Source organism: Quercus suber, unplaced genomic scaffold (assembly GCF_002906115.3).
Source record: "Quercus suber isolate HL8 unplaced genomic scaffold, Cork oak 2.0 scaffold_15, whole genome shotgun sequence".
Taxonomy (NCBI): domain Eukaryota; kingdom Viridiplantae; phylum Streptophyta; class Magnoliopsida; order Fagales; family Fagaceae; genus Quercus; species Quercus suber.
This window is the reverse complement of record NW_027069480.1, coordinates 626,336-687,692: the sequence shown is the minus strand read 5'-3', so window position 1 is coordinate 687,692 and position 61,357 is coordinate 626,336. Positions and strand designations below refer to the sequence as shown.

The 61,357-nt window shown below is 34.9% G+C and overlaps 1 protein-coding gene and 2 pseudogenes across 1 annotated transcript; 2 read left to right on the top strand and 1 right to left on the bottom strand.

The window, feature by feature from the left end:
• Positions 1–2,677: 2,677 nt before the first annotated feature.
• Positions 2,678–19,053, top strand: LOC112007629 (subtilisin-like protease SBT4.3; annotated as a pseudogene).
• Positions 19,054–42,318: 23,265 nt separating this feature from the next.
• LOC112018409 (fatty acyl-CoA reductase 2, chloroplastic) lies at positions 42,319–45,226 on the top strand. The gene is made up of 9 exons (XM_065781978.1): positions 42,319–42,800; positions 42,907–43,010; positions 43,092–43,291; positions 43,392–43,492; positions 43,632–43,836; positions 43,972–44,133; positions 44,213–44,294; positions 44,519–44,916; positions 45,061–45,226. Exons 1-9 carry the CDS (start codon positions 42,407–42,409, stop codon positions 45,224–45,226), a joined length of 1,812 nt encoding a protein of 603 aa, XP_065638050.1. The 5' UTR covers positions 42,319–42,406.
• A 6,359-nt stretch (positions 45,227–51,585) lies between these two features.
• Positions 51,586–54,311, bottom strand: LOC112018408 (protein FAR1-RELATED SEQUENCE 11-like; annotated as a pseudogene).
• Positions 54,312–61,357: the final 7,046 nt, after the last annotated feature.

Sequence of the window (61,357 nt, the reverse complement as noted above, 5' to 3'; positions counted from 1 at the left end):
GGAAAAAAAAAAAAAAAACGTTGAAGCCTTTCAAGCTTTAGGTTTTTTTTTTTTTTTTTTTTTTCCAATTTTCCTATAATTGTTTTTAACATTTATTTATTTTTAATATTTACACTTTTCCAATTTTTTTTTCCCTTTAAGTTGAAAAAGGCTCACACAAAACCCTAAAACTGAACTGAAAAGGTTTTGGGTTGGACTTGATAGTGAAACTAAATAAATAAGAGGTGGGCTGGATTAATTATACAGATTTATTATAGGGTGATAATGGAAGTAAATAAATAAGTAGTAGGCTAGATTTATTATAGGGTGATAGTGGAAGTAAATAAATAAGTAGTGAGTTGCATTTATAGAGCTAAAAATTGTAAAAACCATTTTTAAATTTTAGGACAAAAATTATATTAAAAAAAAATGACATGGTAGCTGAAGAGGTGGGCTGGATTAATTATACAGATTTATTATAGGGTGATAGTGGAAGTAAATAAATAAGTAGTAGGCTAGATTTATTATAGGGTGATAGTGGAAGTAAATAAATAAGTAGTAAGTTGCATTTATAGATCTGAAAATTGTAAAAACCATTTTTAAATTATAGGACAAAAATTATATTAAAAAAAAATGACATGGTAGCTGATGTGGCACAACGTGAGAGCAGCAGCAGCATTAAACGCTACGCTTCAGCTTTTAATAATATATAGATATAAACTAGTCGCAAAGTCACACGATGCATTGAAAAATGTAATATAATTATTTTATAAGAATATAATGTAATATTTGTATGTTAAATAGTGCATGTATTATTTAAAAGTATTTTTTATTTTTATAAATTTTATGTAATGGAACATACAATGTATTTTGCACTCAACAATGATATATATAACGTAATTTAATAAAAATATTTAAATTACATAATTATAATATTGTTTTATATAAATGAGAAAATTATTATTAATTTTTTAAAAAAAATATATACCATAATCGGCTAACTAATTTGAACATATCCAAGAATATTTGAAAAAAATTGTAAACCCTCATTCCATGGAACACATATAACATTAAATTTAAATTATTATATAAGTTTAGAATTGTAGAATTTGTTTCCTTTCCATTAATGCATATGTTATTAAAATTTGAATTTTAAGGTATTCATGTGACTATATATCATTTTTATTGCCTTTTTATGGCCAATATCTCTAATTTCTAATGCCTTTTTTTTTTTTTTTATTAGCCTAAAACTAAAGAGCTTGGCCTAAATAGAATAAAATTTCATACTTTTACCCAAAATCTAAGAAAAAAAATGAATTTTTGAGTCAAAAACTGAGAATTCAATCTACAAAAAGAATCAAATATTTAAGGTCCAATTAGTCCAAAATGGAACGAGTAGACCTAAATGCACTGAATGGGTAGAAGTGGACTGAATTAGACCAAATCAACCGAAATTGACTTACATGGACTAAAGTAAACCATATAAGACCTAATTAGACTGAATGAACTGAAGTAGACTGAAATTGACCAAAATGGATCAAAGTAGACTGACATGCTACTTTTAAATATTATATAAATTACTTTGATGATAATTCTAACAATAATATTTTAATTACTTTCAAAGTGCCATATAGCTACCATAGTGGCTCAATTACGTGAAATTGACATGAAATTCATTTTTAATATAAAAAATATATATAGAACGAGATTTTTCACTTTCTGAATAATTCTCTATTAACATGTCTGGGCCGTCTGGCCAATAAGAAAATTATGGGAAAAATATAAGGATATAAAAAGGAAAAAATAGAGTAATCATATTACAAGCTTTTGAAACTCTACAAACTAAATTGAAAAATTAGGCAAATTTAACGACTGAATTAGATCATTTTACATACAAACTTTAAGGATTACTACTTTAGAAATTCTTTAGAAAAAATTGGAAAATGGACCGAGCCTTCTAGACAAAAATTCCTGTTTGCTCAAGAATAAAATAAAAGTTTTATATAAAAAAAATCAGACCTATTACATTTTTTTATTATTTAATTATAGATGTGATAGGATTTAAACCTATATGGGCCAATTTTTTTTTTTGCATGCAAGATATCTTATTCAATATGACAAGAAATATTACAAATTCAATTAACTAGAACCAACCACTACTATTTTTTTTTCTCAAAAAAAAAAAAAAAAAAAAAAAAAAAAGAACCAACCACTACTAGAGCTCTTAGTTATTCCTCTCCTCTTTTGGAAATCACCTGCTAATCTCTCTTTATCTTTAAGGATTGCACCGAATAATCCCACGTCTAAACTTAAAGATCTACCAATAAAGGTTTTTTTTTTTTTTTTTTTTTTGGTCATGGTTAGAAATATTCTAAATCTACCCCCACCCCTGCCCCTACGGGGTCTCGAACCCGAGACCCTCTTGGAGGTCTCTCTAGACCGTTGAGGTCATTGGCATCTACCAATAAAGTTTCATGACATTTCCCTAATGCGTTTTTCTAGTTCTAGAGTAATGGACCGAAAATTATAATTCACAAGGATCAAATTACAACACCCTTCGGGATAATGGTAAGGGTCAAATGGTATTGAAAAGCCATCTGTTAATGATTTATTATAAATAACCTGAAATCTAATCTCCATGCTTGGGAAACCAATTCTCCTTCGTTAGTCACAAAGCTCCCAACAAAACCACAACAAAATGGCCAAGTCACGAGAACTCACTCTTCTGTACCTTCTAATAGCCTTTGTGATGCAATGCCATTCCCAATAGAGGAAGGTACTCCAAGTTCTTGAACAGTTTATAAGCTTAGTGTAATAAGTTTTACAACTTTCAAAAAAAAATTCACTTCTTTCTTTCTTTTCTTTTATTAAAGCGGTGTTCATTGTAATTGATGATATTGAAAAATCACCAATGAATTACACGTCGCCCACACACTCCAAAAATCATCTGCGCAATAAGGAAGAGAAAAAGAACCTACTGAGAGCACCGGTGTGGTGCTGGCCAAATGCCTTCCGAATGTCAAGTTAGATCCTTTTACAACTCCAGAGTGCTAGAGAGGTTTAATTACGCGTACCTTGATTTTTGAGAGTATTGGGGCTTTTATAGTAGTCAAAAGTTTCACTCTTTTACTTGGAGTCGAAGTCCTTTCTTTGTAGAAATCACCTTTAAGAGTCCAAAACGTGGTGGACAAGTCTTTTCCTTATAGGGAAGATCTTCACCAATATACGTAGACTCTAGAATCCACTTTTCACTAGGATTCTGTTTAAGGCTTTCTGAGAATGGGCCACAAGTATTCCCATTAAGAGGTTCAGCAGGCCCATGGCTGATCAGACCTTTCCTCTGTCATCCGTCCACTCCGGGTCCATCCACAACAGGCCTTGCACATAATAGGCTCGTCTACTTTTCAGCCCACGAACCATAATTAGCCCATTCCATCACACTAGGTATTGAAGCCTATATTTTTTTCCCTTTCAGTTGCCCCTTCACCCGATGGGTCCGTCTGAGCAGACGGACCCATGGGGTGACGGTTTTAAAACCTCGATCAATTGACTATGATACCTAGCACCGTGAACTTATCTCCGTACACTGACAGGTTAGAAGTAACACATTTATGATCTGTGCCAAGTGTCACCCCTTCAATGGTCGTTGTTTTAGAATGAGGTGTCACTTCATCTTCCGTGCACATCTTCTATAAATATCGACCCCTCCGCCCCTCATTTTTCTACTTTTTACTGGAAAAAATTGGCAAAGCGAGTTCGTCATACCTGTCAGAGAATACTCCGTTCACTCTTATACCCATCGTCTGCAACCTCTTGCTCATTCCAAAATTTTGGTAAGCATTCCTCTATCCGTCCTCTTTTTAATTTTATTTACTTTTTAATGCTATGTATTTTTTAGACTTTATGCCCCCGTCACTCTTTCCAAACCCGTCAGAGTCTTAGGTTTTGTCATTACATGTAGGCCATGTCTAGTGCGTCAAGTAACCAGTCAGTCGTCCATGACGGGGCGGACTACGAAAAGGTATACCCATCAGGTCCCAAAGACCAAAACGCTCTGAGCAAGGAGAGTAGTCCGTCTTCATCCTCCCTGTCCTCAACAAATGAGGATATGGAGATGATTGAAATAAAGGAGGGTTCAGCTGACGACGAAGAGCCAATAGTTAGATCCGTCGTGGGAGCTGATGGACTTAGGGAGTTCATCATGCTTCCAGAGTGGACGGTGCACACCTTTACATCCACCATTAAAGAACCTCACTTTAATACCCTTAGGGCCCGTTACCAAATCCCAGATCACATCCCACTCCGTCTGCCCTACATGTCAGAAAAATGCTATTATGAAGGAGTGGACGGCGTAGGGGTGTATGAACAGATGCTCAAGGCAGGCCTAAGGTTCCCTCTAAATTCTCTTCATCGTGAGCTCCTTAAATACCTAGGTTTATCCATTAGCCAGGTATCTCCTAACGCCTGGAGGGTCTTTATAGCGATGGAGGTCCTGTACGGAGCTACGTTGGACGGTAGAAGAAGGCTTACGATAAGGGAGTTCCTTCACTGCTACCGTCCAGACGAGATAGATAAATCAAGGGGAATGTATAGCTTCGTCCCTAGGAGCCCCGTCCTAAAAGTGATATATGAACCCCAGACTCAAACAGAGACTAGAAGAGCCGTTATTTCTTCGTCGAGGGAGATGGTTGGATGTGTCATCCAAGGGAAACGGATTACATGCCCGTCGACACAGTTTGGGGCGTTTTAAACCCATCTGGTATGGCTCGTCGTGTAGAAATGATTAAGTTTAGTTTATTTAATATTTATTGCATTTTTTAACGTCCATCTTCTTTGGCACAATTCGACGGCGTCCACAAATCACTCTCGAGGAATTCAGCTTCCTTGAGAAAATTTTTGCAAAGACAAAACCTGAGGAACGGACCTGGGCTAAGCTCGTCAGTCTCAACACCCTTCACTGGTATTGCGACGAGCTCGAGCCAACCCCAGTGGCACTTAAGTACGAGAAGCGCACCCGTCAACGTAAGTCCGTCACCCCTCCTTGATCTTTTATCTCTTTTTTTTTTTTTTAACCCGTCTACCTCTTTCAAAGATGGAGGACGCTAAAAGGCAAGCAGCTATCAGACTTCAAGCTGCAAAAAACAAAGAGGCTAGAACGGACCCTATGGGGACGGGCTCCAGCAAACAAACTCTTAAGAGAAAACAGCCCGTGAAGGTGACCGTGCACCCAAACAGCCCAAGGTTTCCCTGGAGCCCGTCATTGGCTTGATGGCTGGGGGGGAATAAGACGGTCACCCCGGTCAAGCATGAGGCTGGTAAGGGCCTAATGACAGGTCCGTCCGGCAGCCAGAAGAAGCCCCCCGTCCTACTCCGTGAGGACTCCAAGTATGCTCTTAAGAGGCTGTCGTCCATCATCACTACTGACGACTACGAAGACCTGGGGAACCACTCGATAGAGGCGATGGGAGAGACAGGCCTCTTCAATATTGCACAAGTAACTCATCCGTCATCATTTTGTCTGTCCTTTCACCCCTTTTCTTTTTGCCTTTGATATTTTACTTATGTTTTTTGTTGTTTTTCAGGCCATGATCATGATGAAGGGCATGATGGGACTGTGTCTCAACCATAAGACGACCATTGGCCGTGTACGTGAGAAAGCCAAGGTGCTGGAGGACGAGCTACTTGAGCTTAAGGCCTGGAAGGTCGTCCAGGAGCAAAAACTTAAGATGGCTGAGACGGCTTGGGACGAATGTATCAAGCTGACGGACCATTTAAAGAAAGCTTTGGAGGAGAAAGACAATGAGGTCCGTCAGGCAAAGGAGGTCACGATACGCGAGTATCGTGACTCCGACACCCTGATCACGGAACTGAGTCTTGCATATAACGATGATTTTGATGACGCCATTCGCCAGGCGAAGACTTTGCACCCGGAGGTGGACCTGTCCGCGTCGCTATCACTGCCCCGAGCCAACATTTTTTCAACCCATCAAGTCAGAAGATACAGACGCTCTCTTTGACGAGAACCTTCCTGTCCGTGAAGCTCCTGCAGACCAGACCGTTGTTGAAAGCCAAGCTAAGGATGACCAGGACCGTCATGTTGAAGAGAGAGAGGCTCCTGTGGAAGATTTGTAATAACTTAGTTTTTTTTTTTTTTTAAGTGTAGAACAATTTCTAACGCCCCGTCATGTTTTGGGGTTTCTGAACATTGCCCATCTGGGGTTTTTTCTTTATATATTTGTTAAACTCTGCAAGGTCCGTCGACCTTTATTTTATTTTTGTGAAATGCAGTCATTTTACTTTAAGTATATTTAATGTTATTAGATGGACTCCGTTCAGTTTATGTGCTTCGTCCATTCTCTTTTAATTTTATGGGGACGATCCGTCCAATCTTGTGGACTTAGCTTTTTATCCGTCCATTCTTCGTTCCTTTAAGGGTTGTCATCCTATAGGATGATTCATCCATTCTTTGGACTTAGAATTATCACCCTTTTAGGATGGTCCGTTCAGTATGTGGATTTAGCTTTTTGTCTGTCCGTTACTTGGATTTTAAGAGTTATCATCCTTTTGGGAAGATCCGTCCAGCTTGTGGACTTTGTTTCTCATCCGTCCATTATTTGGACTTTAAGAGTTATCATCCTTTTAGGATGAATGATCCGTCCATTCTTAGGACTTTAAGTGTTATCATCCTTTCAGGATGACCCGTCCAGCTTGTGGACGTTGTTTCTTGTCCGTCCGTTATTTGGACTTTAAGAGTTATCATCCCTTTAGGATAATCCGTCCATTCTTTGGACTTTAAGTGTTATCATCCTTTCAGGATGACCCGTCTAGCTTGTGGACATTGTTTCTTATCCGTCCGTTGTTTGGACTTCAAGAGTTATCATCGTTTTAGGATGATCCGTCCAGCTTGTGGACTTAATTTTTCTCCGTCCATAGTTAACAAACATAGTCGAGTCTAAATTTTCCTCTTATTAATTAAACGAAAACCATATGTTTGTAATAAGTCAAAAATGCCTACCCCCTTGGGCTTAAAAAAGGTACTTATAGAAAGAACCGATTGAAATAAAAACTAGGAAAATGAAAAACTGGGAAAATGGGGAATGCTGATGTTCTTCGTATCTTCACACCGTCTCTACTGGTAGTATTTTCGAAGGTGCTCCGTGTTCCATAGGTGTTGTAGCTTCCGTTCGTCCATGGTTTCAAGGTGGTAGGTCCCCTTCCTCTGCCATGACGAGATCTTGTAGGATCCTTCCCAGTTAGGGCCAAGTTTTCCTTGTGAAGGATCTTTAGCTGCTCTCATCACCTTCCGTAGCACAAGGTCTCCAATCTGAAAATCTCTGTGTCTGACATCGAAGTTGTAGTATTTTGCCATGAGGTTCTGGTATCGAGCCAACCTCTGCTTTGCTGTAGCCCGGACTTCGTCGACTAGGTCTAGCTATAGCCGCAGAGCCTCTTCATTCTTATCGTTGTTGTAGCTTTCCACCCGATAGCTCGTAAGCCCTATCTCTGCTGGAATGATAGCCTCGCTTCTGTAGGCTAGTATAAATGGTGTTTCTCCAGTGGGCGTTCTTGTCGTAGTACGATATGCCCATAAGACACTTGATAGCTCGTCAGGCCAGATGCCTTTTGCCCCCTCGAGCCAGGTCTTGATGATTTTGAGCAAGGACCGGTTGGTGACTTTGACTTGCCTATTGGCCTGTGGGTGTGCGGGTGACGAATAGTGATTCCTGATGCCTAGTTCCGAGCAGAAATCTTGGAACGCCTTGTTGTCGAACTGCTTTCCGTTATCGGAGATGAGTACTCTTGGTATCCCGAACCTGCATATGATATTTCTCCATACAAAACTTCGGATGTTCCTCTCTGTGATAGTTGCCAGGGCTTCTGCCTCCACCCACTTAGTGAAATAGTCGATCCCTACTACTAGAAATTTCAACTGTCGTGCAGCCATCGGGAAAGGGCCCATGATATCTAGTCCCCATTGGGCGAACGGCCAGGGAGCCATCATAGATGTTAGCTCCTCGGTTGGTTGCCTGATTAGGTTGCTAAACCTTTGACATTTGTCGCAAGTCTTGACGTAGGCTTGTGCGTCCTTCTGCATTGTAGGCCAATAGTACCCTGCTCGGATCATTTTGTGCGCTAAGGACCGTGCCCTCGAATGATTTCCGCAGATACCCTCGTGGACTTCTCTCATTACGTAGTCTGCTTCTTCGTGGCCTAAACACCTTAGGTACGGTCGTGAGAATCCCCTTTTGTATAAGACATCATTGATCATTACAAATCGCAAGGCTCGGACTTTCAGTTTTCTTGCTACGTCTCGTTCGTCTGGAAGCGTGCCTGTCTTCAGGTATGCTATTAATGGCGTAGTCCAATTGTTTTCGGGATTCACTTCCTGCACTTTTGCTCCGTTGTCAATAATCGAGGAATTTTGGATAAACGACAATACCTGATCGAGGACCGTCATAAGCTCTGCAGAGGCTGCTTTTGCAAGACGATCAGCACATTTGTTCTCCTCCCTTGGGATTTGGACGAATGTGACTTGGAGAGTGCCGATCCGACTCCTGACCTCCTCCAGATATTTCTTCATCCTTTCGCCCCTACACTCATAGACGCCGCTAATCTGATTGATTATTACTTGCGAATTGCAATGTACAACCATATCCTCGGCACCTGTTGCCTTTGCGAGGTCTAATCCTACCACCAACGTTTCATACTCGACCTCATTGTTAGTCGTTAGGAAGTCTAGCCGAATCATACACTTGATTTTCTCTCTGTCAGGGGTTTGAATTAACACATCGACGCCTCCAGCTTGCTTGTTTGAAGATCCGTCCATGTGGATGTTCCACTGTCTGAGGGTGTGTGCCCCCTTGTCCTCCGTTTGGGTGTACTCGACAATGAAGTCTGCCACTGCTTGTCCCTTTATTGCAGTTCGCGGTCGATAATGTATGTCAAACTCACTCAGCTCTATCGCCCACAGAGCCATTCGTCCCGGCAGCTTCAGGGCTGCTCATTGCTCTTTTTAGGAGTTAATCCGTTAAGACGATGATAGTATGGGCCTAGAAGTACGGTTTGAGCTTTCGGGCTGCAGTTACCAGTGCGAAGGCAAGCTTCTCCATCTGGGGGTACCTTTCTTCTGCCCCTCAGAATCCCCTACTTATGAAATAGACGGGTCACTGAATTCCTTCCTCCTCTCTTACTAAGGCCGCGCTCACTGCTACCCGCGAAACTACTAGGTACAAATAGAGGTCTTCTCCTGGCTTGGACGGGCTGAGCAATGGTGGAGAGGCGAGGTATTTCTTCAAGTCTTCAAATTCCTTCTGACACTCATCCGTCCACTCAAATGATTTCCTTAGGATGTGGAAGAACTGTAGACATTTGTCCATCGCTTTAGAGGCGAACCTGTTCAAGGCCGCAACTTTGCCATTCAAGCTTTGCACGTCCTTTATTGTCCTTGACGGTTCTAGCTTCATGATAGCCCGTATCTTTTCTGGGTTGACCTCTATTCCCCTTTGGGATACCATAAACCCTAAGAATTTTCCCGCCGTTACTCCGAATACGCACTTGCTTGGATTTAGCTTCATGTTGTATGATCGTAGGGTATCGAATGTCTCCTGGAGGTCGCTCAAGTGATCATTTTCACGCAGGCTCTTGACCAGCATGTCGTCAACATAGACTTGTACGTTCCTCCCAATCTGGTGTGCCAACATTTTGTTCATTAATCTTTGGTACGTTGCCCCCTCGTTCTTGAGTTCGAATGGCATCACCTTATAGCAAAAAAGTCCTTGGCTGGTGACGAAGGACGTTTTCTCTTGGTCAGCTTCCTTCATCTTGATCTGATTATAGACTGAAAAGGCATCCATAAAACTTAGGAGCTGGTGTCTGGCCATTGAGTCGACCAGTGCATCTATCCGCGGGAGGGGATAACTGTCCTTTGGGCATGCCTTGTTAAGGTCCGTAAAGTCGACGCACATTCGCCACTTCCCGTTAGCCTTTTTGACCATGACTACGTTTGCCAACCATTCTAGGTAGTATACTTCCCAAATAAAATCCGCCTCAAGTAGTTTTCTGACCTCTTCCGCTATCGCTCGGTCTCGTTCCTGAGCGAACGCTCACTTTTTCTGCCGGACGGGTGGGGATGCAGGGTTCACGTTGAGCTTGTGTACCATGACAAAGGGATCGATCCCGGGCATGTCCTCGTGGCTCCATGCAAATACATCTTGGTTCCTCCTGAGGAATGCTGCGAGGGCCTGACGCACTAGCTGGCGGGCCAATGTCCCTATCCTAGTCATTCTCTCAAGTTTTGACTCATCAAGTATTATCTCCTCCAGCTCTTTAACCGGTTCCGCGACGGTCCGCTGTTCTTCTATGCATATTGTCTGATGGTGATCTTTCATTTCTAGCATAGCAATGTAGCATTTCCAGGCGGCCACTTGGTTTCCTCTCAACTCCCCAATCCCATGGTCCGTAGGGAACTTGATCATTAGATGGTACGTCGATGTTGCTGCTTTCCACGAGTTAAGTGTGGGTCGTCTGAGAATATCATTGTAAGCGGACAAGCAATCCACCACAAGGAATGTTACATCCCTAGTGAGTTCTTGCGGATAATCGCCCACCGTTACCGAGAGTGTGATTGAGCCTATTGGGAATACCCTTATTCCTCCAAAACCAACAAGTGGAGCACTCGTTGGTATCAATCGCGCTCTGTCAATCCTCATTTGCTGGAATGCTGGATAGTATAGAATGTCTGCCGAGCTGCCGTTGTCGATTAATACTCAGTGAACATTATAGTCCCCCACCCATACGCTGACAACTAACGCGTCGTCGTGTGGATGGTGGAGTCTCCTTGCGTCTTCCTCAGAGAATCCAATGATAGGGCTTTCCTTCAGTGCTATATTAGGCGCAAAGCCTGTTAGCTGGACGTTCTAGACCATTCTGAGGTACGTCTTTTGAGCTTTTTTGGAAGAACCAGTAGTCGCGGTTCCTTCCACAATCATCCTTATGTCTCCGATGGGGGGTCTAGGACGCTCATTATCCCGTCGAGGGGCCGGCTCTTGGTGTTTGGGATCCGCTTTCTCTTTGTTTACAAATTTCTGCAACTTTCCTTGTCTAATGAGGGCCTCAATCTGCTACTTCAAGTCATAGCAATCGGTCGTGTCATGACCGTGATCTCGGTGGAAACGACAGTACTTGTCCCCAGGTCGTTTTTTTTGGGTTGCTTTTCAGTTTCCCTGGGAACGTCAGCGCCCCTCGTCTTTGATTTGCATCAAAACTTGGTCTATCGGGGCATTTAGTGGTATGAAGCTCGTGAACCTCCCTCCTGAGGGTTTAGGGCGCCTTTCATCCCTTCTGTCTCCTGTCCTTGGTCTCTTTTGCCCTTGATCCTGTCGTACGTCCGCCTGCCGCTCTCTCTTCCTGGATTTTTCCTCCCGGGCTACTAGCATATCTTCTGCGTTCATGTACTTAGTGGCCCTGTAAAGTACCTCTGACATGGTCTTCGAGTCGCTTTTGTATAGTGAGAACAAAAACTTGTCCTTTCGCAACCCGTTTGTGATGGCCACCACCAGTATTTTGTCGTCGGCTTCATCTATCGAAAGCGCTTCCTTATTGAAGCGAGTTATGTAGGATCTTAACGTCTCGTCCTCTCTCTGCCTGATGCTCATTAAGCATGCCGTGGATTTCTTGTACCTGTGTCCCCCTATAAAGTGTGAGGTGAACTAAGCACTCAACTCTTTGAAAGTGCTGATAGAGTTCGGCGTCAGCTGACTGAGCCATATTCTCGCGGGACCCTTCAGTGTTGTGGGGAATGCCCTACACATGATTTCGTCCGGTACCCCTTGTAGATGCATCAAGGTCTTGAATGTCTCCAGGTGATCTAGGGGATCCTTGACTCCGTCGTAACTCTCTATTTGTGGCATCCGGAACTTGTGCGGTAGGGGAAAGGAATTGACGGGGGCGGTGAATGGAGAGTCAGTCCAGTTCACTAGGTCGTCGAAATCGCTGGACACTCGTCCCTTAAGGGCGTTCATCATGACCTCCATCTGTTCCTTCATCGCCTGCATCTCTACAAAAATAGGCGGAGGTGTCATGTCCATGAGGGATGGGAGGCTCGCGTTTTGCCGTTCTGGCCTGCTTGGGGCGTTGCTCCCTTCAGGCCCTTCTCGATCTCTTTGCATGGCGCTAGTACCTTCCTGATCCTCCCTCTGGTTGTTGGGTGCTGTGTTCTTCTGACGCAACTGTTCTTCTAGGTCATGATTTTGTTTGATGAGGCGCTCCATGGCCGCGGTGAGAGTTCGAACCTGTCTCTCGAGTGCGGTTATAGGTGGTTCCTCTCCTTGGATGTCGTTGGTGGTTGCCATCGAGCGAGTGAGTACCATGCAACTCTTCTGTCTCAGGGATGAAGCAACGTCTGATCACTTCAAGTCTTCTTTCCCACAGACGGCGCCAACTGATGATGTTGAAAAATCACCAATGAATTACATGTCGCCCACACGCTCCAAAAATCACCTGCGCAATAAGGAAGAGAAAAAGAACCTACTGAGAGCACCGGTGGGGTGCCGACCAAATGCCCTCCGAAAGTCAAGTTAGATCCTTTTACAACTCCAGAGTGCTAGAGAGGTTTAATTACACGTACCTTGATTTGTGAGAGTATTGAGGCTTTTATAGTAGTCGAAAGTTTCACTCTTTTACTTGGAGTCGAAGTCCTTTCCTTGTAGAAAACGTGGTGGACAAGTCTTTTCCTTATAGGGAAGATCTTCACCAATATACGTAGACTCTAGAATCCACTTTGCACTAAGATTCTGTTTAAGGCTTTCTGAGAATGGGCCACAAGTATTCCCATTAAGAGGTTCAGCAGGCCCATGGCCGATCAGACCGTTCCTCTGCCATCCGTCCACTCCGGGTCCGTCCACAACAGGCCTTGCACATAACAGGCTTGTCTACTTTTCAGCCCGCGAACCATAATTAGCCCGTTCCGTCACACTAGGTATTGAAGCCTATATTTTTTCCCTTTCAGTAATCTATACATGCGTGCAACCTTGAGAAATGCAATTAAAAGCTGCATAGATCACCTTCAACGAGTACCAATTTGCACATATTAGTTTTAATACATAGATACCATTCAATGCTTTTAAAAAGGGATGCACAATGGTTTAATGATCAACTTCTGCTTTGATTGTTTTGTTCATTATGGCATCAAAAAGGAATTTGGATACAACAAGTTACTCTTTAGAACTTCTGAGTGAGTTTGGTTTCAAATGCAGGTCCATATTGTATATATGGGAGACAAACCAAGGGAAGCATCCGCACCTTACGACATTCATTGCTCTATGTTAGAAAGAATTCTTGGAAGGTCACAAATAATTGAATTATTAAATAGTGATGAATTCATGATATTTTGTTTACAGAGTTCATATTTTTTTTTCAATAGTAATGTAATTTTTTTCTGTGGAGCCATTCAGGTCATCATTCACAGGCTTGTTGAGACAGTGTTAATTCCAACTCATGAGGGATAAGTTTAGAAATCTCTTTATTGGTTTTGGAATCCTACATTGGTTAAAATAATAATAAGGAACAATAATTTCTATTAAGATTGTGAGTCTCATATTGATAAGCCAAAAAAAAAAAAAAAGCTAAAGAGGTGTGATAGTCCCATTAACATAGTAGTGGTGTATCTGTTATTAGGTGTGTGAGAGTTAGAAAGCTCCTTTCTAGTGTGTTTGTATGAGAACACCTTACGTTTGTGAGAGTTTATGAGTGACTGTAATGAATTTACATTTTAGTTGCAATTTTGTGTTTCATGATGTTTGCCTTTATCTTTTCGTGTGATTTTCCCAACATAGCTTCACAATTAGGTGAATCTTCTGTCTTTTAACATTTTGACTTGCAGTACGGAAGATGCAAAGGAATCACTCATTTACAGTTACGGAAGGAGTTTTAATGGATTTCAAGCTTAACTATCGGATGAAGAAGTTGTAACTTTTTCAGGTGACATCTTCATACGTATATTCAGCACTGATAATATGATTGTTTTCTTTTGCTAGTTTGCATGAACTAAATTGATTTTTCAACTGCAGAGATGGAAGAAGTAGTGTGCATTTGGAAAGCACGTTTCCAGCCCCATGTCTGCGTTTGGTGTTTGAAACAGTGGGACTCACAGCTACAGTGCACTGTTCATGGACTAGGCAAGGCACAAAAAAGCGTAAATAGTGTTCGTGAACAGTGTTTACTTTTAAAAAAATATTTTGCTACAGTGTTTTCAGTAATAAGTTTTTAGTTTTTAGCAAATAAGCAGTATCCAAACATATTAGTTATACCTGACACCATGTTTGAACTTCACACAACAAGATCATGGGACTTTTTGGGATTTAATCAATCCCATGTTCGAAGTTCTCAAGTTGGAGATGCAATTATTGGAATTATAGATACAGGTGGAAATGTGAAACTCTAATATACTTAATATTTTTAGGCTCCATTTTAAACCATCTTCAGGTAAATTACTGGACTTTTGTTGTTCTGCAGGAATCTGGCCAGAATCAGAAAGCTTTAGTGATAAAGGATTTGGTCCTCCACCTGCAAAATGGAAAGGAACTTGCCAAACTAACCACAACTTTATCTGCAACAAGTGAGATATCTTATGATCATTTGACCTTCTTAATCTTCATACTTGATAATTAATAGCTCATGAAATAGTTAAAACTTTGGCAGCAAAATCATTGGAGCTCGGTACTACAATAGCCTAGATTTATATTCTCCTCAAGACATCAAATCTCTAAGAGATTCACAGGGACATGTTACTCATGTTGCTTCAATTGCAGCAGGTAGAAAGGTAAAAGGAGCAAATTACTTTGGCTTAGCTGAGGGGCTAGCAAGGGGTGGAGTCCCTGAAGCAAGAATCGCTGTGTACAAATCTTGTTGGTTTGGTGCCGGATTCTATGCTGCAGATATCCTTGCTGCTTTTGATGATGTGATTGCTGATGGGGCCGATCTCATATCAGTTTCTATTGGAAAACCAACTGTACTCCAATACTGGGAAGATCCAGTAGCAATAGGATCTTTCCATGCAATGAAACATGGGATATTGACCTCAGCTTCTTCTGGAAATTATGTACCAGAACGAGCAGTTATCCAAAATTACTCACCATGGTCACTAACTGTGGCAGCTAGCAGCATTGACAGGAAATTTATGTCCCACTTGGTTCTTGGAAACGTACAGATATTTATGTTAAGGGATTATTCAATATACAACACTTTGACCTTTTAAATGCATGGTCCTAACCTTTAGCTAACAAGATACTCATTTCTTGATTTTTATTCTGAATCAATATATCATAAGGGATCTGTTGTAAATGCTTTTGAGCTCAATGGTACCCCGTTTCCTTTGATATGGGCTGGAGATGCTACAAACTTTTCTGGCAATTACATTTCCCTAACTTCAAAATACTGTATTCCTGGGGCATTGGACATGAACAAAGTAAAGGGTAAAATTGTTCTTTGTGAAGACCGCTCAGATTGTTCTGGTGTTATCATGGCAAGCGGTGCGGATGTCATAATGCCTAGTCGACCTTTTGATAATTTTGCACTTCCTTTACCTCTGCCTACCACAATCATCAGTACCGAAGACATTTCTAATGTATAGGAGTACATAAGATCTTCCAAGTAATTAATTCACCATCAAATCTATTGTTATACATATATAACTTCACACAATAGCTTATAAATTTACTCTCATATTTTTCACATTTGAAAAATGATAATAATGTTTTTTTTTTTTTTTTTTGAGAAACAAACACACACGCACACAAGGGAGATGGAAAAAAATGACAGTAATGCTGATTATGAGAGATTACCTCCTCAGGAATCCAGAAGCTACTATTATGGTAAGTGAGGAAATACAAGATTTCACAGCTCCCTATGCTGCCTCTTTTTCATCTAGAGGTCCCAACCCGATCATGACGCAGGACAACCAGAACGAAAACTAAACAATAGAAAAATAAAGAGATATGATCTAGGAGTCAGCACCTAGGCCTTACTTGGAGTCAGCACCAAGCGGGAAAACCACTAGGAGTCAGCACCTAGGGTAGACCTGGAGTCAGCACCAAACCAAAGAAAGACCAAACGGCCATTGTTTTCATTCATCAAAAATATCAGCTATCTCCTCAAGGAGTACAATAAGTTGCTTATAAAGGATTGCTAAACCCTAGTTCTAATTGGCTAGAAAACCCTAATTGCCTTATTACAAAAATAACCTTACTTCTAAATTAAAATACTAAAAGCCCAATAACTAAAAGCCCAATAAACTAATAAGACCTAAAACATAAAAATACAATGGGCTTGCAAACATAAATAATACTAAATAATGATCTTCTTGTGTCTCCCTCATCATTCTCCTCTGGTTAGAGAAAACTCGACATCGAGTTCTAAAGTGTTGAAGGATTAGGATGCTGACAAGTAACACTTGCTTCAAATCTAGAATCACCTTAGGGAGCACAGGGAAAAGAAAAACCTTGAATTCCACCACATCAAACTCATTTGGAATAACAAAATCAATGTGTGGAATCAGTATAATCTCGTCTTGAACCTTATGAACCATAGGAAGCACTGTAGTTTTAACCTCTTCGACTTCACCAAGATGTAGATCTTCAAGGACTGTGGAGGGTTGATCAGAAACGCATTCAACAACTTCAACTTTCACATCATGTGCACCCTCTAATGTAATACTCTCTTTAGGCGCCATCTCTTCACCTTGCTGCTCTTCAATAGATTCATTTCCCTGCACGCATGTTAAAGTAACACTTGTTGAGGCATGTACGTTTGTGTCAACATTAGACTTTGGTGTTGCTGGAGGATTCTCAACGACCAAGATATCATCATCAATGTTGCCTTCTATTGGGGCAGCAAGAAGTTCATTGTGATCTAGTGTCCCTGGTTTACCAATTGAATCGGATTGAGTCTTCTTGTGTTGAGCAATCCTGTCCTGAATATCTTTCATGAGCTTTACAGTTAATTCTGTTACTTCCCTGGTAGAAGTTTCCTTGGTAGATTGTTCAAAAGTGCGTTGAGGACATGAAATGGGATGAGAATGAGGATTCATCGTATTTGCTTCAACTTGAAAAGCACCACACTAAGATTGGGGTAGATACTTAGCTAGATAGTATGGTGACAAATACTCATCATAAAACTTTTCTTTCATATCTTCCCACACACTGATGGCAGGTTCATAATCCACATAGCGGAAATATTCAAGCTTCTCCCAAAATCTTTGTGCATGACCTCTTAACTTCAACTTGGCATACCTAACCTTTTTATTATCTGCCCAATTTGCTTGCTCAAAGAATTGCTCCATCACATTTATCCAGTTGACAAAATCTCGTGGATAAGTATCATCACCATCAAAATAAGGTGCGTCAGATATTACCATAGCTCACCTTGTCAGTGGTTAACTTACTGCACTTGATAGTCACGGGCTTGGCTCCTCAATTGAGTGGGTTCAAAACTGAAAAGAAAAATCTCTGCAATGAGAGTCTTCTGACGGGTAGCACAATTATAGGACAGCAACTTTTTTTTTTTTTTTTCTGATTCTTTCCTGCGGTAATTCTTCAACGGATCGGTGTTTGCTCTGATACCAAATGTGACGCAGGACAACCAGAACGAAAACTAAACAATAGAAAAATAAAGGGATATGACCTAGGAGTCAGCACCTAGGCCTTGCTTGGAGTCAGCACCAAGCAGGAAAACCACTAGGAGTCAGCACCTAGGGTAGACCTGGAGTCAGCACCAAACCAAAGAAAGACCAAACGGCCATTGTTTTCATTTATCAAAAATATCAGCTATCTCACAATAAGTTGCTTATAAAGGATTGCTAAACCCTAGTTCTAATTGGCTAGAAAACCCTAATTGTCTTATTACAAAAATAACCTTATTTCTAAATTAAAATACTAAAAGCCCAATAACTAAAAGCCCAATAAACTAATAAGACCTAAAACATAAAAATACAATGAGCTTGCAAACATAAATAATACTAAATAATAATCTTCTTGTGTCTCCCTCATCAGATCACTCCTGACATTCTCAAGGTAAACAAATTAACTAAATTTAATATTTGTCACTTCTTTTACCTTAGGAAATTTGAAAATATTATTTTCTGAATAGAGCACTTGGATTTAAAATTTTCAGCCTGACCTCACTGCACCGGGAGTTAATATCCTTGCTGCTTGGTCTCCCCTTTCACCCGCTTCAGTTTACAAAGAGGACACCAGGAGTACCAAGTACTGTATAGACTCTGGAACATCAATGGCTTGCCCACATGCTAGTGGAGTTGCAGCTTATGTGAAAGCCACTCACCCAAGTTGGTCTCCTGCAGCAATCAAATCCGCACTCATGACCACAGGTGAAGAGAAAGGACTGCCAATTTAGCCAGCCCAAATGCTGCTTAGTTTGCATCTCACCTGACAACAATAAGACTTCATACTTTAATCAACTTTCAAAAAATAATTAGATAAGCTTTCAATAAAAAGCTGTACTCAAATGCACTTAGTACTCTTTTACTTAACATAATGTTTTTTAAATGCAGCATATGTCATGGACCCAACAAAGCATGCAGATGTAAGAGAATTTGCTTATGGATCTGGCCTCCTCAACCCAACGAAGGCTGTAGATCCTGGGCTGGTCTTTGATGCATCTGTCCCATATTACATTGATTTTCTATGCAAGCAAGGCTACAACACATCAACATTAAGACTAGTCACTGGTGAACAGAGTGTTTGTAAAAGCACCAAAGCTGGCAGGGGATGGGATCTTAATTATCCCTCCTTGTCCCTAGCCATAGAAGATGGCCAAAAGATCAGTGGCATTTTCACTAGGACAGTTACAAATGTTGGCTCACCAAACTCAACCTACCATGCTAAAATAGATAAACCTGATTCTCTCAACATCACAGTGGAACCATCTGTTCTTTCATTCTCTGCTGTTGGAGACAAGAAAACATTCATTGTGAATTTTAAAGGAAAACACATAACGCAGGTGCCAATTGTATCAGGTTCAATTAGTTGGATCGATGGTGTGCAGGCCATCAGCATTTGCTAACAATCCCTCCCATCAAATAACGAATTCAGCACCAAAAAAAATTTCTGTGAATTCCAATGTGGTTTAGAGGGAGATTGAGGCTATATTGCCAAGATGTGGAATTGGTATAATAATGCTACTAGTATTAACCCGCGCTATGTGCGGGATATCCTATAACAAGACATTCAATTGCTATGATTCTACATGAGACACTCATTGTGCTATATTTTCAGTGACATTGTTTTTGTATTTCACTTCAATATATTTATCATGTTTTAATAAATTTATAGAAATATTGTTTTGCCAATAACACTTGATGCATGCACAGAATATGTCAAATAATGCATGTGACAAAATATAAATTAGGTTCTCTAAGTACATATTGCTATCTGTTTATAAGTCATTGAAAGGCTTTAAGAAAAATATCACTAAACTGATTTTATACCTTTCAACCAACTCTTCTAAGCTAAAACAATTTTGAATACATGTCAAACATAACATGTACCAAACAAAATCATCAGTCGTAGCATATCAAATATGCCATTGCATGCAATGCAATCCTAAATCTAATATTGACCCTAAAAACTTCTCAATTCACTATCAGTCCAATCCGTTCAGTGTATATTTCATACCTTTCATATAATTTAGTCAAATCCATAACTAACCCCAAACTTATTAAACTAACGTTTGCTTCTTGTGGTTATCGTTGTTGTAAATTTAATCAAATCCGTTCAATGTCTATGGTAACTTTATCTCCAAAGAGAAACTTGAAAATCCTCAATCTTATGAGCCACTTCAAACACCCAACACTCAAGTAAATGATAAAATCAGTGTGCCAAATTCAACTCAATCACTTCCTTCTTTTTCGTTTTTCCAATATTTTGATCAGTTTATATATTTTCAGCATAAAAATATGGCAATCCATTGATTGGAGATCTTTTATTTATAAAGAAAAGCACAAATTAACAGAATAGTTATTTTCTTTTAGACAGAGCAAATAAAATTCTCATACCAAAAGAATATAAATTTAGGAATTCTATCAAACAACTTATTAGCAATAGTAGCAAATTCGGATGCAAGACTTTCAATTCATCACTTAGATATAGCTCAATCCTAGATCAATAATCAAATCAAATTATGGGAACCAATACCAATCATAGCATCATGGGGGCTGGGAATTCTGAAGGTTTAGAAAGTGATCTATGTAATGTTAGGCAGAAGAACGTAGCAGTGAGTCAGCGAGGGTGCTCATTTGGTTCTTGGCAACGTAAACAAAAGTGTGACGTTGGTGGGAAAGTTAAGAATATTGGGAATATTATAAAATTGATTCGCAACCCACCACTTCGTAAAAAAATAAAAATAAAAATAAAAATAAAAATAAACAACAACAACAGCACAACAACAATATGGGTGAGAGCTGAGGGCTGCATGGTTTGGGGTGAAAGGGTTTTCCCAACTCAATTGAACCTAATCAGGTTTGAGAAATTTTCTGCTGAACCTAACTCATCATATGTACAAAAATCAACTCCAACACATGAGTGAGACGAGTTGAGTTGGTAGATTGTACTTACATGTTTCATACCTGATAAAAAATTGGGGCTTTTCATCATTTATTTAATTATTTTTTTATAACAAATTATTATAATTGTCGTAATATACCTAAATTATATTGCAAAATTTCAAATTTATCTAAACTATTTCTCAAAATACCAAAATAAATCAAACTAAATAATTAAAATAAAGTAATAAAATAAATGTTATATGTATATGGTGGTTAGTATTGGTTTAAAAAAGCAACCCAAAAAAAAAAAAAAAAACTTTGCGTGTGATGAGGCTTTTTTTTTTTAAGTGGTCCAATTTTGTAGGAAAAAAAAAACTTTTATTTTATTTTATATATATATAATTTTTATTTTGAAAATTTAATTTATAAGTAGATAAAATAATTTGAAAATTAACAGGATAGTGGTTCTATTTTTTAGGCAATGTTTTAGTGGGAGCTAAAGTTGCATTTTTACTGAATTGTCCTTTAGTTTTATCTCGGGGGAATGTATAGAATAACTTTGGAAATTATTTGTATATAGTTAGTTAGGCAACGCTTGAAACTATAAGGGAAAGTAGACATCTCGAGTTTTAAAAAATCGAGATCCATTTACATAAATCTCGAGTTTTAGAAACTCGAGTTCCATGCAAAAAAAATTTTAGTTTTATCGCCCCTATAGTGGCGTTTTTAAGTCCTATAATGACGTTTTAAATCCCTATAGCGGCGTTTTTTTGCAAAATTTTTTCACAAGTGCGTTTTTAAGTCCTATAATGACGTTTTAAATCCCTATAGCGGCGTTTTTTTGCAAAATTTTTTCACAAGTGTGTAATACTGTAATACCAGGTTCAAGGAGCCCTATAGTGGCGTTTTTATGCGCTATACTGACGTTTTAAAGCCTTATAGCGGCGTTTTCCTGCTAAATTTTTTAATAACTCCATTTTTAAGCCCTATAGTGACGTTTTTAAGCCCTATAGTGGCGTTTTCCGAACTCGAGTTTTTAAAACTCGATTTTTACTTGGATTTTTTTTACAAATCAAGCCTTAAAAACTTGATTTTTATCTTGGAACTCGAGTTTTAGACACTCGAGATGCTAGTTTTCAATTTTCTTTTGCAACGTGACAACTAACTAAATATTTTAATATTTATTGTTATTTAGAAAAAAAATTCGTTTTATCTCTATTTAAACATAGAGATGTAGAGACATTTTTGAACTAAAAAATGAGGAATCCAAACAGGAGAAGCCCCTTAAATAGTAATATAGATAGATGAATCCACATAAAAGTAATATCGCACAAACACAACTTATCATCTTAGCAAGTTGTAAAAATAAAAAATAAATAAATAAAAAACTTAGCATTACTCATCAAATTAAATCTTACAAAGAAGAAAGAGAAAAGTAAAAAATTAATCCAATATAGCACTAGGGCTGCTTTTGGGGGTTTAACTTGGCAACCGACCCGACGAGTCTTAAAAAATCCAACCTACTGCCAACTGCGGAAATATGGGTCAACCACCGATACCATGATTTGAGAGTTACAATGGTTGTCACTCGAAATCAAAATTGCTTTAAATTTGGTGGTGTCAGCATGTCACGGTAAAGATCCCAATATCTCTACCATATTTGGTGGAGTCTCGCCATATATGACCAAGATATGATCAAAATATGGATTTCCTGAATGGATAGTGATCAATTTCATTTAACTCTAAAAATAATAATTTAACACCAAATCAAAGATTTCATTTACAGTGTATCCTTTAATACAATCTCTCAACAAAATAACCCAAAAAAATTATATCAAAATCATTTATAAATGAATCACAAAGCCCACACAAAAAATTGTGGGTTCGAGTTAGCTTGACTAGTAAAGTCTCTGATGGTTATTGTGGGTTCTAGTTAGCTCGACTAGTAAAGTCTCTGATAGTTATATAAGAGATCTAGGGTTTAATCCCCGCTTACAGCAAAACTGATTAGTGTCTTGATCTGATAATAAAGAGTTATTATCAAGAGCAGACGCCATAAGTTAAAACTCTCTCTTAAAAAAAAAAAAAGTAACAAAAAAATTTATATCAAAATCATTTGTAAATGAATCACAGAGCTTTAGTAACATATGGAAAGGATAAAATGTTAGTAACTCTAAAAAATTTATGGTAGGTTAGCACTAGTTATAAAGAGTGTATTAACAAAACAAAATGAACATATAACTTATCACACCCTCCCTTAAAAGTTACCATGATTTTTGAGTAGAGTTGTGATATGCCTTTGTGTTAGAACCAATTTTCCTCTCCCTTGTGTGTGTGTGTGTTTGTTTCTCAAAAAACAAAAAAAAAAAACAAAAACAAAAACAAAATGAACAATTATTTCTTCTAAAAAAAATGAACAATTACTACAAACATTTTGGAGTTTGGACATATTTGACCGATTGTAATAAACACGATAACATAATAGTAATTCCAGAGGAATAATTATTTTATTTTTTGGTTGTACTTTTATTTTATAGCAGTGTAATCTTTATTCTTTAGCATATAATACACTTTATATATATATATATATATATATATCCTAAAATCCCCTTACCTGTAAAAAAGAGGTATAACTTTCTCATTTTATTATAGTTTCTTCTTCATTATTTTAAAAAAAAAAAAAGTAACAAAAAAATTTATATCAAAATCATTTGTAAATGAATCACAGAGCTTTAGTAACATATGGAAAGGATAAAATGTTAGTAACTCTAAAAAATTTATGGTAGGTTAGCACTAGTTATAAAGAGTGTATTAACAAAACAAAATGAACATATAACTTATCACACCCTCCCTTAAAAGTTACCATGATTTTTGAGTAGAGTTGTGATATGCCTTTGTGTTAGAACCAATTTTCCTCTCCCTTGTGTGTGTGTGTGTTTGTTTCTCAAAAAACAAAAAAAAAAAACAAAAACAAAAACAAAATGAACAATTATTTCTTCTAAAAAAAATGAACAATTACTACAAACATTTTGGAGTTTGGACATATTTGACCGATTGTAATAAACACGATAACATAATAGTAATTCCAGAGGAATAATTATTTTATTTTTTGGTTGTACTTTTATTTTATAGCAGTGTAATCTTTATTCTTTAGCATATAATACACTTTATATATATATATATATATATATATCCTAAAATCCCCTTACCTGTAAAAAAGAGGTATAACTTTCTCATTTTATTATAGTTTCTTCTTCATTATTTTTTTTTTTTTTCCTTATAAAATCTTACTCTTGTCATATACTATTTGTTTGTTTAAACCCTTAAAAACAGATTGTTTAACCTAATATATTAACCAAGTGATTACTTAGATTAATTATTTAGATTTAGGTTAAACAACAATATATTATATCATGCATAAAAGCAAAAAAATAAATAACACTACGATATGAAGACTTAGGAAAATTGATGAAATGAATCGTTTCAAGGTAAAAACTTGGGGAGGATTTAACTTATCTATCCTCAAAATAAAGTAAATCCACTATAAGATAATTGAAGTTTTTACAATCAAATTTAACCATAAATCTATTGCTACCTCTTGTAGTAACTTACTAACACGACCACGTGCAAGCTCTGAATCTACGGACTCCTTCTCTCCTTAGATTTACTACAACACAAGCACCCACACTTGTGACTTTGAGATCCCACTTAAAGGTTTAGCAACAAAAACTCTCTAGTTTATGACTCCAAGACCACCCTTGAAGGTTTAGATCATCAGCAGTTGTTGATTTTGTTGCAACCACTTCCGATCTACCAGATCTAATGATATGAGAATAATTTCCGGTAGTAACTTTGAAAGAGGAAGGGACAATACCTTTTAGATCTTACAAGAGCACCTCTAAAGTCTCTTCAAAACGTGCCTTAGGGTTTCCTTTATATACTGCGTGAAATAGATTCGAAACCCTAATCACATAATGGGCCAATGGGTTGTTGGGCTTAATTAAAATTCTGCAGAATCTGATTTTCTACGATTTTCAATCAATCGGATCTAATTTTCAATCGGTCGGATTTCACTGAATTTGAATTCTTCTTTTTGCAGTTTGTATTTTCTTGTGTTCTAACTTATAACACATTGAACATTGTCTAATCAAACCTATAGATCTAGGAATCTATATCTAGACAAGTTTGTGTTTACGATTTGCCAATTGTTCATAACTTTTAGAACCTAACATATACTATGAGCTCGTTTGGATAAGCGTTTTCCTAGACAAAAACACACGGTTTGATACAAAACACAGTATACACAATCATTTGGAGAAGCTGTTTCAGCTAAATCATGTTTACAAATTGCACAAATCCGCGGTTTCAAAGAAGCAGTATCTAATTGCATTTTCAATATCAAGCAAATAGAATGTTTTCGCACCGCTATTTTTTTTGTTCAAAAAACCAAAAATACCCCCAAATAGTTGGCTATATTATCCCTTTTTTTTTTTCTCTCTTTCAATAGTCATTCTTCACCAATTTCCCTCAATAACCTCTACTTCATTGAATTTCGGCCGATATATCAATTTCAAGCGGTACTAAAAAGAACATAACTTTTTTGTGTTTTAAACGATTTTTGCTGAATGAAATGATCCTGTGGCAGTAGTCACCAACATGTCGTTGGTTTCCTGAAGGAACCCACCTCCTCATAGCTGGTAGCTTCTCCTTTTTTTTGCTTCTTCTTCTACGTTTTTGTGTTCTCTACTTCTTCTCTTCTTCTTTTTCAGTCCTTTGCGTGTAGTCTACCTTCATTGCCTTGTATTGATTTATTGTTTAATAGTTAATACTTTAATTTCTTTTAGTTTTGTGAGCCCTTCACACGTGAGTCACTTGGGAAAGTTGAAAGTTTCAGCCTTTCATCATTTGTGTTGACTTCTAAGACACCCCACTCCACGTGGCTAACCTAGTCTCACCATTTTTAATTTTTTTTTTTCCTCTTTTAATCTTCCTTTTATCATTACTCTTGTTATAATCTAAAAAATAATTATTATTTTATTATTTTTATTATTTATTATTAATTATTATTATTATTATTATTATTATTATTATTATTATTCAGTGATATCTAGGATCTGGGCTTAATAAGTTTGACATATTAGTTGAAATATGAACTGTAGGGTTCAAATTCTTTACGTAAACCCAAAGACAATTAATTTGTAGAGTATGGGTCGAAGAACTAGATTTGGCAAGGGATTAACAACAAAGGATTATCACTCTTTTTACTATTCATTGATCAGTTTCCATACATTCCATGGTTTGTTTCAAACCCTCTCCCTCTATTATATAGCCACTCTCACCCTCATCTCTACCGTCCACGTGCTCCCTATCCATGAACTTGCTCAAGTACCTGTCACGTCAGGCAGCTTCTTTTCATCTCTGTGTGAGTGGCGGTAGGTTATGAAGCACTGTTCAGAGGTCTTCTCCACATAAATGCGGCCAGAAAAAGCTGTTGCAATGCATTGAATACGGTGGCAGCAGCCTTTCCCTCAGATATTTCCTCATCCTTATCGTTCCTGATATGTTTTGAGCTTATCTTGATAGGTGGAGTCCTCGGACAATCAATCAGGCTTTTCCCCTACTCAGTTAGTCTCCGATATCATATCAAAGTAAAAATCTTCCTCGGACAGGTGATGTCCTCCTCGGACTGGAGATATCTCTCTCGGACAGCGTTGATTCTCTACAGGAGGATTCCCTTCATTCTGGCCCTGCATCTCCGCATCTTTTCTTCGGAGTGAAACTGTCCTCTCCTGGGTATTCGGCCCATTAACTTGGGCCTGACCCCCTTATCCCCCACAAAAATGTTTATTATAAATCTAAAATCGAAAAATATTATTTAATTTAAATATTTTATATGGTTCCAAAGAGATTTTCTCTCTAACCTAATTAATTTCATTAAATTAGAGAATTAAAAATTTTCTGCTTACATCATTTAGTATTTTATTTTAGTAATATTTAAACTGAAGAAATAGTAAATAAATAGATTTATTTACTTAATTAAATCATTATATATAATTAGATATAGTCTAAGAGAATTATATAAGTTTATTTATTTTAAGATCATTATTACATTTATATTTGAAAAAAATTTGTAATGATTAATACCTTGATGCTACCATTTAATGGTCCTCTTCCTCATCTTGTTCTTCCTCCTAATCATTGGATCAAGCTTGTGGCAATTGTGTTGCATTGTTTATATTGGGAACTACTTGAGTTCATTGAAAAAAAAAAAAAAAAAATCAAACTCCACTTATTTGTACTCTTTTTCAAATTCAAATATATATATATATATATATATATTTTACCTCATCCTCACACCCAAAATAAATAAAACAAAACAAAAGAAGGGTGGGTATACCTGACTCATACGGTGAAATCCTATATCCAAAAATTGGTTCAGAGAATCAAAGATTCAAAGGTTTTAGTGCTCATAATCCCACCACCACTATTCTTTGTCAACGTATTCTTGTTCTTCGAGTTGATTACTTTTTTGAGCCATTGCATTTCATTTTCTAGATTTTCGTGATGGGCGAAGTTAATTAGCTTTTTTGTGGGGGTGAGCTCATATAATGATAGGAGTACTAAATAGCTCAGTGTATAGGAATATTAGTAGATCTGGGACTTGAGAAGAAAATAACTTGATATGAATAAAAAGAAAAATGAGCTTATCTAATCAAGAAGTTTAGGTATACTTTATCCCAAAAAGCAAGTGAAGTAGAGTGAAGTAGCTTCTTTTTTTTTTTCTTTTTTTTAGATAAACTACTAAAAAATTCTTATGTGAGGTGAAGTAGTTTTTCTTTTATGCGAAGTAGTTTTTTTTTTAGATAAACTAATTAATGATAAGAATGAATTAGAATCCTCTTGAGATAAACTACTTAATGATAAGAATGAATTTTTAGTTCTTTAAAAATCTAAAATTTTAATAAAATTTCTGCAATATCCCATACTAGCAATATCCCATGGGTTGAACGTAGTTTTTATTCATAGAATAGGTTAGCTGTGCAATAATAAATTGAAAAAGTAGTCTTCACAGTATAGGACAATTGTTTGAAGAGAAAATCTTTCCAATTCTTCTTAAATTTTTTTATTAAATGTAAAATTTATTGATTATATGTTTTTTATGTCCTTAATATGTATGTCAAATTTTGTTTAAATAAAATATTATTTACTATTTGATTAAAAAAATTATTTTTCATGCACAATTTTAGACTACAAAAATTTGAAATTTAAACATTTGATTGATGACATAGCTATTAAATATATATATATATATATATTTGTGTGTCTATGGATGTTTTAAAAGTCATTATAGAAAAAAGTGTCCACCAGAGATTTTGGTTCTGTTGTCCATATCTTTAAAACTTAAAATGTTGGTGTTATAATGGATGTGTAAATTGAAATACTCATAAAGACATTTGTAAAAGGAAAAAATGGTCCGATTAATAGGTGCAACATCTGTAAATTGGTCCGACATTTGTAAATTGAAACAAGTTTTATGAGAAATATAAAATGTTATAACAAAAATTAGTCGCTTTTTTCTTTTATTATAATTTTTTTTTAAACTATTTCTTAAACCAATGTCATTTGTAACTTTTTCTAAAGAAAAAACAGGAAGAAGGAAACCATTGATGCAATCATCCCCTCTCCCTCTCCCTCCCCCCCATCCCTCCGTCGCGGTCAATGTGTTATGGTGTCCAGTCCTTTTATCATGCTTTGAATTTTACAAATCCTTTGCCAATTTCTTTATTTATTTATTTGCTCTAGTTCGGCCCTAGATTTCTAGTTCTAGGTCTATAGCTCTTATTATCGATGATTAGCATTTGAACATGAGTTTTTGTAGAAAAGGCTAATTTCTTTTTGGCAGAACCCCATATTGAGAATGGATTAGATTTTGAATTGGGTATTTGTCAAAGCGTACAAAAAAATCATATTTTTTTTCGCATTGTATGAGGGGGATTGATTTGAAGTCTGACCCTTCATCAATTTGTGTCAATTCGAAATTTGGTGGTGGTTCTAGAAGCTGGTTCAAGCTTCGCTTTAATATAGGGAGATTTGAGATTTGGTAATTGTTGCAACATCTGTTGTTTTGAGTTGCAAATTTTTATCTAAAGCAATTATTTTCGCTGTGGAGTTGTGGGTTTACCTAAGATGAAATGATTTGTTTACTTTTAGTTTTTAAAATAAAATTTTCTAGAGTCTTGGCTAGTTTAAACATCCTGATTGTTTTAATGGAAATTTTTTTTGTGTAAAAAAAAAAAAAAAAGTTAAAAGACAATATAGAAACTATTGAAAATAATTTTATCTCATTCTAAGGTTACTAAAAAAAAAAAAGATAATTTAAAAAAAAATACTTAAAAACATTAATGTGGAATAACACTTCCCCCTAATATATAGGCCTATATGACATCAAAGCATCATGAAAATAATGAAATAGGCCCGCTAGCATATTAAGATGATATATGAAGAACCTCTATTTTAGTACATAAAAATAGTAAAAATAAATTTGAAGCTAAGTTTTTTTTTTTTTTATTTGAGTAAACAGTAATTCTTCTATCCTTAACTCTAGGGAAGATTAAAAGTGTTCCATTATCCTTGTTGGAAAATAAGTTGTAAGAATTTCAATTTTTGTTTTAATTCATTGAAGATGAATCCAGTCTATAATCTTCAATCATCGTTTTATTAATCTTTTCCTTTCTTGGTAAGAAATACTGTTATGGTGTTATAGTATTTTATATATACACACACTTGTTTCTCAAAAAAAAAAAAAATACACACACACTCATCTCAAAGGCATGGCCAGCCCAATTCCTACCATCTGAGCTAAGGCCCATTAGCAAGTTTTCTTCAACCCGGTAGAAACATGTTGGGCTTTCATCATGGTTACTAATTCCCATGTGGGCTTACGTCTAACCTATTTAGTATTCTTTCTCTCTTTTGGATTCCTAAGTTGCATACCACATCAGACCCATTAAAAAAAATAAATAAATAAAAATTCAAACACACTGTCCGATCATTTTTTTTAAATTATTTTTTACAAAATATAAATTTTACTCTAACATAATCTAAGTGTATATGTATATGAATTTACATCTTAGAGACTTAAACCCCAACCATTACTTTCTCCACCACACAAAATTTTTTTACTTGTAAAGTGATTATCACGCTAAGGGTATGCAGTTATAAATGCATAATTAAATAAATATGAATTCTAGTTCATTATTATAAGGGAAATACTAACGAGTACTCTTAGGGTATTGGTTAATAATTCATTTAAATAAAGTTTTTATGGGAAATGAAAAAAAAAAGTAATTAATATTTTGACATATTTTTTCATTTCACATAAAAGTAGTATTAAAACTTTTCTAGAATGAATTATTAACCGGGCACTCGTTAGCATTTCCCTTATAATAAAGTGTTTTTTTTTAGTTTAAAAAAAAATGATTTAAAGTTTGTCTTCACCAAAATGTAATTACTATCTTGGCCAGATGATAAAAAAAACAATTATAAATACCATATATAGAATTAAGTGCTGATTAAGTTCCCAAAATTTTTTGTTTTTCATGATTTTTTTTTTTACAAGATAAAAATTTTATTTTAACTTAATTTAAGTGTATATTTATGTGAAACTCCCTTTTAAATACTTGAATTATGGCTCTTGCCTTCCACACCGTACAAGGAACTACACCCTTTTTTTTTCACCTGAGAGAGAGAGAGAGAGAAAGAGAGAGAGAGATGGGATTCTTTCATCACGTGAGACCTGTACACTTTTTGGCTGTCCTAGCACGTGATCTTTACTTATTTATTTATTTTCTCAATTTTAGCTGAATGATCTTTATTTATCCTTGGCACTTTGAAGTAGATATCTTTAATTGCTTCTAATCTATTCTCTCAATACCTTTTCACTTTTCATGAGCAGCTTCCATAGGGAGCAACAGTGGGGCAGGACAAATCACGGTATGTGAATATGGAGCTTCCTAGTTCCTATATATAAAAATTTGGGACCCTCTTTGATGGTGTCTTTATAACAGGGAGCATGCGTGTGTGGGGTCGACTACCTTCACGTGAGCACCTTCTGTTGTCTCTCATGTCATGTGTACGCACATACCCTCATAATTCCACCCCTTCTCTCCCTTAGCCCAAGTCCTTGTCCACCATAAAAGAAGAAATGAATGGCATCCTTGAGAGGAATAAAGTAAAAATATAAAGAGAAAAAAAAAAAAAGGGTTTATATAATTGTCTTTGTGATCTTAATATTTGTACTAGTTAATGATATAAAGACAATGTGGACTTTAATTTCTTATGTTGTCACGTTACAGAAAAGATAAAGTGCTAATCCAAAGAAATCACCTTCACGTGGCTGAAAAGAAACGGAAGAAAATAGCTAAACCTGTTATCTCATGCCTAAGGACATTATTAGGATTGAGATTAAGCACCTTTGCATGACAGTGTTATTGTTTCTTAGAATTCTTGTGTTTTTTTTTTTTTTTTTTTTTTAAAAAAAAAAAAAAAAAAAAAAAAAAAAAAAAAAAAAAAAAAAAAAACTGTCTTTGTCTTTTTTTTTTTTTTACCTTATCATTTTTTGGTGAGATATGGCTAACTATGTATAAAATTTAATGTGGCTATCTTGGTGTAACTTTAACCAATGTTACACCAAATTAATTGTTTTTTTTTTGTTACTTTATTTGACTTTTTGGTAATATATATAGATGGGTTCAAGTTACATCACTAAATATTTTTTAATTAAATACAAACTTTAACAAATCCATCATTAGATTACATTATTTTAGTGCATTCTTCGTACTTGCAAAATTTCAAGATGATTAAATATTGATAATTATGTCATCAATCAATTGTTTTAGTTCAAGTTTTTGTTGTTTAAAATAATGCATAAAAGATGAGTTTATGGATCGAATGATAAATAATAACTGATTAACCTTTGCATGACAGTGTTATTGTTTCTTAGAATTCTTGTGTTGGTTCTTTTTTCTTTTGTCTTTTTTTTTTTTTCTTTTTCTTTTTTTGACCTTATCACTTTTTGGTGAGATATGGCTAACTATGTATGAAATTTAATGTGGCTATCTTGGTGTAACTTTAACCAATGTTACACCAAATTAAATTTTTTTTTTCACTTTATTTGACTTTTTGGTAATATATATAGATGGGTTCAAGTTACATCACTCAATATTTTTTAATTGAATACAAACTTTAACAACTCCATCATTAGATTACATTATTTTAGTACATTCTTTATACTTGCAAAATTTCAAGATGATTAAATATTGATAGTAATGTCATCAATCAATTGTTTTAGTTTAAGTTTTTGTTGTTTAAAATAATGCATAAAAGATGAGTTTATGGATCGAATGATAAATAATAACTGATTAGCATGAATATATATTAGTATTTATGTTAAGAATATGTAGAACATGTAATCTAACGGTGTAATTTTTAAAATATGAATTAAATAATAAGTTATTATGTGACATAACGTTGTTTAGAGTTACACTAAGTATAACTTAAACTCAACATATATATATATATATATAATTTCACATCCTATTACTTAAAAAAAAAATTATATTTTCTTACATTTATAAATATTTTAATATTAATCTAATTAAACTACGGCATAACTTGATTTTACTCACTCTCTATATTTCTTTATGTAACAAACTAGGTTTAATTGTTGATTGTTCCTCAAAAAAAAAAAAACAAAAAAAACAAAAAAAAACTAGGTTTAATTGCGTTATGACATGAGAGCTGGCCCTCTTTCCATCTTCAATTCTATGATTAATAATATACCTATGATTAAAAATAATTAATTATCACTGGCCATCTTCAATTCTATGATTAATAATAATTAATTATCACTGGGGTTTAAAAAGTACAGATAAGCGACAGGATTTTTTTTTATTTTTTAAATGGTCCATTAATATGCTTTACGTCCAATATTAAGGGTTGTAGAATAAGGTCCCACCAATTACTCCTCCCGAATTGATTGTGAGGTACCTTGTTAATGTTTCTTGTTTCTTATTTTTCCTTAATTAAAGATAAGAGGTTTTTTTTTTTTTTTTTTGGGTGGTGGGAGAAACGATGGGAGAGAATCAATCATGACAGCCCTATCTAAAATGACAATATGTATTACTTCTTCACCGTTGAGGAACTAAGAGCATTAAATGCTTTAAATGCTAAATTTTAACATTAAGTTTGTAAAACACACCAAAAAATAAGTTTGTTGTTTGTACGATTTGAATTTTATTTTAATAAAAAAAAAAAAAAAAAAAACAATTGAGTTATAGTGAGCTCTTATCTTTGAAAGCTCATTGTAGCTCCGATCTTTAAAAAAAATATTATTTTTTTAATGCTTGTGGTGGAAAATATGGTTTGTGTAGTTGTTTTTTATTATTTTAATGAGTAGTGTATATTATTTTAAATGAAATGATAAAAAAATAGAACTTTTTATGTTAGGTGTATTATAAAATGAGTTGTTAAAATTGATATAATGATTTTATTTACAAATTCTTAATGAGATTCTCAAAATGTCTTGTAGGTAAAAGATGGAATGTAGGTAAAAGATAGAATAGAATAGTCAAATAAAAGAAAATGGATAGAGGAGATGGATCTAAATCCATTTAAAATACATAAGTGTGTATAGTTAATAACATAATTATACTATTTTCTTCTTTCTTTGTTTTTGTAGTTATTTTTCTTTTTAATCAATTTATAATTTTGAGTTTCGAATTTTAGTTTAATTTGGAATAGCAAGCAGTTTTTCCTAAGATAATTAGGCAACCTACTAAATAGCAAGAATTATCAAATTTTAACCCCAATTACAGCTAAGTTTAGGCTAAGCTAACAATTAAGTCCAATTTGTATGTGATTAACCAATTAACTTGAGCATAGATAAAAGTATGTCAGAACAGAATTGAAAACCCTCACACACAAAGTCAGAACTTAACCATAACACAAGGATGTATTAAAATTTAAAACCCAAGTATTGGGCATAAAAGCCTCTCTGTGGCCTCATCACTAAAAATAATCTACTAGAATAGATAGTTGCAGTACATAATACTTAGAAAACCCTCCAAGTCAAGTAGTATCTAATATCTATGTACTCAAGCCCTCTAATTTCCTGCTAACAATTGACTCCACGAGTCATTTCTCCAAGGCTCCAATTGCGACTTCAAGCCTCCAAGGCTAGGAGGCTTCAATGCTTTCTAAACACTAATTTACACTCACAACTCCTGAGGTAGTGAAGAATGTGACAGTATCAATCTCCTTTCACTGTATATGGCTATGTTGAGATGAAGAATGTAGAGAGAAATGGGTTTTTGATTCAGGGTTTATCTTGGCTCTCTAAGTCTTCAATTAGGAATTTTTGGGTGTGAAAATTCATGGGAAATGAGGCTTAAATAGATGAGCAAAAGGCTGACACTAAAGAGAAATTCGTAACTAGACGATTTCGCCCGAGCCGATCTTCTCAAAATGTCAAGCGAATTTGCTATGATCACTACTTTTCGATATCCAAATTCGTCTAACACCTCAATTTTGCTTGGGCAAAAATCTTCAACTTGCAATTCTGAATTCCAGCTTCACACATTTCTACCCAATGCAAAATTAACTCCTATTCAAATTTACAACTCAATGTTCAATAAAAGGGTTTTAAAAAAAATACAATCAATTTCCTAACCCTTGTAAATAGCAAGGTAGCAAGGTGCAAACACATACTGTAAATAGATTTTTCCTTATCTTAGTATATGTAATCATTCATTACAAAGGACAACTATAGGTAAATACTACTACACACATTCTATTACATACAAGTTTACACTTTATACACACCCATAAAATGCATTGAAATCATGAATTCAAGTTATGATTTTGAAGATCGCAACTGGAAGCTATGATTTTAGTGTAAATTATGGGTATATGTAAACTTGTGTGTACAATAAACACCACTCTTAGACCTATTGTCCTATTTTAAATTCCTTCACACACACACACACTCATAAAGATAACAATCAAACTTTCTGCGTTGGATTTTTATAAAAAGATTGCAACTTTAATTAAATTTATGTTTTCCATCTTTAATTTGGTTCTCCATTTTGAGTTTTTCATTTTAATTGCTATAAGTGGAAGATAATTACTAACCATAAAGCTATAATGGCCCCTACTTTCCTATTAGATTCTAAAGATGATAGGATAATAATAAGCCCCAAAAGGGGTTCCTCTTTGCAATTTGATGGATATAAACTTACTTAAGATGTGGTTCTGCCTACGTAAATTTATGGAAAAGCTTTGGAGTGGTCGTCATGATGAAGAAGTGGCTTAAGGGTCCCTCTCATATATATATATATATATATAAGTTGTAAAGGCTGAAGGGGACCATCTAGCTAGTGATAATAACCGTCCTCTCTGAACAATTACATCATCAAGCAGCAACATCCCTGTGGTTCTTACTTTTGCCTCAGTGAAGGCGGAATCCTGTCTTCTAGTTCTGCCTTCCAGCCAATTTCTTTTTCTCTTAACACTATCCTAAATGTCATTTTATAAGGTACATGCTGTTGGCATAGCCTAAGATCACTGTTGCGTTCCTCTTAGATTTTTCTTGGAGCTTTGGAACCTCCTTATGCACCTTAAATTAGCCTTGTAGAGACAAGAAGACACCAAGAGAATAATGGAGTTCAAATTTTAAAGGTGTAAGGACCAGCTTTGAACTCCTAGCCCAAAAAGTATATGGACTTAGGCCCAAAAAGCCCAAAATAATAAATTTATAGAGAATGAGTTGGAAAACTGGACTTTAATGAATTAAACAACAAACAAACAAATCTTGATGACAAAGAAAGGAAAATAACAAACTTTCACTAAGGAAAAAGGTCCTCGGCGGAGTCTGAGGAGACTGATTCTTATGTATTGCTTTTGAAATTTGATTACAAATCTGGTTCTAGATTGGTACAGTGTTTCTTTCCTAATTTTCCAATCTTCTTTCCTTCAGGGGTCTCTTATATTATATATCTTCCTCCTAGTGATCTTGGTCTTCCACTTGTTGATCATCCAAGCCATTTCTTGAGTTTCACTACCTGAGTGCCTGTCCCATCAAACACTCCCTTTAGCTTTTTGTGAGTTGTGGTAGTCAAGGCAGCACTGTTCAAGGGTTTTCTCCACATAAATGCGACCAGAAAGTTAGCTGCAAGATATTCAATGCGGTTGCAGGAGCTTTTCCTTAGGTATCTCCTAGCTTCCACTCTCTGGTACTCTTGAGATGTACGTCCCTACCATTGGAGCTTTTTAAAAGGTCACTTTGATCATTAGGATTTACATCAGATCCATGTTTAGCTTATCCGAGGAGGTATTCCTTCTCGAACCACATTCCCATTAATATCATACTCATGATTCATGAAGCTATGAGCTTAAACCACTTACTAATATTTAATCCTCCTTGGATTACCCGTGTTCTCGGCCAAGGCCCAAGGCCCAGTACTAGATTTGGGCCTTTACCCCTACAAAAGGCTATATAATTTCGCCTGTCTGCTAAAAATGGAATTGGCATTCATATCCAAATATACTCACCATATTGAATTTTACATACAATATGATATGGATTGGTGTTTTTAGTGATTGGTCATAAAAGATTTCACATTTCGCACATGTTAACATTTGGCTATTGAAGCCAGGTCTCATCCACAGCAGTTCACATTAAGTGAACTACTCTATACAAAAACAACAATGTCGGATGATATAAATACGTTTCACATGAACTTACTTGTCTCACATAAATTTACATAGATATAAACATGATGAAGATGATTAATTGCTGCCATAAAATGTAATAGAACGACACAAACATTGTGAATGAAAAAAAAAAAAATATATATATATATATATATATAACTACACTTCAAATACTTTTTCAACACGTATTTCGTAACACTTAAACAACGTTATTAAAACAATATTACCAAACAGACCTTAAATGTGAGGAATTTGAGTAAAAGTAGCTAATTTGGGAAATTAATACTCTACATTAATGATATGAGAGGGTGTTTTCTCACCCTTAGATTTAGTAAGAATCACGTTGTGTGTGAGTGTGTGTTACATGATTTACAATTTAATTAGATCTAAATTATTTAGTTTTTGCACTTAAAATTTACTTGTCACAAAAAATTAAAAAATTAGATGGACACATAGTACAAAATTTAACCTCAATTAAATTCAATTTAGAATATAATTGATTTAGACTCTTTGACTTTTGCACCTAAATAATTCACTTGACACACAAACTTAAAAATTAGATGAGACATGTAGCACAAAATTAGACTTCAATTTAGAATTTAATTGAATTTCTCTTAGCTATATGTATATATAAAAGTTGAAATTAAACTTGTGTAAGAATTACAACTTGCACATTTTTTAAGCTATGAAATTCTAAAATATGTAATGGTTTCTCATTTTATATATACTAAGGTGATATTATATATACTCATTTTATATATACACATGGAAACAATCAACAATAGTGATGATAAGGTGATATTACCTAGGTAAGTGAAATAATCATCTTGGTTTCTATAATGGGTGTTATTATTCCTGGCACCCAAATTAAAAAAAAAAAAAAATTAAAATGGCCACACAGCTCAAGATTAAACTACAATTAAACTAATTTGAATAATATTCTTTCAACTAATATTTATATTAGTTTCATTGATAAATTCATTGAGAAAAGAAAGGCAATTAGCACTGTGTTTGCAGGTTAGAGTGTTGAAATATTTATATTAGTTTCATTGATAAGATTCATTGAGAAAAAGAAAGGTAATTAGCACTGTGTTTGTAGGTTGGAGAGAGAGAGAGAGAGAGAAGAGAGAGAGAGGAGAGAGAGAGAGAGAGAGAGAGAGAATGTTGTTGTAACATTGTTTGTGTTTAAGGAACAAGTTGAACAATTTTGAAATGTTTTAGACCTAGTTGGCATTAGCTCAAACCTCAAGTAGGTTAGTGAAATTTACCCTTAAATAAATAAAAGAAACATGTATACATCTTATATGTTATGCATGACTAAAGAAACATGATATACATCTTATATAGACTAGAGCTAAGTCTTACCCTACTATGTGATACTTATGTCCTTACATTGAATTGTGACTGATAAACAAACTACAGGTCAATGGCAACATTATAGCCAAGAGTAGTCATTTGAAAAGACTTTGCTATGCAATATGCTTATCCCTACATTGAGTTCAGCTGAAAAAGTATTAGATCTACAAAAGAATTGCTAGAGCTAAAAAAAAATATGAACAAGATAAATGAATGCGAAGCCTGAGGAAGGAGAATGACTGTAATAGTCTTTTAAGTTTTGTAACGGTTATATCAACGTATATGAAAGGTTGGAGAGAAAATAAAAAATTGTCTACTCATATGCTAATTAAAAAGGAGAGAGAGAGAGAGAGATGGAGAAGGAAAAAAACAAGTTTTTATTCATATGCTAATTAGAAAAGGAAAAATGAAGGAGAATAATCAAAATTAACATGTTGAATTTTCAGCATGGCGTGAATTTGCCGGATCGACGCAACAGCAGTAATTTTATATCTTTTAAAGGACAAAATTGCTTTTTGCCCCTTTCTGAAAAAAAATCGAGCATTTTGCCCTATTTCTCAAACTAATTAGGGAAATGCCCATCTTTTGAAAATCGAGTTTCTGAAAATCGAGTTAGACCCTATAGCGGCGTTTTTTGGGACCCTATAGTGACGTTTTAAGAACCTATAGTGACGTTTTGTAACTCGATTTTCATTAAAATCGAGTTATAGGTAAAAAAAAGAAAAAAATTGCATGTAACTCGACTTTATGAAAATTGAGTTACAAACGTCACTATAGGTCCTTAAAACGTCACTATAGGTCCCTAAAACGCCGCTATAGGGCCTAACTCAATTTTCAGAAACTCAATTTTCAAAAGAGGGGCATTTCCCTAATTAGTTGAGAAAATATGACAAAATGCTCAATTTTTTTCAGAAAGGGGCAAAAAGCAATTTTCTCCATCTTTTAAATGGTAAACGAATGTGACTAATGATCATAAAATGAAGAAATTAGTGATAAGAATTAAGATAATGTCAAATGCATGGTTAAACAACAACAAAAATATATAAATCTTCTTTCTCAAAAAAAAAAAAAAAATATATATATAATATATATAAATCAAACTTAGGTAGTTTGTCAATTTGTCTCACTTATCAAAACTCTATGAGCGTGAAGCCAACAGGGCTTGACTTTTCAAAAATCCTTCATCCTATCATAATTTAGGTAAAATAAATAAATTCGGATGTAAATTTAAATAATGCCAAAATTATAAATTTAAATAATGCCCCTTAGATTTTTACTAAAAACATTGTTATGCATTTATATAGTTGACTAATGCATTTTTTGTTCCTTCAATTACTCTTACTAGTATGTAACATGTGCTCACGCGCAGGAATGATGAATTATAGTGGTGCTATTGATGTTAGTTTAGGTTATTAAATATATAGGACATTAGTTTGACTAGGACAATTGGAGATACTAAAATGATTTTTCCATAGAATTTTATATAATATTGGTTACACCAAGTTTCTCATTACATTGATTCTTAAAAAAAAAAAAAAGTTTCTCATTACACTACGTGTATAATTTTGAAAAATCACTATTGAATGTTACATATACAATATCAATTCACTATCATTGTCCGTGAAATTATACTAAATACAACACAAAATAAAAGAATAAATTAGTTCAATGGTATCTCCTAAATTGAATGAGGATAGTTGCATGGGATCATTTAGCTCAATTAATTACAATTTATTACGTTCAAGATCTTTGTAAAGTTGTGATTTACAACTATTTTGTGTTGGCTTTAATTCCGTGTCAAATTTAATTGTAATTTTGTTCAATCTTATGTAACCTGTATTTTATGTGGGATTTCTTTGTAAGAATTGTAAAGAGAGAGTCTGTGAAAACTCAAGGCAAATTGAAGACCAAGAAGTTTTATGGGTAGCTCACAAAAACCTTCCCGCGAAGTGAAGCCATGTGCTCAGCACATGACTAGAATGCGAAGAGTTATGATAGATGGTAGCAGTGGTTTTCGCAAGTGTCTCGTAAGTAAGGCCTTCCCACAAGATATCCAAGAAACATTCTATTTTGCTATTTTGTCATATCTGATACACCTTATCTTTATCCACATTATATATACCCGCATTACCCACATATTGAAAGGAGTGTTTTCAAAGAGAAAACCATAGCCACAACCTTTGAGAGTTAGAGATTTATATATCCACAATCTTATAACACAATCCATTGTGGTTTTCCTCAACTTCTACCTCTTTATTTCCAAATCCTTGAGAGGGATAGCCCAAACACTTACCACACCCATTTTGAGTATAAAGTGAGGTTTTAGTGCTACTAGAAGCATTAGAAGAAGCCATTTGTTTGGTGGTGCAATCGGGCTGAATTGCGTGATCTAGAGAGCTAGAGAAGACAAGGTTTGACAAAGTCAGTTGGTAGCAGAAGCTTGGAGGGTTCAAGTACATGGGATAGACTAGGTATGGAGGGTCTTTTGTATTTGTGTACTCTAACTTATTCTCTAGTGGATTGATTTACCATTTGGAGGGCAGCGGAGAGGTTTTTTTACTGAGTACTTCGATTTCCTCTTCGATAACACATTGGCGTGTTATCTTGTGTTTGCATTCTTCTTCCCTACTCTTTTAGTTTTTATTTTACTGCTGTGATTTAATGAATATGACTTAGAGTAGTTTATTGTATGTTTGCTCGCTTTTACTCTATTCTGCACCTAGTTTAAGTTAGAGTAAAATCAATCGAACAGTAAGTTTTAATTGGGGATCTAAACAGTTCTTGTGTTTTAACACATATTCGAGCTTTCAATCTTCATATATAAAATATCTAAATAAAAACTGTATAAAAAATATACTCATTAGTCCAGGAAAAAAAAAAAAAAACAAAAATCTAAACAATTTAGTTTGTATGAAAAACTAACAAAGGCAATACCTAATTTTGATTCATAATCAAATTATATATATATATATATATATATATATATATATATATATTATTACTAGGTTATTTATATTGGACTTCTTGTTTTCTAACTAAACTCTCACTTGACATAAAATATTTTAAAAATTAGATTAGATGGGAAACGTGGCGCAAAAGTAAGCTCTATTTAAGGGTTTGCTTACCTAGTATTTTTTAACGAATTCATTTTGTTTTAATGAAAAACTGCACATCACCTAACTAAATAAAATGTGGAGATTAAAACTCACTACACTTTATTGTGTATTTAAAACAAAAGGACACCTCAGTTAAAAAAGTACTAGATAAACTAAACCCCTAATTGAAATCTAATTTTTACACTAAATTAACTTGGCACAAAAATTTAAAAGTTTAGACCAAATGAGACACATGGAAAAATTAGACTTAAATTAAATTACAATTAAAAATTCAATTTAGAATTTATTGAAGTTAGACTCTTTTGACTTTTGCACCTAATAATTTGCTTGACACAAAAATTTAAAAATTAGATGAGACATGTAGCATAAAATTAGACTTCAATTTAGAATTTAATATAATTTTCTCTCTTTTTGTCTATATATATTTTTTGTATTATAAAAAAAAAAAAAAAAAAACCTAAAAAGCCTGATCTGAATCTCATTGGATACCATTAGCCTTTGTAATCAAATGGTCTCTGTTCTTTTGAAATATATATAGTATTAATTAGTTTAGCCATATATATATATATATAGGATTAATTAATTTCATGCTCAATGAAAAAAAAAATTATAGGATCAAAATAAATTAATCAAAATTTGGATTTGAGCCATGTCCAACTTTTGACATGGGTAACCCAGTTTGAGTAATAATATCACACTATTCAATTCAGCTAGACTACTCTTTTGCCTTTATGTCACTTGCTAGCTTAGTCCAAAAATACCTAGTGCAAATATCCATGTAACACTCATTGACTCTCAAANATATATATATAACTACACTTCAAATACAATGTGATGAAATGGAAATGATGCTACATGAAATTGCAGTGAAGTCCCAGTGCATTCAAGTCATGGGGTCATGTTCACACCTTGTTGAGAGTTTCTAATTTCAGCTATGACCCATCCAGTAGGGTCCACCTATTTTGAGGACAGCCAAATTGTGTGGACTTTAGCCAACTTATAGATAAATGTTTTGATATTGTCTAAAAGTTTGTCAAATCCAGCTTACATTGACGGAAGAGAATCAGGAAAAAGAATTAACACCTATTATGTAACTCATGGTCCAATTTGCTAAGAGAAAATAAAGAAGAAAAAAAAAAAAAAAAAAAAAAAAAAAAACAATCTATATGTGTCTCCCTCACACTCTTTCTCCCCAAATATTTTCCACTAAAAGTTTTAGCGTACACAAAAAACAAAAATGCATATTTACTAAAGAAGTGAATTAAAGATGTGGAAGAAAGAGAGTTTCCCACCATCTTAGCCGTTGGTGAGAAGTGTAAAGGGGATGGCAAAAAGAGAGCCATGCTACAAAATGAGTATCCAAATTTACCTAACCCTCATCTCCTTCTCCCTTAAATCGACCCCACCTCTCTTTCTCTCTCACACCCCTCCCTTGCTCTCTTTAAAACCAAACTAAACACCATCTCTTCTCTTATAAAGCTTTGTTAGTTTACTTGCTTGTCTTTTTAGTCAGGAAGTGTTTAGCTAAGGTTTTAAGCCAACCATTTTGAACGGCACAACTTCTAGTTTCTTACCCTTTCTTTTCTTTTCTTTTCTGTTTCCTCTGCAAATATTCCACATTTCTTGGAAAATGATGGAGGCTTTGTTCCTCAATTCTTCCTCAGTTCCACCGATTAAACTCTTAAGAATACCCAAAAAGCGTGATCGGTGCTTCTTGAGGAGGAAGAAGAGTGTGGTGTATTGCCAAGAGAGTGGTAATGTGGTAAAGCCTAGTGGCATTTCTTCGGTTTTTACCAAGAGAGCTGCATTAGTGAGCACGGATCATAGTGCAGCTTTGAGAGATGCAGGTAGCTTGATTTTGTCCCCAAATGGGAATAGCCAGGCTGAGATTGCAGTGAAGGATTTGGTGCCATATGGAGGACCAACCACCTCTTTGGTAGAGATGCATGATGGTATTGGAATTGTCAAATTTCTTAGAGGGAAGGGGTTTCTTATCACTGGTGGAACTGGATTTCTAGCAAAAGGTGTATATGTTTTAAGGCATTTTCCATGAACTTTGTTTATGCTATTAAGTTTTTTTTGGTCATCGATTGATAATAACATGTGTTTTCTTCTGTTCAAAAAAATCAGTTCTTATTGAGAAGATTTTAAGGACAGAGCCCGATGTTGGTAAAATTTTTCTTTTGATAAAGGCAAAAAACAAGGAATCAGCGCTGGAAAGATTGAAAAGTGAAGTACGTTCTTTATAATGCCCTCAGATAAAGGTTCATTTTTTTAATGATCAATTTGATAAATTTCTTCTTGTTGTGTTTCAGATCATAAATGCTGAGCTTTTCAATTGTCTCCGACAAACCCACGGAAAATCCTACCAATCCTTCATGTTGAGCAAGCTAGTTCCTGTGGTTGGGAATATCTGTGAATCTAATCTTGGCTTAGATGAAGATTCAGCAGATTTTATTGCAAAAGAAGTCGACGTAATTGTAAATTCTGCAGCTAATACAGCGTTTGATGAAAGGTTATGACCTTTCTTTATTAGAAGTTCATGTTTATCAGTAACCTTGTAATTTTTCAATTTATGTTATTATAAAATTTTGAAATTATGGTACTGCATGCAGATATGACGTTGCTATAGATATCAACACAAGAGGACCTTGCCACCTGATGGGCTTTGCAAAGAAGTGCAAGAAACTAAAGCTCTTCTTGCAAGTATCAACAGGTAAGTTAAAATATTCAGCCAAATAAAAAAAGAAAAAAGAAATGAAAGGCATATATGGGGACTAGAATGATTTTTAAGGGTCTATTTGGAGCACATATCTTACTTTGTGTTAAGCATATATTCTTTTCTTCATATACAGCTTATGTTAATGGTCAAAGACAAGGACAAATTATGGAAAGGCCATTCAGTGTTGGTGATGCTATAGCAAGGGAACTTTCAGAAATTTCATCAAGACCCTTCCCTGCATTGGACATCGAAGGTGAAATAAAGTTGGCTTCAGATTTCATGGAAGCTTCTGAAGTCAAGTCAGTGGCTCAAAAGCTGAAAGATTTGGGTCTAGAAAGGTGATGAGTTACTTCTCTCTTCATTGCTCTTTAGTACCTTTTTTTTTTCTAAGGAGGAAAGAGAAATAAATTTAGTGCAAAATTAATACTTCACTTTTTGGATTTCTAATATGAAGATAGTTGTTAATTTATCAGGGCCAAAAGATATGGATGGCAAGATACTTATGTGTTCACAAAGGCTATGGGAGAAATGATGATCGACAAATTGAGAGGAGAAATACCGGTTGTTATTATTCGACCTAGTGTAATTGAGAGCACTTGCAAAGAGCCATTCCCTGGATGGATGGAAGGAAATAGGTACTTATCTCCTATTCAGAATCTGTATTAACCTATAGAATGCAAAAAGTAATTGGCTCTGATACAAGCTATCTCACAGGATGATGGATCCTATAGTGTTATACTATGGAAAAGGGCAGCTGACAGGTTTCTTGGTTGACCCAAATGGAGTACTCGATGTAGTAAGTAAATATTTTGTATCTTTTTTGGGAAAATGTGAATAGTTGTATTATTAAACTAGAAGATATGAATTTGTTGTGATTTTGGCTCGGCTGCCTGGTTCATTATAGTCAGGGAAAAGAGGTCAACAGACGTGTGAAGCATAAAGTTTACGAGTTCAATTCAATTCATGTAACTCGTAATTGTGGTCGTTAACAAGTTGTTCCCTTGACATGAATGCTTGCAGGTCCCAGCAGACATGGTTGTTAATGCAACCCTGGCAGCCATAGCAAAGCATGGAGTGGCCCAAAAACCAGACATCAATGTATACCAGATTGCTTCATCTGTTGTAAATCCACTAGTTTTCAATGACCTGGCGAAACTGCTTTATGAATACTACAATTCATCTCCGTGCATGGACTCAAAGGGTAGGCCAATCAAAGTTCCATCTATGAAGCTATTTAGTTCCATGGAAGAATTCTCCACTCACCTATGGGGAGATGCTATTCGGCGAAGTGGGTTGACAACTATACCCCCTTCAAAAGGGAAATTGTCTCAGAAACTCGAAACTATCTGCAGAAAATCAGTAGAACAAGCGAAGTACCTAGCAAACATATACGAGCCATACACATTCTATGGTGGAAGGTAAGTAACTAGTGATAGCGCACTGTGACTTTTACATGACATTAAAGTCAATCAAACATATTTTTAACTAGAAAATCAAGGAGCACATATCATGTGGAAAAAAAATGGTTTAGTACACACTTCTAACTAACAACTGCGAAACAGGTTTGATAACAGCAATACTCAAAGATTGATGGAAAGCATGTCCGAAGAAGAGAAGAAAAGATTTGGGTTTGATGTGTGCAGCATAGATTGGAGACATTATATCACGAATGTCCATATTCCAGGTCTATGGAGGCATGTCATGAAGGGAAGAGGAATGTGTAGCTGAACACCATTCATCTTGTTATACATGTAATCACAAGTCAAGTCCTGAAACCAGTTGGATTAAAGACAATGCCACTTCTGTTTCTTCTTTTAGAACCTGTTAATTAAGTGGGTAAAAAGGTGTTGCCTTAACTTCTTGGTGTACTTATTTATATTTAAGCTTCTATATATAATCAATGCCGGTGTCTTTTTCCAGTTCAGTAATTCTGCATGCATTATGTATTATTTGGGTCATTAATATACATCTGACTTCTTCTTTTTTTTTTTTTCTTCTTTTTTTAAGTTCTTGAATCTGTCTATATATTTATTCTTGACTAAATTGCAATTTACAACCTTAAATTTTAGAGTAATTAATTTTGACTTTATTCCTTTAAGAGTTTTAAAATTTTCATCCATACCCTAACGTTATGTATCATTTGGATTTAAGTCCTGATCCACTCAATGGTACATGTGATGGAGAATGATCTAAAAGTAATAGGTGAAAATTTGGTTGTTTCTAAACACTTACTAAAATTGGTGAAAATGAGGAAAAACTCTCAATGACTTGATTCTTGCTGCTAATGAGATGAGATGTGATTTATGGAACAACAAAACTCTCAATGGCTTGATAGGATATGTGTCTATCATGGAATGAATTTTACAAAATAAAAATTACAAATTGAAGTACAATACAACAAATTATCACAAAATTTTCCCAACAGTTGAGTTTCAAATCTTTCATATGTGAAAACAAAATTAAATAAATTAATAAAATATTAGATTAGGATTGACCACAACTAAAAACAAAAACTATAGTGAAAATAATGTCACATTTTATTGTAGGACAAAATTTAGTTACAAAATTGGTTGTAACCTTAGACTACAAAATTTGTTGTAATATATTTTTATTGGAAGTGAATTTTGACAAATCCACCATTAGATTACATCTTTTTCTTATATCTTTCATGATTGTAAAATTTCTAGAAAATTAAAAATCAATAGTTATGTCATCAATAAATTTTTTAAATTCCAAGTTTTTGTGGTTTAAAATTATGCATAATATATGCAATTTATTTCCTTAAAAAAAATTATGCATAATATATAAGCTTATAGATTATATAGTAAATAATATTTGAATCATACAAAATTTGACATGTGTATTAAGAGCACGTAGTACATGCAATTTAACGGTTAGATTTTCAATATATGTAGTAATGTTTATTTTACTAAGTAAAGTTGTAGCCTTAAGATGTAACTAGTTTTTTAGCTAAACTTTGTCCTTTATTGTATCTCAAAACTTTTTAAATTAGTGATATTTTTCTTTAGAAAAAAAAAAATTATGCTATTTACACAATATTTTCATAAAAATTTCATAATAAAGTTTACGAATAAGTTGTTATTGGTTCTCATCTGGATCTACTAGTGACATTAATATATATATATATATATATATATATTTTTTATCAACCATTAATGAAGATTTGTAACCAAACAAATAAGTATTAATATATATATATATATATATATATATTTTTTATCAACCATTAATGAAGATTTGTAACCAAACAAATAAGGAAGGATAAGAGAACATAAATTCACTATAGGAAACTCAAATCTTAAATTTTCCTTTTTTAACTCTTTACCCTTTATTCATTCTACTATAAGAGGCTAGGGGTGTACAACCAACTCGTCGATCTGCCAAAACTGATCCAATTCAACCTAACCTATTGGTTTGGGTTAGTTTTTAGAGGTTGGCAAGTCAATAAATTTGCCTAACCCGACCCACCTATATTTAATATATATTTTTTAAAAATATTATATAATTTTATTATTTATTCTTTTGTTTATCAACTGAGTTAGGATAGAGCTATATGATATCCTATTAACTTTGAAGCACTAATAAAACAGTTTGTGTTAGTTTGGTAGTAGGCTCTGGCTTATTAGGTTATAAATTTGCTCTTATTTGTATCGATGTTGTTTGTATTGGTATTGTTTGAATGCTCAATTAATTAATCTTTTTTTTTTTTTTAATTCCAACCCAATCTAGGTGGGCTAGGTTGGGTTAGATCTTTTTTCAACCTGACTATGGTGGGTAGAATTGAAAATACTTCTCAACCCGAAGAAAAATATTAATTTTGATTGAATTGTTTATGCTATGGGTACACCAAAAAAGAAAGTTAAAACAATAACAAATACATTAAGTTTTCAAAGTTGATACTTTAAAGACCAATAACATTCACTTAATACTCTAGGGACTAAAGCACTGGTAGATAAATATTAGGGACTAACAATGTAATACCAGCATGGATTAGAGTTTAGGTTTGAATCCCTTATAAATGGGCAATTTAAGCATGATTTAAATTTCTTCAAGAATATTTAATTTAAATTAGTATTTATTGAATCCCTTATAAAAATTTAAGTAAATTCATTATTAAAAAAAAATTAAAAAAAAGGTAGAAAGAAGTGTTATAGTACAATGACATAATATTGAAAATGATAATGAGAATATTCACTAGCATAATATTGTCAAAATGGAAATGTAAAACCAAAAAAAAAAAGAAAAAAAACAAGAGAAGCGTCAAAATTAACAAAGGCATTATATTGTCAAAATTAGTATTGTCCAGTCACCTAATATTGTCAAAACTAACAAACACAATATTGTCATAATTTTTTTCTTTTACAAGTTCAAGAGTTTATGCCTAACATTTCAAAGAAAATATTGGATTCAACCCAATTTCACTTGAAGTACATTTTTTTCTTTTGTTTGCACCATTTGAGGAAGTACAATTATCTTTCTCCAGACATGCATGTTGAGATGTTATCGCCAACATGCTTGCAAAGGCCACAAGACTTCTTTTTCTTTCCTAATTCTCTTCCACCTTTCATTCGTTTTTGCTTTGGGTGACCTTTTGTCTTTGAGAGTGGGGGACAATTTGAAAGCTCGAAAATGTGTTGAAAACATAAGAGCTATTTAGACCCCCAAATTAAAGTTACGGCTCGATTGATTTTACACTAACTTAATACTAAGTGCGGAATAGTGTAAAAGCGAGTGAATAAACAAACAAGTTACTCTAATCCATAAACAAAGCAACACAGCAATAAAATAGAATGTAAAAGAGTAAGGAAGAAAGATACAAACACAAGATAACACGCCGATGTGTTATCGAAGAGGAAACCGAAAAACTCGGCAAAAAACCTCTCCGCCGCCCTCCAAGTGGAAATCAATCCACTAAACAATCAATTGAGATACATGGGTTAGCAAGAGACCCTCCAAGCCTAATCTACCAGATGTACCTAAGCCCTCCAAGCTTCTACTCCAACAAGGCTTCTCGAAACCATGTCTTGTCTAGTTCTCCGGATCCTGCAACAAGCTCCATGTTGCATCTGCCATCCTTGGCTTCTTTCAATGCTTCCCAGCAGCACCAAAACTTCACTTGATACTCTGAAAGGATGTGGTAAGTGTTTGGGCTATCAACCTCTCAATGGTATGGAAATGGAGAGGTAGGAGTTGAGGAAATTTCACGAGCAAATGTGTAGAGGATTATGGGTATAACAATCTTTAACTCTCAAGGTGTTTGGCTAAGGTTTTCTCTCAAAAGCACTCCTCAACATTTGTAGGTATATATAGTGTAGGCACAGAAAGTGTGTATCAGAATGGACAGTCTGGCAGAACAAAATGTCTCGTGGGTGTCTCGCGGGAAGGCCTTACCCGCGAGATACTCGTAAAACACAGTTGTCTCCATCCTAACTTAACTCTTCGCATTTCAGCATGTGCAAGTCACATGGGTCACTTCGCGGGATGCTTAGTCGCGAGCTACCCGCAAAAACTCTTCAGTCTTCAATTGCTTGAGTCTTCACATTCTCTCTCTTTATCACACAACCCTTACAATCAAATCCCACAATAAATACAGGGTACGAAGGATTGAATAAAATTACAATCAAATTTGGCACGGACTATAAGCCAACAAAATACATAGTTGTAAATAACAACTTTACACAATTAATGAAGCAATCTCCATCAATCATATCATTAATATTAGCATCAACCATATTTTCCTTGTCCACTAAATTTTCATCATCCACCACTAGCAATTTCGTCACGCCCAAACCCAAAAGGGTCCAAAGCATGAGAAAAACATCTCAAAGTTACCTATAAATTTTGTTCATTTTGACAAATCCATCCAAATAAAATCATATCAAGTACCAACATCAAAAATTATCATAATAATTTCATTAAATATACTCCCAAAATAAGTCAGAGCTCTATGTAATAAATACCATGACTATCGGTCACAAAAAAAAAAATGGAGGTTTGAATAAATAATTACATAACATCAACTTGTCCCATTAGTGGAAATAAAGGCATAACTACTATTAGATACAAAAGAATTGGGTCAAGCCTACTATAAGTTATACATCATCAATTATCTCCATCACAAAAGTCAGCCTCCATCAGCAATTAGTCTAACTACTGCTAGCCACCAAAAAAAGCTGTCTCAAAAAGATAGTTGCCTACTCTTAAAAAGTTTGTAAAATAATGGAATGAGACAGAACCTAGTAAGTAGCACAATTAATGGGGGTGGGGGAAATGCAAGTTTCATGATAATGAACATTTTACAAAACATATTATAATTTGGGAATTTCCATGAAAATCCAGCAAATCGATTTTTCTTAATAAAATGACAAGAATGATTAAAAGAATGTAGTACTAAGCTTTTTCAAAGTATTCCAACATGTAACTACGTACTATTTACTGTGAGCTATCAAAACACCCTTTTAAAACTTGAAATCCAACCCAAGGCCACGTGATAAGGCGCCATAAAGACGTTAGGTATGCCACGAAGACATCAATTATGCCACAAAGACATCAATCCGCCACAAAGACAGGGTGCCAAGATACCAATGTCACAAAGACTATGACATCTGGCTGGGTAATCACCGGGTAGTCACATGTCACAGCCCAAGGGTAAAAGCATAAAGAGCTCACAGTTTATATGAAATCAAAACACTGTTCAGTTTCAAGTAGTTTCACAAAAACCCTTGAAATACCCAATATATTCAGAAGGTTCTCAAATTTTCCCAAAACCATTTCTTGTCAATAAAATTTTCTATCAATTTTCCAAATATTACAAGTCAAGATAAAACATCTTTAGAATTTGCAAATAATGCAACAAATCCATAAAAGCCATTCCCAAGAATTATATCAAAGATGCTTATCTCTTTCATACTAACAAATCATGCATTTCCTCATATGCAATATTAAACATGATGCGCTTTTCATATATATAATCATATATAATAGGGTCACAACACAATACTTTTTAAGAAAATATAGTTTCACAAATAATTTTCCAAAATGTGTTTGACCCAAACAAAGTTTATGCAACATGGTTATTTTCCAAAAATCCCATTAAAAGCTACTTACCTTGCAACTCGCAAATAGCCTAACTCTCCAAGCTCCAAAGGAGATTAGCTAGAACCTAAACAATACCAAGCAAACCTGCCATAAGAAGCATAAAGCTCGACATTGCATTTAGCTATGAATTAGAGATTGCTAACCAAGCAATTAATTAGGCAAGCCTAGTAATTAACCTCACAAATAATATATTCCACTTCCAAAGTTTCTCAACAAATTAACTCACAAGACATAAGCTCCAATTTATAAAATTTACCCATATGCAATATTATCTCCCTAATACTAAAATCTTAACAATTCATGAGTCACTTCCATAAGATTTATACAACATCATCAAAGACCCATGAAACCAAAATCACAATATCCTTCAACACAACCATTTAAATCTTTTACTAGCTCCAAATAAACTCAATAAAATTGTAATCACAATCTATTTCACATTAAAAAGCCAAAACTCCCAAATCCTCACCATTTAGATAACCACAATTGCAAAAATCATAAACCCACTCATCAAATTCATCCACCATGACCAAAACCCATACATAAAAACACATAAATATCACTTCTAATGCTCATAAATCACGTGGGTATTATTATTAAAGCTTAGGTAGACATAACCTCAAGCAAAAGCATATAAACCCACCAAAAGATTATGAATTTTTTACCACAAATAAATAGAGATGAGTGAGCCTTACCTTATTCTTATGGAGTTTTCCGGTATACTTCACCGGAAAAAGATGGTGGAGGTGATGAGAAGTGAAGGTGCCGGTGGGAGAGTGAAGGAGTGTGAGAAAGAGGTGTTTGTATTGTGTGAAAAAGAAAAGAAAAGAGAATAAGGTGAAAAGGAGTGATGGCCAGTCAAAGAGGTAGGGAGATATTTGTGAATGTGTGGTGGGGAAATAAGGGGTAGGTGGGTGGTCATAAGGGCTTCAAAAATACCCCCTTTTTTTTTTTTTACTTGACTTGGGCTAGGGCATTACAAATTCCTTTTCACTTAATGATGCTTCACAACACCAACATGGTGTTAAATGCAAGGATGAAATTTGGCAACAATCTTTATGAAGGAATACACTAAGTACATGACAACAAAGTATACCCCAAAATTCAAAATTCTTGTAACTACAATATGTCATCTAACCATCCCATAATATTTTGTGTGTTTGACTAGTTTCATCTTTATAATATTGTAGCACAAATTCAATACCATTTTTTTGAAGCACCGAATATTGTGTTGCTCTCCCAAATTTCTCTTGAAAAATCTTGAAAGCATAGGGCGTCAAAACACTATGTGCTTGGTCTTCTAAGGGTGACATTGATATTAAAGAAGAACCTCTATATGTCTCCAACATTGTATCATGTGATTGTGTTTGCTCAATATCTTCAATGGCAAGATCAACCTAAAATTACAAATAGTAAAATAAATTAAAAACTTTTGTATGACACATGAAGACTACAAATATTTTAAAAAAAAAAAAAAATTATACAACAAAAGATATCAATGGTAAATAATGACTTACTTGTTTGATGAGTTGGATCAAGTTTATGTGAGAACTAACAAACCGTTTAATAAATGCATTTATACTTTCCAATCTTTCGGTTGTTGTCATTCGACCAAAAAAAAAGCCTACGAAGGTAACATGGTATCCAAAAGTGCTTGATTTGATATAAACCAATTACATGTTTGTTAAAGAGCATTGTCAAAATCTTCACATGACTCTAACTTATATAATTTATAGAAGTCCATGCACCAATTTGAATATTGATTACAAAGAATTGATGTAAACCAACCGCTAAATTTAGCGGTAATATGCCATATATATACAAAAGGCATGCTTTGTTAGCTGGAAATTCTTTTGATATTGCCTCTGTAATCCATGGATTTTGATCCGTCAAAATTTCCTTGTGTTGATGACAGGCCAAGAATGTATTGATCCCTTGTGATAAATTAATCAATTGATTTAGCCAAGTTAATTAATTAATTCAATTAACATGCAAAACGTGTGATAGCATAAACAAATCACCAACTAAGTTAATATACAATGAAAAATAAAGTTGACACTGTGATTTGTTTACGAATGGGAAAAACCTCCAAGGCAAAAACCCCCACCAGGTGATTTTAAGGTCACAACTCCCGAGAATTCACTATTATCACAACAAGCGATTACAAGTAAAGGAATTCTAGTACCTTATACTAATCTATAGTTGAACCCTTACCCCAATATACAATTGGACTTGTTTTGTAGTGACAATCTCTCTTTCTCAGTGCACGGCTCCAAATATGTGACTAACCAATCGATGTGCGGATCCTAGTATGAGACTTACTCACAAACTTAAGAAGGATGTTGGCTGCAAAGTTTTTCAATTTATCAACACGATGAAGATCACGAATTTCCTTGGTTACAAAACCCAACGGTATACAAACGCAGCAGCTTCTTCAAGAGAAAGATGAACTAGGGCAAATTCTATCTCTGGTCACAATTTGCATGAACAAAACTTTGCCTCACACTTGCGCAACCTTTGACGGCCCTTAAAATAATCCTCATATATGTTTAGGGTTATGAAAAAAGAAAACCTAAACATGTATACATGGATTGGTGTGAAATCATATCTAAAAAACTGATTTTTAGAAATCTTGATAGATAGCTTATCTATTGAGTAGCTGTCGAGAATCAGGCTAACATAGCCTTTTAAACCTCGATAGATGCTATCTGTCGAGCTAGCTGTCAAGTTTTAAAATCCAACACTTCTTCACTTGATTCTTGGACAGATTTGCATGGCTTTAACACTTGGACTTGAAACCTTGTTCTTTGAAGTATTAAACACATCCTAGATCTACCCAATTACTACTAAAGTGCGTTTTGTCGAAGGATTAGCCAATTCTAAATGATATATGTTCCTAACATAATTCACATATGTCCTAACAATCTCCCCCTTTGGCAATCCGTGACAAAACCACAATAGACAAATGAACATATGAGAGAAGTCTTAAATCACTCAACTCATACTTGTTGAATAGAATAAAATCTATCCTAACACAAACTCTTGAAAAACTTTGCAAGAAGAGAGTTCATGGCAAGAGAGACTTTGACAACCTATATTTCTAAAACACTTTAAACAAAACTCATCAAGGCATCATAGTGTGAAACAGAAATAAAAGATTGCATACAATTAATAAGAAGTATGTGCATAAAGAGAGAAAAGAAACAACATATGTAGAGATAGGTGAAAGAATGTAATAACAACCTCAATATATATACAAAATGAATACAAGGTTTGCTATCACAATGTAAGAACAATGTATTTAAAAAGAAAGAAAAGAAAAGATATAAAAAGTCCTCACTACATCCTTCAAAAAGAAAACACTCACCCTAACAAAAATATCTCCTACACTAACTCTCCTCCTAAGTACATAACTACTCTCATACCCAAAACTACTCCCCCTTTTTGTCACAAATGACAAAGGGTAAGTAACTCAAGCAGTCATCTCGTCCTCATCGCAAGAGTTAGCATCCTCATCCTCATCATCATCATCATTGTCAGAGTTACCATCATCATCCTCGTCTTCAAATGCCTTAGGAGAAGGAGAGGGAGATGCCACGAAGCCACCAAGGCGAGCCTGCCATCGTTCAATACGATTGACATGGGTGTTCACCTGACATAACTCATCATTGAATGTGTCAAGGTGAGCATCCATGTGCTAAATCTGTGCCATGACCACCTCGAGGGTTACACCACCCGCAGAAGAAGGAGTGGATATGGATGGAGCAGAAGATGCTAGACGAGTAGCTGTCTCGGTCTGTGGCCGCTTCAGTCGAAGCTGGGCCTTACTCCGTCTAAGAGTAGTAGCGTCGATGGCACCCATGATGAGGAAGTGATCTGACTTTGGATAGGAGACAAAGAAGTGGTGAATGATCCGTGTGATAGCAAAAGGAAAGATAAGTTTATCACAAGTCACTGTATCCCTATAAACATCTATAAGGGAGAGTATGAAGTGAGAGGAAAAATCTATGGCAATCCTCTCAATGAGGGACAAAAAAAATCAAGCACAGACAGGGTAGTCTGGATGTGCTACCCTCAATACACATAGCACCTCAGATATAAGATCTGGAGTGACTACAATGCGCGTACCTCAAACGCGAGTGATAAAGTGAGGTACAGAATAGTTGAATCTGTGCATGTTGGAGTAAAACTCCTGTATGATCACAAAGGGACAAATGATTGGGATGCCACAAAGTGACTCCCAACCCCTACTGTAGATGACAGTGGGAAGGTCAGTATCGAAAAAATTTGAAAGGAAGACTTGGCGTTCCGAATGAATGTTGTGTCGTGAAAAGTTCTCTGAAAAGTCCTTACAGTCTTTATAATCACGGAACCTGACATGAGAGGGAGTAGGATCAACAGAGGAAGAAGATGATGCCCCGGAACAAAGAGAGTTTTGGGATGGAGTAGATTTCTGTGTAAGTGCCATAGAGCAAATAACCAAAAGAAAAGGAGAAAGAAAAGGACAAACAGAAAAGTACCAACACATTTAATATCAATAAGATTAAAAAAAATATGGTACGTATGCATGAAAAATGCATGAACATGTGACATGCAAAAGTAAAAACATCATAGACTCAACCCAATCCAATCCTACCAGCAAACATATTTTCAACATGATAAGCACACATCTATAATGCATGAAACATTGTTAAAATGCAAATGTGATGCAATGCATGAACTTTTAAGGCTATTTGAACAAAACCCAACCCAAAAACTTCATAAAAACCTCAACAATTTTGAAAAACCCCAAACTTTATCAAAAACCCCAAAAGTTAGGTAAAAAGGATGAAATGCATGATTAAATGTAAGAAAGGAGATCATACCAGAGGAAGAAATCACCCTTGAGGCCAAAGATTGAGTGAAGAAGAGGTTTTGAGAGAGAGAAGTGAGTTTGGGGAGGTAAGGAGTCAAAAGTATCGAGAGAGATCAGTAAGAAATGAAGAAAAATCGTGTTGACACTGTATATATAAAAATACGAAGCTCGATGGATCGAGAGGTATCAAGAGTGTCAAGCTTTAAATCTCTCCAAATGGAGCTATAGATAGGTGTCCACAGCAAAGTGACCTTGATGGATCAAGAAGCTATCGAGAATCTATCGAGTATATAGAAACTTTCTCAATGGATTGAGAAGCTATCAAAAAGCTATCGAGGCAAAATCTCAAAAACTTCGATGGATCAAAAATGCGATAACAGCTATCGAGAAAGGAAGATCAGAGGCTTGATAGATAGTCTCGCTATCAAGAGGTATTGAGAAGTTGTCGTGATTGCTTAAAAATAGTTTTTCAAAGAAGAGAAAAACATAGACATGAATGCAATCAAGCATGCTACTCAACTAAAGATCCAAACAACATATTAAGCTCTCAAAATCATCTCTCAACAAGAAAAAAAATGACAAGCATTTAAACCAAAACACACACAGAAACTAAACAAGTCTAACCAATTTTATATTTTAAAAACAAGTCAAGACAGTTTAGTGAGCATGCATTAACACATGTATTCTTTGTGATGGACAAATCACATTGTACTTGCACATGTATCAAAAGTAGCAAAGAATGTTACGCGTTATGTGTGAAAACATTGCAATATTGCATAAGTGTCTACATGTTATGATAATTTGAGATATGAGAAAATCATTTTAACTCACACATAATCATAATTGCTTGATGGGTTCTATCACCTTCAAGATACATCCTATAACTTCTACATCTCCTAAAAGACACACTTGCAATCATATATAAAGCATTTTAATTCTTTTTGCTTTTATTTTCTTTACATATTTTTCTTTAAGCATACCATGCATGGGCATATAAGAGAGAGAAAAGAAGTACCCAATTATGTTAAGTTTTTGACATTGCACTTTTGCTATGCCGAAGCATATAGATGTCATTTCATGATTGGTGGGCAATAGTGGTGATATGGTTATTTATGTCTTTCTCTTAGGATTTTCTAATTCTTCCCATCAAAAAGAGTGATACGAGTGTTAAGCACAAGAGATTACTTAATCTTACTCATCACAAACACGAACTACAAAGCTCACTTGCTTAGTTATGCATAGAGATTCTCATCTAAGCTACAAAGGTACAAAGTTTAGAAAACTTTGTTTCAATGGCCATCCAAGGTACATAAGTATCAATGTACACAAAACATACACTGTTTTTGTATTTTTCTGATTTTTCAATATTATTTTTTTATTTTCCTGAAAAACAAAAATAAAGCAACACTGAAAACAAACAAACAAAAACATGTTTGTTTGTTTTTAGACCCCTTAAAACACAACTAGATTAACCTAGTTAATTAGCCAAGTGATTACTTAGTCAAATTATCAAATCTAGGTTAACACAAATATATGATATCAATGTAAAGTGTAGAAAATAAAGAACACAATGATATAATAACCCAAGAAAACCAAACCGATAAAAAACCTGGTGAGAATTTAACCTAACTATCCTCAAGATAAACTGAATCCACTATGAAAGAATTGAAGTTTACACAATAGTGACCTAAACCACTAACATACTATTGCTACCTCAAGTAGGAAACTTACTACCACGACCACGTGATAGCTTCGAGTCCACAGACTATTTCTTTCTTGAATTCCCAGCAAGTACAAGCATTCCTAATTGTGTATCTTTAAGCTCTTGAATCTGCAACTGAATGATCACCAAGTTCTTGACATAATCTTGAATCTTGGAAATCCTAAGTATATGTGAAGGTAAATACCTCTAGATCTCACAGAATATTCACACACACAGCATAAAAACCAACCTAAAAACATGGCTAGGGTTTTCCCTTTTATATTAAAGACAAAACATAAAACCCTACACGTAAAACGGGCTTGGGCTGAGTTGGAAATTTCGCAAAAAAAAAAAATAATCTACACGACTTTCGATCGATCGAGTCTAATTCTCAATCAATCGAGTCAGGCAGATTTACACAATAAATCTTGCGGCAACTTGATTCTAACTTTACATAAAAACATATACTTTGAGCAAATCTAAACAAAACTAAAACATTTTGATCATGGTTTGCCAACATTACAAAATGAAGTTCTAATACATTAGTTCTTAATTCCTTAGAACCTAACAATGTTAAACAAAGAAAAGCATAAAACTAGACTAACTCAAAACTGGAAAGCAAAACACACAAGTAATGCAAGCAAAAAATAGAGGGAGAGAGAGCAAAATGACTGAATCACTTAGAACATTTTTCCTTCCACACCTTGGAAGAACCTTTTCGTTTAGCAAACCCTTAATCTGATGGTGAGGGAGAAGGATTGAAACCGTTCAAGTTTGAAAGGAACATGAGGGCTTTGAGTAGATCTCCAAGAGGAGCAAAAGATGACGGAAACTGATTCTGGTTTCTCAAAAAGATCATACTATTGCTTTGTTGAGTGGCTAACCACTTATAGCAATTTGGTCGAGTATGTCCAGTTGCTCTACAGTGATGATAGAGATGTTGCTTCTTCTGTTTAGACTTTTGAGTATTACCCTTCTTAGCCTTAGGGTTTTTAGTCTCTTTCTTATCAAATTTAGGGGGTGCTCCTAAGATAGATTTACCCTTTTCTATGTTCTTAATAACTAAAGCAGTTTTGACATCATTGTTCTCAAATTCAACATTATTAGCTGGTGAAACAAAAACAGTAGTACTAGAGGAAGCAATATTAGGAGAAGAGAAATCATACCTTAAACCGATTAGATCAAAAGTAGATTTCTGAAGGTTGAGCATCTCGTCAAGCTTTGCACTTGAAGTCCGCTCCAGTTGAGTTTTGACTTGAAACAGCTCCGCTTCAAGCTTCTTGGTCTTCTCAGCCAAGAAATTATTTTCAAATCTCAATGCTCCAATGGTCTGATTGGCTTCATCAAACTTCGTGGAGATTTCTTCTCGTTCAAGCTCCACATCACTGAGCTTCTTGATGGCCGACCTATACAACTTTTCATGCATTTTTGAGACTTTGTATAATTTTGCATAGGTTGTGTGGATGTCATCTTGTTCATCCATCTTTTCAAACTTAGATTCCACCAACTCCTTTTCTTCATCCACTTCTTCATCAATCCCCTTAGTAGGATTTATAGTGGCAGTAAAGGCATTCAGGATTCCATCATCCTCATTTTCCGAATTACCCTTAAGCTCGGTGTCACTCAAGGTACCAGCAAGGGCCTTGCTTTTCCTAATAATCTTAAGATACATTGGGCACTCTTATTTCATGTGTCCAAAGCCTTGACATTTGAAACACTTAGATCCTAAGGGAACAGTGTACTGATTGCCATCCCTAGCATCCTTTTTTTCTTTGTATTGTCTCTTGAATTGGGATGAATTGGACTGATTGCGGTCTTTGCCAAATCTTTTAGCATTGGCATTCTTCATAATTTTTTTGAATTTCCTTGTAATGTAGGATTTCATTTTAGAATCTTCATCGTCTGAAGAATCATTTGTGTCACTGCTCTTAGCCTTCAATGCCATGCTCTTACCCTTACTAGATTTCCCAATCTTTGTTACGCCCAACTCATAAGTCTGCAGATTGCCAACCAGCTCTGTCAAAGAAATTTTGTCAATATTCTTTCATTCCTTAATTGCGGTGATCTTGGCATGAAATCTCTCGGGTAGAGATCTGAGCACCTTTCTACCAATCTTAGGTTTGGGAATGGTTTCCCCAAGATTAAAGACTGAGTTTACTATGTACTTAAGCTTGGCATAGAACTCATCGAATGACTCATCCTCCTCCATCTTGATCTCTTCAAAGCTTGTAATAAGCCTCTGAAGTTTCGAATCTTTGACAGCCTTAGTTCCTTCATAGGTTGTCTAGAAGATGGTCCATGCTTCCTTGGTAGTATCAGTGGAGGATATCTTCTTAAATTCCTCATTCATGACCACACTGAATAAAGCATTCAATGCCCTACTGTTGAATTTAGCCACCTTGATCTTAGCATCATCCCAATCGACCAACATTTCCTTTGGCTTGGTCCAGCCTATCTCCACAACTTACCACACATTTTCATCTAATGACTGCAAGAAAGCTCTCATGCATACTTTCCAGTAAGTATAGTTAGTGCCATCAAATAAATGAGGTATAATCAATGATTGTCCTCTATCCATGACAACAAGGGTTAATGGATCACACAGCAAAGATTAATCATAATCATAATGTGATTGTTCTGATACTACTTGACAGACCAAGAATGTATTGACCCCTTATGATAAATTAACCAATTGATTTAGACAAGTTAATTAATTAATTAAATTAACATGCAAAACATGTGGTAGCACAAAGAAATCACCAACTAAGTTAATATGCAGCAGAAAATAAAATTGACACGGTGATTTGTTTACGAATAGGGAAAACCTCCAAGGCAAAAATCTCATTGGGTGATTTTAAGGTCACCACTCCTAAGAATTCACTATTATCACAACAAGTGGTTACAAGTAAAGGAATCCCAATACCTTATACTAACCTACAGTTGAACCCTTACCCCAATACACAATTGGACTTATTCTGTAGTGACAATCTCTCCTTTTGAATGCATAGCTCCTAGTACATGACTAACCAATCGATACGTGAATCCCAATATGTGACTTACTCACCAACTTGAGAAGGATGTTGGCTGTGAAGTTTTTCAATTCATTAACACGATGAAGATCACGAAGATTTTTGGTTACAAAACTCAACAGCATAAAAACACAGCAGCTTCTTCAAGAGAAAGATGAACTAGGGCAAATTTTGTCTCTAGTCACAATTTGCATGAGCAAAACTTTACCTCACACTTACACAACCTTTGACGGCCCTTAAAATAATCCTTTTATATGTTTAGGGTTGTAAGAAAAGAAAACCTAAACATGTATACATGGATTGGTATGAAATCAAATCTGAAAAATTGATTTTCATAAATCTCGATAAATAGCTTATCTATCGAGCAGTTGTTGAGCATCGGGCTTACATAGCCTTTTAAACCTCGATAAATGCTATCTATCAAGCTAGCTGTCGAGCTTTAAAATCCAGCACTTCTTCAGTTGATTCTTGGATAGATTTGCATGTCTTTAACACTTGGACTTGAAACCTTGTTCCTTGAAGTATTAAACACATCCTAGATCTACCCAATTACAAATAAAGTGCGTTTTGTTGAAAGATTAGCCAATTCTAAATGACATATGTTCCTAACATAATTCTCATATGTCCTAACAGTTGATTCCTCATTAAGCATGCAAAAGTCTGCTAATCAAATACAAATTTACTAAAGCATGAAAATATTTCAAAGGATGTACATTATTATTCTACTAATTAATCAAATAAAATTTAAAAAATAATTGTACAAATTTAGAAGACAAAGAATGTACTTTCATTAACCACCAAAAGGCACTTGTTGTTTCATTTCGAAGAAGTGCACAACCAAAGAGAATTGTCTTTCCATGATTATTGATACCAACAAAAATATCAAAAGGCATATCATAAGCACTCACCTTATAAGTAGTATAAAAAACAACCACATCTCCATATTTTTGGTACCAATGAAAACTATGAGTAAGTGACCAAAAAATATGCTCCAATCTATTTTCTTCATTAGTTGTAAATGCATATTGGAATCGAGAGTTCTCTTCTTTAGCAACTTTGCAAAATTTTAGAAGATTCATGGCATCATTCTTTGCCTTCTTCCTCCTCATTTTCACATAAAGATTACGAATGTCCCTTTGAAAAAATGGAAGTTG

Excerpts from the sequence above, each read along its gene's own strand:
- LOC112018409 (XM_065781978.1), top strand. The coding sequence starts at position 42,407 with ATGATGGAGGCTTTGTTCCTCAATTCTTCCTCAGTTCCACCGATTAAA. Across the intron at positions 42,801-42,906 it reads AACTGGATTTCTAGCAAAAG|TTCTTATTGAGAAGATTTTA; the intron begins GTGTATATGTTT and ends CAAAAAAATCAG. Across the intron at positions 44,917-45,060 it reads TACACATTCTATGGTGGAAG|GTTTGATAACAGCAATACTC; the intron begins GTAAGTAACTAG and ends ACTGCGAAACAG.